This window comes from Anser anser (genome assembly GCF_964211835.1).
Source record: "Anser anser genome assembly, chromosome: 16".
NCBI lineage: Eukaryota > Metazoa > Chordata > Aves > Anseriformes > Anatidae > Anser > Anser anser.
Window position 1 is genome coordinate 18,819,289 of NC_139737.1, and position 72,089 is coordinate 18,891,377.

The 72,089-nt window shown below is 41.1% G+C and overlaps 1 protein-coding gene and 1 pseudogene across 2 annotated transcripts in view; one reads left to right on the forward strand and one right to left on the reverse strand.

The window, feature by feature from the left end:
• Positions 1-994: 994 nt before the first annotated feature.
• On the reverse strand, positions 995-49,756 carry LOC310882507 (annotated as a pseudogene). The gene is made up of 15 exons: positions 49,541-49,756; positions 48,600-48,848; positions 47,250-47,341; positions 47,045-47,167; positions 45,099-45,209; positions 31,482-32,148; positions 29,887-30,081; positions 25,093-25,217; positions 22,443-22,653; positions 20,071-20,319; positions 18,728-18,867; positions 18,520-18,645; positions 16,281-16,337; positions 2,602-3,253; positions 995-1,200 (listed from the first exon to the last, which is right to left on the reverse strand). The product of its transcript is annotated as an uncharacterized misc_RNA (transcript).
• A 14,281-nt stretch (positions 49,757-64,037) lies between these two features.
• Positions 64,038-72,089, forward strand: part of LOC310882560 (uncharacterized protein) — an 8,697-nt gene continuing 645 nt past the window's right edge. The window contains exons 1-5 of the mRNA XM_083801468.1: positions 64,038-64,086; positions 66,767-66,893; positions 68,518-68,991; positions 70,243-70,335; positions 71,002-71,124. Of these exons, the coding sequence (XP_083657594.1) occupies positions 66,843-66,893; positions 68,518-68,991; positions 70,243-70,335; positions 71,002-71,088 (705 nt within the window). The 5' untranslated portion in view covers positions 64,038-64,086; positions 66,767-66,842 and the 3' untranslated portion in view covers positions 71,089-71,124. The remainder of the gene's footprint in view (positions 64,087-66,766; positions 66,894-68,517; positions 68,992-70,242; positions 70,336-71,001; positions 71,125-72,089) is intronic.

The following is a 72,089-nucleotide window of genomic DNA, read 5'->3' on the forward strand; positions in this document are numbered from 1 at the left end:
ATGCTGCATATAGGAATTAAACTTTTTCTAAAGCTCTAGTACATGAACATATCAAATCCCGCAGATTTTTTCTAGTATGGTTTCAGAGGTCTTACTTGATGGACATAAGCGCACAAGTGAAGACAAAAGATACTCTGTTTACCTGAAGTACTGGTTTGGACCCCAAATGAAAAAGCTGGCTTTGCTTGCTAAGGTTCCTTCTCTGATGGTTTAACGAAACTGAAGTTGAACATAGGTTTTGCTGTGCTCTCTTCTTTTGTACGCTCGGACTTCCCAACTGAAAAGCTAGGCTGTGTCTTTGACTCTTCAGTGTCAGCTTTCTTTCCAAACACTAACGGAGCAGCAGTAGTGACAGAATCCTGCTTCTCTTCTGTCCTTCCCAAAATAAACTGTGAGGCAGCTGCAGACTCTGCACCTGAACACTCTGAGTGAACACCGAATGTAAATGATGGCAAGGCAGCATTTTGTGGACGCAGTCGCAGTACCAAAACCTGCAGAAATAAGTGAATGTCAAGTCCGTAACCCACGGTGTATCTGCAGTACGTGAAGGTTTGAACTACATTCTAGTCCTGATCTTTCCAGTCAAAACTGTTTAACAAACAACCAACCAAACAGTAAAACAAACAAGAAAACCCCATGCTTCCTCTCTACATAAAACTTTTCACAATTGTGTTTTCTGCCCACCACCTGGCTTTAAAAAGTATACGAACTTCTTTGAAAGATCATGTTTTTAGTCTGAACTCCAAATGAACAACGTGTAGGGCATGTAAAGAACAAGCACGTCATTAATGAAAGCTTTTCTCTAAAAAGGATAAACTTATTCTTGGGGAAAAGTGTGGAAACAGAAGTTATCTAGGCAATATTCCTACAGGAAAAACGAATAATTTTGCCACACCTCAAAGGAAAAAATAATTGTGCTTAACAGGTAAGAAAATAAAAAAAATCAGAGCAAACCAAAAAATAAATCACAGAATATGCATCCTCGTTTTAATCATTAAGTATTACCTCTGAGCTCTGCTTTGGTGCTTGGCTTTGCACTTTCACAGGCTACACACTTCGTGGCCTCTGCTTTGTTTTGAACCAAGCAGGTCTCCCAATCCCAGCTTCCTTCAGGCTTCTTAAATTTGTCTAAATCCAGAAATTCTCCAGAAGGAGCAGAAAATGCAGATGCACTGCTACTGGTCACAGGTGTTGGACCCTCTGTGAGACAAACAAGACAGTTAACCATCCTGTTTGAACATGAACTATAAAATGAGCATTAACTTTTAAATTTGATTTGTCAAATCCCACAGAAATGTTCAAAACTACTCCGCAACTCCCCCCCCCGCCCCTGAAAAAAATAAAAGCCACCAAAAACCCACAAAGAAACAAAGAAACAAACAAAAAAACCAGAGTGGAACTCAAAGCTTCCAAACAACACACAACTCTGTTCAGCACACAAGCTTCTGCTGCTGTTGACCACAGTGTAACCTCCATAAAGAGGCCTGACAGGTGCCTTTTAAAAAAAAAGGTGCCTTTTAAGAGAGAAGCAGAAGATAACGCTTCAAATTCAAAACCGGAAAGACAAGAATGGCTCTTCCCTTCCACGGCACACGCAGAAAACTTTTATCCTAGTATTACTTGCATCGCTCTTCCTCCTGACAAGTGCAACGTAACCGTGCAATTCACTGCACCATGGTCACAGTAAACCCCTCATTTCCAAAATTCCTCCTTGCAATGGCAAGAGCCTCAGACAAAGATGCCGACTGACCGCTCAGAGGTTGGAAGTCCAAGAGAATCAACTCTGTCTGAAATCCATTATCTTACCTCATGAAATTTCAGTCTTACCGCACAGGATGATTACAAAAGCCCGGTCTAGTCCATCTTAATTTGTTTCTTCCACGATATATTTGCACAGGTGTTTTTCGATGTAATGGCATGTTAAATGACATTTAGAGTCAAAGTTAGAATTAGAATCGTATTTTAAAAACAATACAACCACGCTCAAAATCAATTACGGTCACACACAATGGGAAACAACCCAGTACTGCCCTGAAGAAGTTACCCAGCGGGTCACTCGCTTTCTTGAAGCCTACCACTGACCTTCATAGGCATCTCTCTGCTTTAGCTTAAGACTAGTTAAGACTACACTGTCTTGAAATCTGGCTTCACATCTCCCCTCAATTACATACAAACGGTGAGTAGAGGCATTTTGGACACATTCTGTAATTTTTTTTACTTATTTTTTGAAAGAGAAAAACGCAGTCATTTTTAACTCTTTCTATGGAGTTCTCATTTTCGCCAGTGAAAAATCACTATGTTGTTTTTAAATTAAGTCACTCACTTCAGCCACCTTCCCTCACCAGCTGCAAAGCCGGGGGTATCTGCATTGATCCAGCTCCGTACTAATACATTTCACAATCAGTTCAATTTATGCGACAGGCTGGAACCTGGGCTGAGACCTCTGAAGTGCCTGTAAACCAATCCTGCAGACAGCCGCTAACCCATCAACCGTACCTGGGAATCGTGTTGCTTAAAATATTCCATATATGCAACGTACTTTTATTCTGTACAAGATTCACAGAGGCTAGGATGGAAACAACAGGAAAAAAAGGACCATACCTGGTTTCTCAGACTGACAGGCTACACATTTGTTATCTTCCGTCTTATTTGGTACAAGGCATATTCCACAGTCCCAAGAGCCTTTCGCCTTCTTAAATTTGTCTCCAAAGCCCAGAGTGGCTGTTGTGTCAGTGCTGCTCGAGGAGGATGTCACTGTCACCGAGCTGTCTGTGACCACTGGTCATGTCAGAGCAGGCATTACTCCCGTTCCAGGTTTTGGTGTCTCACATGCTATACATTTTGTAGCTTCCGGTTTGTTTTGGACAAGACATGTATCGCAATCCCACGTTCCAGGTACTGTTTTGAATTTGTCTCCAAAGCCCAGCATCCCTGCTGGGGGCGCTGCTGGCTTTGAGGTGTCGCATTGACTTGAACTTACTGTCTGTTTCATACTCTCAACTGTTGACGCTTTAGTAGCTTGACAAGTTACACATTTGTCCTTTATGTCTTTGTTTTGCAGAAAAGGGTCACATGTATCAGATTGCCAGTACGATGCTTGTTTAGAAGTCTCTTTACCTGCAGAAAAAGTTGTTATTGCAGGCCTAGTATAAACCACTGTGCTTGTTGTAGGTTGTGCAGACGTAGAAGAGCGTGTTTTCAACAATCCAAAGTCTAGGAAGCAAGAAAAAAAAGTCTTCCTGTTAGCGCAGCACCTCACTACATGTAACTAAGTGACTTTACTAGAGGGCAAAAATTTCAGCTCAGGTGCCAATGGTTACAACTAGACATTCAGACCGAGCGCAACAGGAAGTCCCCAGAAATCTTATCTAAACGGATGAAATTTCATCTGCTGCACTGGGTCACAACAGAACATTTTGTTAAAGCTTCATTTAACTCTTTGTTTCCAAGCAAGCTTTAAATCAACATTTTCACTGGTCGATACAAGTACAAACAGACAGTAGCTGACTGAAATCTGACAGTCCAACGTGGAATGGAAATAATACAATTTGATTAAGACGCGATGCCCAATCGAATCAAATTTCTAAAGCTCCTCCTTCCGTAGCAGATGACTCAAATCTACTCCAGTAACTGTACAGAAGTTTGTACTCGGAGCAGCAATCCATGCGGTATTTTCCCACAGATGCTGAATATTAATTAAATAATAAAAACTCAAGACAATTGAACAACTGTCTAATTTTCTATAATCTTTTTCAAAATGCATCGGACACAGGACAACTCCTTATTTAAAAGGTGGCAATTTTAACAGGAAAGACAAGCTACTAATACAGAAAGACTAAAGGAAATGCATCTTAAACAGCAGCTCAAGTTGCTTGTAAATCTACCTTGAACATAGTTGTTTTGTGGTTTGTTTGTTGGTTTTTTTTTAGTCAAAAATGAAGTCTTTGAACAATGTGGATTTAGATTCTGCTTCTTTTAAACCGATAAAGAAAGTGAATGTCACTTCACTCAGAGGTCTTTCCTTAAACAAAATGCACAATGTATTTTCTCTCACTTAGCTCTTTCCAGTAGAGAAATGTGCTGCCTTCTTCACAAGTATGTAAGTTAGAAGAAGACTTTTGGGAAAAGATCAAATTCAATAAAGCCCTTTTTCTTAAAAGATATCTCTTCCACAGACACACTTTATGAAACTGTTGAAAACAATTGCAATTGCTTAAAAACAAAATTCAGAAAAGGGTTTTTAACGTAAAACACTCCACTTCTGTTTGCAGTTTAAATTTTAATCCACAGGAGCCATTGTAAGCTAAGGCCCAAAGATTCGCAGCTTTCGCCATGTATTTGGAACTGAAGCTCTTTCCTATTCTTTCTTCACCTGGGCTGAAGGTGGGACAGGAGTGTTGAGTTTTACAAACATTTCCTTTTCAATTCCACAAATTGTATTTACTTAAAATGAAACACCGATTATCTGGCTAATTCTCTTAGTACCTCATTTACAATTACATCCTAACACGTAAAGGAGATGCAACCCATCTGCTTTTCATCTTGCAGTTTTACTTCCAGCAACAAACACCACTTAGAATAGAAGGGGGCAGATGCACCCTAACAAACGCAGCGCTTAATGTAATGCTCTCCTACATTCATATTTATAGCAGATACTCTATTAACCATAAGTCGTGTGTTGGTTTTTTTTTTAATAAAAAATGCTAGCGTATTTTTTGCAGCATCTTTTTAAAAGGAGTTCATTATCTCTCCAGGATTTTTTAGAACGTCTAAGACGCTTCCTTCCTTTAAGACGTGGGCAGTGGTGAAGGGACCACCAGCAAAATCTTTGACCTCCTCTTTCTGTGTGTTGATGTTGGTTGAGGTGGTGGTGTCTTTTGAAACAAAAGAAAACAAAAACAGCTTTCACAATGTGACCTAGTTAGAGCAGATTATACTCACTTTTGTTAGAAACAAGAATTTCCAGCTTTCATGCTTCTCACATAAGAATCTTCACAAATTCTACTTACTTTGCAATGCTTTATGATTACAAGCAAAACAAAAAGCAACAAAACAAAAAAAAAATATAAAAGCAGATCTGTCACTGGAAAAATACTGCAGAAGTCCAACACTGCCTGGAATTGCTAGCATGCGCAGACAGGACAGATTGAAGATTTAATAAAGAAAAAAAGGAAAATCAGCACTTCAGATCTGAAGTGCTAAAGTTTCAGTTACCTAGGGTAAGAAAGGGCGTCACTGGAGTACCACTGGGTCCAGAAAGTTCTGCCGATTTTACAACGGGAACACTAAATGTAAACCCAATCTGCTATGAACAAGAGAGGTTTTTCAGATTCTCAAGCCACAGGAACTCCAATCGAATGCACACACAAAACCAAATCTGAAAGCTGCTCTTCACATTTGTAGCACGCATGCTGAATGACAAATTATAAGCCAGAAGCCTACATACTTTTCTCCATCAAGGCAGATTCTGCTTTAGTGTTCTGCAACAGCCTACTAAATGCCTAAGAAAAAAAGTCAAGCTCCTTTATTATTTTACTTACAGAAGACGTAGGTAGCACTTCTGCCTCAGTAGATTTCACAACTGGAGATGAAAATGCAAACTCAGGACTGCTAACAGTACTTGTTGGTTGTATCTGTATTTTCAAAAGAATTAAAGGTTTATATTTAAGAGCAACAACTACCTGAATTCACTACCCAACAGAAGTCCCGCAGTGACGTCGAAAAACCTGATGTTTGAGTTATTTTGCAGATAAAAGTAATAATAAAACACAGGGAAGTTTCCAAGTGGGTATAGGACAATATCTTCAAAACCAAATTCCAGAAACTGAGAGGAAAAGCTGGAGATGCTACTTAGGTCTAAATGCACGGAAAAGCAAGCCAGGAAGCTGAAGAACGGCAAACTCAGCCCAATGATACTCCAAGAACTTCAGCAAACACCTCAACATGTTAAAGCAGCTGTCTACTTCAAACCGTACAAAAAATATTTCAAGTACTCTGGAACAGATTAATGTTTATTTTATTGCAATAATATGCCAATTATTGCACCCTAGGCTCATTCTATGTGAGGCTTATATGACCACGTTACCTCTAATTTAATAACTTAAATAAAGTTGTGGTTTAACCATTGCAGGCAACTAAGCACCACACAGCCACTCGCTCACTCCCTCCAAATGGAACAGGGAAAAGAACCGGAAGTAAAGAAGTAAAGTTGTTAAATTTGAGGTAGCATTAATGACTCATCGCATGTAATGGCTACCTGGAAAGACAAATGCCATAACCCTGTACATACTCCCCACTCCTTCCCCTTCTTTCCCCCAGCATTTATTGCTGAGCACGATGCTAAATGGTGTGGAATATCCCTTCGGTCCTCTGGGCTCCGCTGTCCTGGCTGAGTGCCCTCCCAGCCTCTTGTGCATCCCCGACCTCCTCGCTGGCAGGGCAGCGTGAGACACAGAAAAGGACTTGTCACTGTGTAAGCACTGCTCAGCAACAGCTAAAACACCAGTGCCTTACCAACACTGTTTTGCTCACAAATCTGCAACACAGCATCATCTACTACGAAGAAAATTAACTCTACCCCTGCCAAAACCACTATAAATAACTTGGCATAAAGTCCACACCCCCCTTCCCCCGCAGACTTCCACAGCATTTGAAGCAGTTATACAATCACGTTAAATGGGAGTTGGCAGGCTCTAAGACTGAGAGAAGCAGAATCAAAACATTTATGCCTTTTTCCCCAAACTGGCATACAACCCCAATTCATTCAGCTGCGTAGAAACTAATATTTGTTAGTTTCATGAGCACCACAGAAAAAGTCAACTCGCAATAAAGCAGTATACTCATTGTAAACATTATTTATAGCATAAAGATTTACCTTGCCCGCCGCCGTCGCTGCTGCATCTGCCATGCCTGCCGCCTCCGTTGAATTTGCCACGCTTGTCGTTGCCGCTGTTGACCTTGATATGTCCTTTGTCATCAGCAGGTATGGCATGCCCGCCGCCATTATTGGACATGTCAAGCCTGAGGGCACTGTTGAACACGTTATGCCTGACGTCGCCGTTGTATAAATCATGTCCTCCACCTCCTCCTCTGATAGATCTGTCAAGTCCTCCACCTCTGATGGATCTGTCATGCCCTCCACCTCTGATGGATCTGTCATGCCCTCCACCTCTGATGGATTTGCCATGCCCGTCGCAGCTGCTGGAGTTGCCGTGCTCATTGCTGCTGTTGAAACAGCGCTCGGTGACGCTGAGACAGCGCTACTACCAACGAAACTAGAATTGAACTGAGGCAGCGATGCAGCACTGATGGGTAGGGGTATGTTCGGTAGCACTGGTTCCTCCACTTCCTAAAGTTGCAAATTTTAATTTTTCTTATACAAGACATACTACTTTCTCACCCCATCGCACCCAATTTATTAACAAAATTAAATAGAACAAAAATCCATACAAATTAAGAGAAAGCAAGTTTCCAGAAGAAATCCCGATCTCCCCACCTCTGTCTACCACGTCATTTTAATTTATGGCAGGCCTGCTTCCACATTATACTCTATTCAACAACTGTACAGCAAGAACACTGAAAGTTAACTCAAAACCTGTGCAGAACAGAGACGCACAGATCACATTTTTTTTCTTTCTTTTCTATACTTTAGTCATCAAAGCTCTGGAGAAGCATCATCCTTTCTAACTACCCTCGCATGGCTTCAATTAAGAGTACACTCTCAAGACAAGTGAGAAAGTGTTCCTCTTGCAAAATTAGGCGGGATAGCTGCCAAAGTTTCTAAAGTCACTACAGCAGTGAACGTGGAAAAAGGTAATGTTTAAAGAAGCAGGTAGGTTCAACAACCAAACTAAACACAAAAAGCACCAAAGAAAGTCAGACTAGCAGCACTGAAGATTGTGTTCTGGTAAATACAGTCTATACCATGTATCAGGATGCAAATATAAAAATCAGAAAACAGCCTCTTAACAACTTCAATTTTCATCCCTGCCACTTACTTTATTTGATTACTAAGATTGGATGAGTTATGTTTTAAATGGCATAGGAAATCTGACCAAAATTTGTACAGTACTATCATGATCTACTTAGAAATGACTAGGAAGGGATGTAAGTTGGTACTACTGATATTCAGTGCATCCTGTAGCTTACATCTGTTTCACAGTTTTGATTTGAAAAGTTTATGGAACTTTTGATATTTGGACCATTATTTTATTTGCGTTACAGGAATAAACAACAGTGTTTATGATTTCTTTATATTGCATCATCTGGAAGTCCCATTTAATGATTTGAAACTTAAATTAACTTAAATACTTAATATTAACTTAATATTAATTAAATACTTAATGTTAACGTAAATACTTAAATTAACTTACAGGCAGCTTATATAACATCCAATAAAAGAAAAAATAATCTGAATATTCATGGTCATAGTTTTATGGAATAGATTTTTCCTATTAAAATGAGAAAAAAACTCTCTCACAATGAGTTTGGTGAGTATCAAAAACTGAGTCATCGTTAGCAGACATGCAGAATGCTCTCTTCTACTACTCTTTTTCACACTCTTGGCCTGTATCTTTCTGTATGACTTAAATATGAAACCAAAAATTAAGCTTTTTTTTTCTTTTTATACTTGGCACTCATTTCAAGTATCATTCCTGTAGAAAAACTATACAAACCTTCACCAAAACATTACTTCTCTTCTTAGGACTCATTCATTCAATTGCTAACGAGAAATGTTATAGTTTGAAGAATCTCCAAGGTAAGAGAATTAAAAATTTCAAAATTACATAAGCAAAGTTCAGGTATTCAAACACAGGAAATCAATTGGAGCCTGCTCTGAAACCCACAAGAAAACAAAAACAATGCAAAAATAAAGCGGTATTGTTATAATTTACTATGATGCAATAAAACTGACACACTTAGCTAGTTACTTCAGTAAGCTCAGTGACAGCAATTAATTTAAGAGTCACTTACCTGTTCTTGTACAGCTCTTGATAAATAGTGTATTCCTCTTTCCCTTCTCATTTTGCCACCTCCGCTACTCACTCCTGAAGACAGACCATTGGACGCAGCAGTACTGAATTTGTAGCTGGTCACATTGCTAGCACACGACAGTACAGAAGTTGGGGGAAACAAGAGAAAAAAAAATTACCAGCCAAATTTTTTTTTCAAGATATTAGAGCTGTTATTAGTCCTAGAATTGAAACCTGCTGATCAGAAAAAAACTAAAGCTGTCTCACAAGTTGCTAAACGCTGGTAAATACTTGATGTTCTAAATAGGAAAAACTTTATTAACAGCAGCAATGAAAAGGACATACATAAGTGCACCGTTCACACGGGAACAATGACTAAGCCAGAAGACCTGAAATAGAAGAGCTGATTTAGATTGTTATTTTCCAGTGCTTCCTTTAAATAGGACTGGTTCTCTGATTCTGCGATGCACGTGTATCTTTTGCAGGGATATAAAAGAACAGCTCACAAAAATACAGAAAGAGTGCACATATGCACACATACACATGGGAAACACTGCCAACAGCTCTGATAGAATAGGGACGCCTTAGACTTGTGTGGCAAGGTAATATGGCCTAAGCTTCAGAAGCAGCTCTGGCTTTCATGTGGCCATCAGCAGGAACAGCAGAGGTGTTTGGGTATGCCTACATTCCAGAAGTCTTTTCAGACATGAATACAGATCCCTTTTGTAAGGCATACAAAGGCGTTTTTCTGGTACTTAAAAAAGCCTAGCTCAAAACCAGAAAGATATCCTAATCCAAGAGCAAATGGGGAAAAAATAACCCAAACCAGAAGTGGAATAGGGAATAACTCTAACAAAAGTACTATGGCAAGAAAATGAAGTATGCCTGGAAAAACCGTGACATCAAAGCTTATCTTGCAGCCAATCAGTCAGTCAGTACAGAAGTGCATTAGATCGCACTGGAAGACACCAGGTCAAACTCCCACAATACTGAGGAGGAGAACTGGTCTAAACTTGTCAAATACTTGACAACAGCCTGCTTAGCACTGTAACTGCATAGAGGAAGACAGATCCCTAAGGCATATGCTCAGACTTTTCTCTAATCCGAACTGTCAATCCATTAGAATTCTGAAAAAAGTCTTACATCAAAATAGATCTTCATTCAGACAACTATCGCTTGCCCATAACAGCCCATATTCCTCTTTCTGTTAACACCTGTGAGCTTCAAGGGGGCAAAGACAATTGTCAGCCTTCAAGCAAGTCTAATCTACAATTGGACTCAGGTTTAAAATATATACACACACACACACACACATAGATATATAGCATTGGTGGGCCAGAGATTTACTGAGTATTCCAACTCAACTGTCCAAAGGGACTCTTGCCAGCAGATCAGTGTGGTGCTCCTGCTCCAGAACATGGCACCCAACAGAGACCAGCATCACAAAAAACACTACCACCACTACCTACTCTACAAACAAAAGGTAGGGCACTGCAATAAACTTTGTGAACGAAATCAAAAGCAGTATGAGTTTGCTCTATCTCCTTCCTAAATGGAGAAGTAGAAAGGAGTTCTAACAGAGACAATTTAGAACAGTTTGAAAAAAACATAATTACAACCCAGCACCTGATTGCACCTGTACCAGAACCTTAAAGCCAGTCGCTTCCACCCCTAAAAAGGTGGTTGTTGTGAAGTCCAACTTTTAGATGCCAAAACAAAGTGTTGAGTTCTTTCTGCAAGCCAAAGAATGCCCATGGTCACATAAGAATTGCTTGGCAGATGAGCATAGAGTCAACAAAATTCCCTGCTACTGTTCTTTGAAAAGAGCGACCCCCTAAAAACCGAGTGCAAAGTCTCTTAACTCAAGCATTATTACCCAAAACACCATTTGCCCAGAAGGAAGAGCCATCAATATTATCTGGAGGATAACTCATTTGACCTAAACCAAGAAAGCAGTATAACACAAAGCAGTCTCCTCAAGAAGAAATTCAATTAATTCTGCTGGATTTTTTTTATTTTAGAGATGAGTTAGCATTTGGCCTCAAATGATCCTAAAGAACACATGGTCTTCATGTGAACTCAAAGCAGACAATTAACTTCATCATGAAAGGAGTATTAAAAAAAAGAATAATAAATCATAAATCTTCCTCCATGTTTTTGCTTAAAAAATAAAGAAAAAAACACATCAATAAACATCCTCCTGAACTGTAACTCACTTCCCCTACTTCACCTTCTAAAGAATGCTTCAGAAAGAATCATCCCATTAGGACAGAGCTTTCAAACTGCAAGCAATTAAATAGCTAAAACTAATAGCTTTTCCCCTAGGGAACATTAGGAGGGACAAATTATTTTGTTATAAGTAAACTGAGTTATAAACCATGAAATATCTGTCAAAGCAAAATTTGTAACGCTACAGATTTAGTCAAACTACAAAATGAGCCATATTTCCTGTAGAAGGAAAAAATTAGGCCTCCAATAGCAAAGATCCTTTCTGTGGATACAGCATTATAACGTGCCTTGTTTCCCATCTTCGTATCCTACTCAGAAGATAAACTTGGGATAAAAAGTGGTGTATCAGTACTTTTATTCTTGCTCATCTTCCTTCCGTTCATAAAAACAACAATTTTCTCAAAGTTCTATTGATCTTCAAACACAATCCAGACTTTGCAGCTCCCTCAAAATACAAAATTTTCATTGGATTTCCCATTCCTTTTACTGAGAACTGTCACCACCTTTCAGGTGCAGACTGTACTGAAAAAGGAGATGTCTTTCTTCCTTCAAGTAAGTTTTAAATTAATAGATGTCATACCTTTCAGATGGTTCTGCTCGCTGTTCTGCAGGCAAAGTCTTCTCTCTCATCCCCTGCAAGTTAAGTTTAGTTCAAGACTTAGCTGAATATGTACAGAATACACAAAGTACCAACAACCACTTCATGTGGTTTTTTGTGGTTTTTATTTTATTTATTTATTTTTAATTTTATAGCACTGAATACACCTCACCTACTTAACGTTGTTCCATAATTCAGCATTGTGGGTACAGTTCAGTTAAATTTTGGGGCTAAAGTAAGCACACTGCTTCACTCAGCATTGAGGACAAACTGATAGAACACTAAATCAAATTTGTCAAATCCTCTAACAAAGAAAGTAATTATTTTAAACAAAATGACAAAAATTGTGTATGTGGGGGGGAGAGTTTTCATCAAAACTTGTGTTTACCAACCCCGTAAAAGGGACATACTTTTCTGTTTTCTGTCATTTATGAACAAACAAGGAAAAAAAAAACCTCTACCCCCCTAAAAACTAAGCAGTTGCTGCTACATTCATTTTAGAACTTTACCAAATGGAGATTGTGCTGGCTAAACAATACAGAGATTGAAAGAGTTAAAAGCAATAAGCAACCAGTATTACTGTCCACTTTGATTTCCAGCCTAAGAAGCCCATACACTTAACACGTGGTCATTTGTACACTCAGACTGATACTGGAAACACAGATGTTTTCGCAGAAAGAGATGCCCATTTAATTTTATGGAAAATTTATTAGACTCCATCTACTCCAAAGCAATCAAAACCGATAACTCAGCACATTGTCAGAACTCTCACTTGGAGCACATAGCTCACCTGGAATAGTTTACACAGAACACGAGCATGTTTCATCAGTGACAGCTTTGTGTACATGAGAATATAAAAGGAAAACATTTCTGTCTTTTAATATTCTTTCACTGAGAACAGGATGACTCAATAGCACATCATGACATCGTGAAAACAACCACAAGACACTGAGTGTTCCAAAAACAGAATTAAATCCATAAAAGCTCAATCTATTTCACAATGGTTCCCACTGCCTTAAAGCTCGCCTCAAACATACTATCAGTACTTTTTGCAAAGATAGGATAACAATTGGTTTGAGAAACATTCCAAGACTGGAAAAAAAAAACAGGCACATAAGGACTCAAAAATGTACTCACTTGGAACTTTGTGTCTACTCTCTGGCAAATTTTGCTGGACTGAGTAGTTGAAGTCGGTGATGGTTCAGAATACCGCGTATAACGCATCGGTTGACGGTTTACCGTTGGTGTCACAAGTCTCTTAACAGGTGGAGGCTGGAATGCATTCTGGGATTCCAGCTTTGAAAGGGAAACAGCAATCAATTTATCCTTACGTCCACCCAAATTAATTCCAATATTTATTGATGAAAACAAATTACAGAACTATAAACCTCCCCCCATCGGTCTTGGCACTCAGTGAATACAATTTGAAAATTCTGAAGACCGTTCAACTTGTAGAGGGAAATCACCAGAAAACCAGTAACGAAATCCATAAAGCTATATATAAGTAGCCAAAGTCTGACTGAATTCCATTTCAAAATTTGGCAGTTAGCTTCATAGACAAAATAATTCATGCTACCATAATTAAAATAACCCATGTTCCTAGAATATGCTCCTATCTTTTCCTCTGCCCACACTGTGATTTTTTTTTTTCAGTAGCTTAATTCATTAATTTAACATTCGAAGTGTTAAGCAACTAATTATACAGGCTTCTGGGCTTCACATTCCCTACATTTTCCCTCTTCAAAGTTACACAAACAATAGAACACACTCAAAAAAACCAACTTGTCAGTCTTACAATAATCTCATTCATTAAAATATGATCCAATGCTTTACATGTACATTAGATGCACTTCACGTAGTGGGTTTGACTTCCCTTTTCAAAGCATTTTCACAGACCAGAGTTAATTTTTAACACAGACCACTGCGTGTTCTGCAAAACTGACTTAACTGAACTGTCAGACAGAAAACAAACCCTAAAGGCTACAAGATTTACCGATGGCTCCGCCTGCGGTCTTAAGGATCAGAAAATACAGTCTTAGGAAGCATGCTATTGTTCAAATCAATACCAACAGGAAATTTTTGTTTACGCTGCAGCTTTAATTTCACAGTATCTCCCAGCTCTTAGTAATAGAATTCACACTCTCTCTAAAGTATATAAAAATACATCTTTCTAAAAAATATTACATTCAGTTTGAAACCTTGAATAAGACATGTTTTATGTAAGTTCACAAATCTACTTCGAGTGAACGATGGTTCATTGCTGGTTTTAAAGGTAAAAAAGAAAAATATTAATTCCCCCAGTTAGGCATTCAATACACCAAGAGCTATTCTGCCTGGTACAGCTCCTTGAAATAAGAAAAATACCACATCACTGCTACCCACTGCAGAAGTTTAGCCTGAGTGCACAAGTGTTCCGTCAACCGCATGTTCACTTTAGCAGGAAAACACACGATCGTCTCCTCAGCAAATAATTGCTTCTCATCACGGGCTACCCTTCTCCCGCCACCATTATGAATTCTAGTATTATGAATAGACAATCTATCTCCTTTCACCCACTGACAGCTGCGTGCAACATTCATTTAGTGGCTGACAATTTCAGGCTCTCTGTTGCAAATCTGGCAGATCTTTCTTAATGCCTTATCACAGGTGTATTGCTATAATATAACTGAGAATTCACACCAGATTTGGTTTTAGTTATTTGGATAATATTTATGATATACTTCACTTCTCCATGCCCTTGTAATTTGGCAGATGGTGAAAAGATGGTCCAGGAAATCTGAGATGTTTGTAAACTCTGAAGTGATTGTAAACTTAATTATACATCCATCCAATCAAGGAATTAGCACAGAAACTTCTTGAGACACTGTCCCTTTGCTCATTAGAACAGAAGATGAAAAGTTTGCACATCTTGTTATTTCCTTCAGTCACCTGATCTTCAAGTGGTCATCTAAGGGTTTTGTAATTTAATAAGCCCAAGGATACCCCTAACTAAAGTCATCAAAAAAAGATGACTAGTTTTCATTTTTTAAAGAAAATGAAAGGAAATCATGCTTTACCACAGCATTATCACCAGTTCTGTGCTACCTCCAAATAGGAATTTAGGAGCGTAAGATTTATAGCGTCGGAAAAGAAAAAGAAAAAAAAAAACCTCTACCCCCCTAAAAACTAAGCAGTTGCTGCTACATTCATTTTAGAACTTTACCAAATGGAGATTGTGCTGGCTAAACAATACAGAGATTGAAAGAGTTAAAAGCAATAAGCAACCAGTATTACTGTCCACTTTGATTTCCAGCCTAAGAAGCCCATACACTTAACAAGTGGTCATTTGTACACTCAGACTGATACTGGAAACACAGATGTTTTCGCAGAAAGAGATGCCCATTTAATTTTATGGAAAATTTATCAGACTCCAACGATGGTTCATCGCTGGTTTTAAAGGTAAAAATGAAAAATATTAATTCCCCCAGTTAGGCATTTAATACACCAAGAGCTATTCTGCCTGGTACAGTTTTGCAATTTAATGATACCCCTAACTAAAGTCATCAAAAAAAGATGACTAGTTTTCATTTTTTAAACAAAATGAAAGGAAATCATGCTTTACCACAGCATTATCACCAGTTCTGTGCTACCTCCAAATAGGAATTTAGGAGCGTAAGATTTATAGCGTCGGAAATTAACAATTTTCCTCCTCTTTACTTTGAATGGTGATAAAAAGCACAAAAACTAGTTTTCTGTGCCCGAATGAACACGGAAGTCTGTACAAAGTCTATATGACCACTCAATCAGTATTTTTCTATTTGTGATCATTTCTTCAAGAGCAAACTTGCCTCAACAGGAATTTTAATATGCAGCTTCACCCCAAGTTGGGGGACAAGATAAAATGACTTGGTGTGTTCTAGAGTTGTTGCTCTCAACTTACAAAGATAACATAATTCTTAACCTGAGTAATCTTCACAGCCCATCATCTACTGTGGATACATGCCAATATTAACTTGATTTGATGTCTATGTTGTCACTGAGGTTTGAGAAAATTTTTCTAATAGTGATAAAGCATTGAAAAAGTTATCTACCTCAGCTTAAGACATTATTGGTTCTTACCTTTCTTCGTTTGGACTGGAAGTCAGTAATATCCAGTTTATCTATGTCCGGAGGCTGAGGAAAAAACAAAGCATAAATATTAGAGGGCAATTTTTTTCTCCTGAGAGAGAGGGTTCCCTGCAACAAAAATGTGGGGGTTCATGGTCAACTTACACAACACAGCAGCAAAACAGATGCCATTCTTTTAGCATCCTGTTGAAGAAACAGCGCAATAAATTAAACCAGCCACAACGTAAGGAAGAATAATTTTATCTTTATGCTTTGATGGCACATTTACTAAGTTTTATAAACACATGAAGCAAAAACAGATTAAAAGAAGTGCTATTTACCAACAAAGGGCTTGACAGCTTCTCCATTGCCTCCAAGATGCGCCGTGCTGAGGTACTTAAGGTAGCGTGGGACCACACAGTTTCTTGTCCAGCTTTCGCTCTCTTTTGTGCCTGAAAAATTAGCATTTTAAGTGTTACAATGGTCAATTCTGAGCTAAAGAGGCATGTATTTTACGTCCCAAGGCTACACTGATGATACAATCAATATATTCTGATGACAGAGAAAAATGCAGTCACTGGGATTTTAAGCCATAAAGAAGAGAATACATTCGGAGTTTAATGAAGTTTACCTTGGGCCTCAGTGCATCTTGCACGTGCTTGTTGCACGAGCAATAAAAGAACTCCGTACTTGTAAAAGGTCAAGACGGATGATGCCAGGACTGCTAAGGCCTCCGAAGCAGTAATCAGGGAAACAGAACTCAAGAAAAGGCTTGTGGTACAGAAAGCATTTTCAGTAACAACACAGACCTCAGAGTTTCACGATGGTCTAAGTGTACCATCTTAAAATCAGTGTATACAATCATAACCAGGAACTAGTTTTACTTCTCTCTTGCTTCCTCCCTTCCCCCAAGATTAAAGTTGGCTGCAAATCTTTGTCTTAAAAGATAAAGATCTGATTTAAACTGTAACAGATCTAAACATTACACTGAAAAAGTAAACTGTTTATTTGCACCACCCAACTTCAAATATCAGTCAAAAACTTCCTTTGGTGTGACTTTTTTTCTTCCCAGGTTAAACCCCTCATATAACCACACTGTGCTTATCACACGATGTGAAGACAGGAAGCAGACCACGCAGCATGTAAAAACACAAGTGAGACTCACAGAACCACAGAATGGTTAAGGTTGGAAGTGACCTCTAGAGATCGCCTGGTCTACCCCCCCGCTCAAGCAGGGCCACCCCGAGCAGGTTGCCCAGGACCATGTCAAGTCAGCTCTTGAAGACCTCCAAAGAGGGAGACTCCACAGCCTCTCCGGGCAACCCGTGCCAGGGCTCCATCAGCCGCACAGTGCAAAAGCATTTCCTGATGCTCAGACAGAGCCTCACGTTTCAGTTTGTGCCTGTTGCCTCTTGACCTGGCACTGGGCACCGCTGAAAACACAATGGCTCTCTATGCTCTTTGCACCATCCATTCAGGTATTTATATACACCAATAAGATCCCCCCTGAACCTCCTCTCCTCCATGCTAAACAGGCCCAGCAGTCCCTGCCTCTCCTCAGAAGAGAGGTGCTCCCAGTCCCTTGATCTTCTTGGTGGCCCTTCGCTGGACTCTCTAGTACCTTGCTGTCATTCACAGCAAGCAGCAAGAAGCAAGCTACTCTCTCCTTTAAAAGCCTAGTATTTTGGTTCCTCTTTTTACCATAATGCAGTAATATTGTAAAAAACAAAAATAGCCGACCAAAGAGGGTTCCCAGCTTTGCACCACAAGGTTTCAAGGTTTCCCGTAAGTGAGGTACTTGTACTGCCCTTTTTCCGTTGCACAAATGGACTGTCAGAACAGAGCCAGCAAACCCGCGTTTTCATTTTCTTAAAATTCCTTTTGATTTATCGATAAAAGTCACTTTCATTTAAATATATTCCTACCAAACCTGATTTGACTTTCCTTTTCGATTCAGCTCTAGCTAATCAGAGTTGTCAGCAGTTTTTATTTGCTATTTCCAAGAACTCTTGGGGGCAAATAACTCTCTCCAAGAACTATATGAATCGTTCAAAACAGAAAGCATGTTACTGCTTATCTTGGGACTGCATTTAGTCCTGCATGCCTCTGTGTACCAGAAGAACAAAGGATCAGCAAAGTTGATTTTAGATATTTTCAAAGACTGCAGGTTTATACAACATATCCATAGCATGAATGTAGGCATGCTTGGAAAAGAAGATCCACAGATAAATATTAGCCAGGTTTGACTACTGTAGCTTTTGCTACCATAAACACAAGTTTTCAAAGTTATGCTGTCATTGGCTTTTTTGCATCAAGTTATTTTAACGTAATGTAGTCAGAGGCAGACAATGGCACTTGAATGGAATTTTTTGAAAGACCTAACAACAGAGGAAACCCCAACTACCAACAACTAGCCCAAACTGTCATTCTTGTTCTTTCTGACAAGTATTACCTGTGGTAAAAACTGTCATTAAAGAATTTAAACAGAAATCAATCTCAGACGTCTATTTTTGTAGACCAAGAGGGCAGAAGAGCAACTGTTACCACATATTCAGCTCCCTGCTCAAAGCTCCTTTGGCAGTGCTGCTTTTTTTATTTCCATCACTATTTCCCACTACACTACTTTTCTCATACCTGATAAGGTTCCGTCTTTGGCTGCCTTGATCTTACAGCTGCACCACCGGCATAGGCCGTCTTTCCGGGGTAAAATGGAGAAAACCCAAGCTGGTTTTGCTTAAAAACAGACGTGCTTCCACGTACCTACGGAAACACAGTATGAGAAGTGGATAGAAAAACAGGTACACATTCAAACTGATTAAAAGAAATACTGTGCAGTACTTACAGGACACAGTCCTCCAAAAACAAATAAACTGAATGCAGGTTTCTTAGAGCTAGCTGCAGAATGCTGCGAGAGGGAATGAGTTCTTTCAGCTTCTGTGGGCCAGAGCAGTGACGATGAAGTATTTTTTAAAACTGCAACATCTGCCAAAATGACGTATGCTAGATGTAAATGCCTCTCGTACGTACAGAACTTTAACAATAAAGATCACACTAATTCAAGTTCTTCAATACAGAAAAATAAGCATGACTTCAGCTTCTTTAAATAGATCAACTTCACGTACAGACTGAAAACCAAGTATCACCTACAAACTTGAAAACTGTTCACAGAGCTGCAAGTAGTTTTCAGCAATCTTACCAAGTTAATACTGTGCTTCCAATGCAGATTTTTTTTTCCTTCAGGCTAAGATAAAAGAGGACCGCATAAACATCAGTGCATTTGTACGGACAAAGCTTTTTTCTGTGTTGGTAAAAGGCTGGAGGCCAGCACAGATCATAATCGCACAGGTTTTAAACCTGGAAGATTCCCCAAAGGCTGCTCTAAGAGTTAACGATCTTCTGCCCATGTATGTTTTACGAAGACACACCAGAAAGTTCTAGTGCACTCAGGTTATATTGCTAAAGCCCAGCAACTCTACTCTCAGCTGTACAAAAGTTCTCTGGAAAACCTGCTGAGCACACGTCAGTCCCTGTCTATATGGGGGACTAGAAAAAGCTGCAAACCTGCTGTTCGCCCTTTCAGCGAGAAGACCTACGTACCAACCTACATCGACACGATGCTTATTTTTTATTTTAAAATGGTGTGCTTTCCTCAATGAATTTGGCAAAAGACATGAAAGTATTGACAGCTGAAGCCTTCTACCAAGAAAGGTCAAAAAACAGCCTATAGCTTATGTCAGAGTAGTTTCTTTATCTTCTCTTGCTGAAACACAGGAAAACATCTCGTGTTCCTATTTGTCACCTGCACTTATTCACATTTAACCAGCTGTCTGTTAGATATTCTGAGTCACTCTTCCTTCTAGACAATCAGCCTAGTTGTCAAGCTACGGCAAGTCAGCCTGATTTCCTACCGTCCCAGTTCAAAATTTACATATAACCTAGCTGAACGTGTATATTTCAGCATTGACTCTTTCTAACATCAGGGTATCATAAACGTATTCCAAAGCACGCTTCTATTAAAAAGGTGATAGGATTATATACTTCTAAAACACTAAAAATTCAATTTAATTCTCGCATCCAAAGTTGACATTCACCTATTTTATTTACTAAGGTGATGTGGAATATTAAAGAACGCAAGGTACTTCACATTAAAAAAAAAGTCAATTAAACAGAGAACACAAAAATCACCTTCATCAGATGCTCTAGAGGAGGAATCACTGGTTGTTGAGATGTTATCATCGTCTTGTTGAGAGGTAGAATCTTCTATTTCTTTTATCAAGGACAGCCTAGGACTGCCAATGCCAAATACAGAAGATGTCGAGGGCTGACAAGGTGGGACAGGAGAATCCAGCGTGGTATAATTCAGACGGCTCCGATGAAGAGAGGGCCTTGTTAACACAACTGGGAAATTCAGTGCTGATCTACTTGTGGATGGTTCTAGACAAGAACAGGGAGATAATTAGCTTTGCTATAGACAAGCTCACAGAAGCCAAAACCTGTTTCCTATCGACAGCCATGCTATTGCCAAGTTCTAAGCGCAAAAAGAGAGAAGCCAAATTTAACTTCTTCCTCACCCAGATACGGTTGCATCTAACTGTCTGGCTACAACAACAACACTGCTTGCGATACACAGTATTAATGTTGCATCCAGAAGTAGTTAACTATGAGGATTTACAACACCACATTCTGACCCCGTGCTCAAATGCTCTAACGCTGACTTGGCCGTTCACTAAATCAAACATATATACTCCTTCTCCCATGTACAGCTTGCAATAAGCTTTACAAAATTTGAGATTACACGGTAAATTACAGATAACACTGCAGCTTCCATAATATTGGAACAAAGGTTACATTAATCTGAATACACAACATGAAAATGAACGTTTGCAGTACTTTTTTCCCAAGTTCTTCCATATCAGCTCACGTTAGAGGCAAAACATCATCTCCTACCCATTAACTATTGGGATTTTGACCCAAGGGACAAGGATGTTGACCCAAGTAACCAGATGAGCATTTTTCCCTCTTGAAGCAAAGGGTCTGCAAACAATGCCAGTGGCCTGGAATAGGTGGCCTTGAAGTCTATCTTGCTAAATGAATGGAACTATTCATGGGTATTTTGCCTGATGAAAGCCTACTGTCTCTCCCAGGAATCTGGGCAATTCAAATGACTTTGAGCCACTATCCTCTTGATACTTGAACTGAAGCTTAAACTAGTTAGTTCAATCTTCATAACCACTGCAGTACCACTAATTAGCTCTCCAAACCATGAGCAGATTTTTAGGACAGCACCGTTTGAGATACAGAAAGTTCTTCAGGCGGAAGGCCACCCAATATAGGCTCCAGCACACTGATACCTCAGAACTGAAGAAACACATTGGTTTCAAAATGTAGTAATAATTAAAAAAAAAATCTTATTCTTAAGCATAGTAAGCAACACCCACGGACAGCAACATAAGCTGCAAAAGGTTCCAGGGTGTCCACCTGCTCCTGATCTCCTGGAGTTAGCAAGCTTGCAGTGCAGCTGTTCTTAATGAAAGCTCCTTTCACGCAGTTACATAGGAAAGCCAACATGTGTTCCTCAGTCACGAAGACCTTCTCTATTCTTTTCTCCAAACTCATTCCCAAGCTACAGCTACACAGAAAGCCATCAATCTCCTTGTTTACAATTAGATGAGATTGGAGGCAAAGATATTTCCTCCTTATTTTTTGATTCTGCCAACAACAGAAGCAACTGACTTTCCACATTATCTATGGTTACCTACGCACGCTCAGACAAAACTTCTTTACTTATTAAAAGCTGACTTCCCCAAAACAGCTAATTTAAGAGAAACTCAAATAAGAATAGATGCAAATTTATACAACAGGACTACAGGAACAGTGAGAGGCACTGGATATAAGACAAATTAATCTTTCATGAGGTAAAGGAGTTGCAAACCTCGTTGCCAACGGTCCAAATACCTTCTCAAAGACACCCCCTCCCCCCGCGTAGACCTTAAAGTTATTGAATATTTTAAGGATAATAATCTCATAAACCACATGCGTGCACAAGTTCCCCAGTTCACCATCAAGTTAACGAGGAACTTTACTAAATTGATCAAAGCCCAAAACAAAAACAAAACAAAACAAAACAAACAAAGTCGGGACACGAGACGGAATTTTCCTCTGCCATTCTAGCATCTAGTCTTTTGTTTCGAAGACTGCAAAACAAATTAATTTTTTTAATTGCCTTAGGCAATTAGACAGATTTTCATTCCATATCTTTTAAAAGATGGAAAATGCAACCCAGCACACTTGCAAATGACTTATTTTCAGCATTTAGCACCTGGCTAATAGAGTACCTAAAGTTAACTGATGCCTTCCAAGAGCATAAGATGTATGCTTCGTAACTGTGTATACAGTTTAAAGCTAAGACGGTTTCACAAACAGTTGTTTTGACTTTTTTTGGGTTTTTTTCATTCTGTCAAAACCCTCATTCCAATTTCCTTTTGAAATTCAGATTCAAAACTAGAAATCTGTGAATAAATACAGATGGCCAGAATTCCAAATGATTTTTCACATACCTCGTCTACTAATTCCTGCTGGTTCAGGCGTGAATCTCTCATCGATTATGGTATCTTCATCTGAATAATCGTGGTGATAGTTTACCGGAGTCTCCTCCTGGTTTGCAGATTCATTTCTGTCTACACACTCCTCCTCACGCTTATTGAAATACTTCTGCAGCCAGGCCGGTACAATATTTTTCACAGTTTCTGTCATTCTGCTAATTAATCCCTGCTTGAAAGAAAAAACACTTGTTTAATTACAGAAACGCAGTCAACAGCATATGCTGGGATACCACCTTCCACGGACCTTGAAGACAGATATTATACAGCAAATATTCAGAAGACGACGACGAGGTTGATCCCTGGCATAGGATCGCTACACTTCTGGTAAACCTAAATTCACCTAAGATTGATTTACAACTACCTATCACTGTCTGCACTTCCAAGTGACCTTGGCAAGGTTCAAAGTTTTGAAACCTCTGCCAAAATTCACCAGCAGGTCGTCAATCTGCAAGGCTATCAGGAAACTCTACGCCTGAACAGCTCCTGACCTACAGACTTGTTCCAGGACTCTTCCTCTTCGCACCCTCCCGTGAAAACCAACTAAACCAGAAGTTCAGCAATTATCTACTGCGACAGTCAGGACCATACTACCCATTAAAATCAGTGAATCTAAATATTTTCAATTTTAGTAATGCTGAATTGCAGTGACTATACGCACAAAAAACAGTTCTGCTCTCAACAGTCAGGCTAACCCAGAAGATGTCCTGGAAGAAACACAGCTATAGCTATAGCACCAGCACCTCCTCTTGCAAGAGCCTTCTAAAGCTGTTGCTGTATTTTGTAGAAGACTGACTCTGCGGCATACATCGGGTACGATCGGAGAATTCCCACCTGACCGAAAGCCCCAGGAACTACGGTTAAATAAAAGATAAATTAATATAAATGAATATAATTAATAATAAAAATTAATAATAAAAATTAATATCCAGAAAGCTGACAATCATGAGCTAGGCATCCTGCTAATCATCCCTCCTGCAGGCAGGGGGAAAAAAAAAAGGTAAATTAGATCCAGGACTAGTTCCCAGGAACTTTGAAGCTGCTAACTATACTGCCTACAGTGCCCAGGCACCTTCAGAGCTTAATGGTAAGAGACAGAGGGTTTGGTGGGCTGTAATTATGATCACAAGCACACAAAACACATCTATTTAAGTATTTCTAAGAATCGACTTATCGACTAAAGTTGTAGGGGGAAGGATGAGAAAAACAGCGGGGTAGGGATCAGAACCAGAGGTATAACCTCACAAAATCGCATCGGTCGCTTTCGTGCCTCCCCAACTGCATCACTGAGAGACAATTAACATTAAGCCACAGAACCTTCTGCAGAGTGGACATGATATTGAAAATAAACTGAAATTAATTGACAAATGCTCTAAGCAAGCTATCTGCTCAAAGCTCGTCCTTTTACGTTATGAACATTTGCACGATTCGTCTGGTTACAAAGCTAACTGCTATAATAAATGCACACATGTAACACCTATCAGTTTGTCTATTTATCAAATCATTAAAACTCTTCCCCGATAAGTTACTGTTAATTTGATCTGCGCTGGATGTGCAGCAGCCATTCTCTGTGCAGAATCCCCCAGATATCCCCGCGCACGTGTTTGCTCTGGCACACTCTTTAAATAAACCTACTGGAAAACACGCAGAGATAACAGACAATGGAAAAGTTAGAAAACCATCTCCACTGATTATTTTCAATCCACGTGTAAGGTTTATCAGTTAGCTACACAGTGTCGGCACACGCAAGCTATGGCACTTTCAACATTAATGCACTGTTCAAGCCAGAGGTTTCAACGGTTGCTCTGTAAGCGTGGGGAATGTTTGCATTGCCCTTCCAGGCCAGCTTTAGATGGACAAGATTGATTGTCAATATGTGGTATAAGGGACTTGGCATTTCTGCAAGTGATAAAAACCTAATTGAGCAGCTATCCATGCGTAGCGCTCCCTTGGTTTTGCATATGATAATCAATCCCCTCAGCTACGTTGCTCATTTAATAGCGGAGAGGTTTTGGCTGAACAAACATGTGCAGAGGGCATCTCCAGAGCATCTCTCTGGGCGTCCTGACATTTCTTAGCAAAGAGCTGCTGGGAGGGATCTCGGCGCGTCCCCCCTCCAGCACGGGGATTTTCACACCCCGAATTGACGGACCGCTTTCACCATCAACCTGCTGTACCCTACAGCACAAACGAGAAGCAAAGCCTGGCAGGTAACGTTCAGAGAATTGATGATGGGCTGAGGAGGGGTGCAGGGAGCGGGGAAAGCCCTGGGGGTGGCACTGGGGGTCCTGAGGGCAGCGGGCTGGGGGTGAAGGGGAGGGGGAGGAGGGGGGTAATGGGCTGGGTAGAGGGGTAAGGGGGTAAGTAAGGGGCTGAGGGGGTAACTGAGGGGGTTAGGAAGGGGCTGAGGGGGTAACTAAGGGGGTAACTAAGCCGTTGAGGGGGTAACTAAGGGGGTAACTAAGCGGTCGAGGGGGTAACTAAGGGGGTAAGGAGGTGGGTAGGGGGTAACTAAGGGGATAAAGGGGCGGGTAAGGTAAGGGGGTAAGTAAGGGGGTAACTGGTGGGCTGAGGGGGAAGGGCCCGCTGTGGGGGGGCCGCTCCTCACCCGCTTGCTCCTGGCACAGGGGGGCTTCGCGGCGCCCAAACGGTGGCGCCGCCTCTTCACCTTGCCGCCGGCCGCTCCTCCTCCTCCTCCTCCTCCTCCTCCTCCTCCTCCTGCTCCTCCTCCTCCTGATCGGGCTCCTGGGCTGCCGCCCGGCGCCCCGCCGCCACCGGCCCTGCCACCGCCGGCCATGCCGCTGCCGGTCGCGCCGCTACCGGTCGCGCCGCCCGAGGCCATACCGCCCCCCCCCCGCGTTCGGTGCCGTCACGGGGCCCCCCCGCCCCCCGCCGCCACGCGCCGCGGGGCCTGCCCTGCCCCTCGTGGGAATAAAAATGTTGTTTTTGCAGAGTTACGTTGTTTAAAGGTAAGGAATGGGGTATCGAGGTGTGCTTGCAGCGATAAGAACGCTTAGCAGGCGACCTTGTAAAATGCAGACAACCAGACTCCGTAGAACAATTCGGGGAAAATCACGGTGTTGAGTCAAGTCAGGTAAGTGAAGAACCATTACCGCTTCAACCAGTAAAAAAGTCGAAAGAAATTCGAAATTTAACAGGCCGGCAACTGAAGGCCATGCATTGTCTGGGAAGCATCAGACAGATTGTGAGCCTGGATCACCCCCTCAGTGGGGAAACAGGGGAGGGTCCCGTCATCAAAAAGTATATAAACTGGGTTTTGGAACCAGCAGGGGCGCTCCTGCTCGTGGGACGCCCGCCACTGCGATCGCGAATAAATTCCTGCTTCGCTGAGCTCCTCGCCTGAGCCCAAGTTATTGGCTACGGAGTGTTTCTCACAATTTGGGGGCTCGTCCGGGAGCCAGTCGCCTACTGGGGAGCCCCACCGCCGCAGCAGCAGGAAGGCATGCCCCGCTGATTTCAGCGGTCCTGTGCATCGACGGCGGCGGTTCTGCGGAGAGCTGACAGAGGGCCCGAGACTGATGAAAGAGGCAGGATCCGTGAAGGAGTGGGGAAGGGAAGAAGGCAGGCACTCCGGCTTTGAGAATTGATCCGGTAACTCTGTGCACAGACCAAGGTAAGAAATAGGAAGTATTGCCTTGGGGGTCGGGTGAGACTCTGTGTGCCGTGTGATTGAGACGTACTTTTGTACGGAGCGAGTGTGGAGTCCTGATCCGCGGTTCCGCAGCTCCGCGAGGGGCGCGGCCGGAGACGGACGAAGCGTGAGATAAGGGAGAGAAAGGAAGAGTCTCGGGAAATGTGGTGTATGGTAAGCCCTTGCACGGGGAAGTGCTTGGCAATACACCAGGGAAATTTGGTGTGCGGTAGTCCTCGCACGGACGGGACGCCCGCCACTGCGATCGCGAATAAATTCCTGCTTCGCCGAGCTCCTCGCCTGAGCCCAAGTTATTGGCTACGGAGTGTTTCTCACACCCTCCCCCTCCCTCCCTCGCGCGCCCCCTCCCCTCACGGGAACGCGCGCCCCCCCCTCCCGCTGCCGCTCCCGTTCCTCGCCCCGCCCCGGTCCCGTCCCGGTCCCGCCGCCCTCCCGCTCCCGCCCTCAGGACCCGGCCGCCATAATGAACCCCGGCCCGGCCACCGTAAGCACGGGGCTAGGAGTCACCTCCAGAGCCTCCCCGCGCCGTGGCGCCGACCGCTGGTGTGCCGCAGCACCGCGCCGGGCGTGGGACGGCGCCCCGAGCCCACAGTGCTCGTCAGAAAAGCCCCGCACCGACAACCGATACCCCCGCACCGACAACCAACAGCCCCCACGCCGACAACCAACGCACAAGCAGTGTTTTAGGCCGGATTCGTGGCCCCGTTGGTCCGGGAGGCAGTCGTCACGCTAAATTCTACCCCACGGCAGGGGAACGATGGGCATCGTGACAGATCGCCGCCCCAGAAAATAAACACATAAATAAAGAATAAAAACGATAACGGGACATGAATCGTGCCCTTAATAACAGACATTGGGCAGTGAAATCACCGACTTCTGCAACAATACGTGCTCAGGGAACTGACTAAAACCCCTCCTGCATCGGCCATGTAATAGCTAGGCAAACATCACATAATACTTCCCTCCCTCATGTACACCAAACCTATTAAGGCAACCATAGTAGTGTGATAACGTGATTTTTCTCCTCCAGATCAGCGTCAAAGGCAGCTACGCTAGGTTTGCTCATAAGTTCAAACGCTGCTTTATTTATTTATTTGAATTCCATTTTTCTTATTTAGAAGGATTTCCATAGGGTGACAGGCCTTTAATGACACTCACGACTCAGAAACATTTGCCGATGCAGTCAAACAGTGTCTATTAACGCGAGGCACTGAAGTTAATTGGTATTAAAAATGAGCCAAAACGAAAGGCAAGTATCTGCGTGTCCAGCAGAATGACAGCGATCATCACCATTTGATCAATCTTCCCCCCACTCTCTGTTGCAGCTAGGTACAACGAAAAGAGTTTATGAAATCATTACGGGACATTCTTGTAGAAAACTTCCTCAAGCTTGGAAGAAAAAAAAACATTTCAGCTAAGTAAAACAGAAAATAACTGGAAGAAGTGAAGTATGGCGGTGTTGGAAAAGTTGCTTCAAAGACTTGTTTAATTAAAAAGAAGGAAGAAAGCAAGTTCCTACTGCAATCCCATCTTTGTCAAACTGATGGCGGGCACCAGTACGATGTGTTCAGCTAACACAGGCTGGAAGTTGTAACTGCAGCTGTGAAGTTTACCCAGTAAAAAGACTCCGCAAAGCATTCTAGCAGTTCCGATGCAATCACTGCTTCCTGAATTTGTGACTCACGGTTAACACGGCAGTACAGGAAGAAGTCTGGCATTCACTGTGCTCTTACGGTAAAGAATCTGCCCTGCGCACACCATCCCAAGCCAGGTATGCGCTCCTAACAGGAAAGGACGATAGGCTGATAAGTCTCAGCAGAGGGAAAAAGACATCAGAGAACTACTTTATAACAGCAGCACGCGGGCTGCAACCAACGTTCTCTTCCTCTCATCATTTTCATTTCTGTGGACTCCAAGAGAATACACTCCCAACATTTTTCAGCTCTGGAGAACAAACAGCCCAACCAATCTCATTCACTGAACTACAAAACTGGTATTTTCACTATCTAGTCCGGAAAAGGAGGCGCACGTCTCTAACGTACAGTGTAGAGACCTTGTTAATAGGCAAAGTCTGCATAAAATAGGTGGCCACAGCCTGATTTTCTGACGTTCAGGGCCTTGGGTCACACACCACCACAGCATCAGACTTAATGAAGTCACCAATCTATGTGGGCCTCTCGTTACACAGGTCACATGTTATGGACCAACCTCTCAAAGGCCAAAAACCAGCACTGATACTGCCGGGCCAACACATATCTGTAGCATCCCATCCTGCTCTCAGTTTCCCACTAACTTTTTCCCCCAGCGGTTATGGCCTCTTTTCATCTATGACACTTTTAAGGGACTACACCGTGTTGAAAAATGCTGGTTAACATTTCCTTTTACACAAGGTGCCTCATCGAATTTTCCTGACTAAACCAAACCCCAGAACCTTAACTAGAAGAGGAAGCACACAAACACACATGCCTCCCTGGCCACCATATCTCCCCAAAACATATCTGTTCAGTAACAGACCAACTGTAAGAATACTGCGATTAAAATCAGTATAGCTCTATACACTGCTTTTGTTCGGGATTACTAGCTAATGTCCTTCCCCTTACCCCTTCTGGAATTAATACTGAATTCTGTACTCCAAAACGCGGTTCTTAAGTCATACAAATGACATTTAACAATCAGAATTTTTCCACACAGTGATCCTCAATAAAAACTTCAATCCTCTACTGCAGTCTTTCAACAAATTAAAGGAATACAAAACTGGCTAATAACTGTTCAGTGATTTTTGGACCTTTGTAGCACTAGAGTAACAGCAGTACACTCTGCAGCATAGTTGCAAGTATGTGGGAATAATCTCTTTTTTTCTCTGAAAGGTGTGAGGCCTCTATTTCACCCTACTAAAGATTTTACCACCAACTGTACTGCTAGCATTGAGACACTGCAACTTCTGTGCTTGAATGAGATGCAGGACAGGTACCTTAAGGTGTCGCAATTTTTCGTCTAAACCTAGTGTTGAGATGCTGTGTCTTTGACTCTTCAGTGTCAGCTTTCTTTCCAAACACTAACGGAGCAGCAGTAGTGACAGAATCCTGCTTCTCTTCTGTCCTTCCCAAAATAAACTGTGAGGCAGCTGCAGACTCTGCACCTGAACACTCTGAGTGAACACCGAATGTAAATGATGGCAAGGCAGCATTTTGTGGACGCAGTCGCAGTACCAAAACCTGCAGAAATAAGTGAATGTCAAGTCCGTAACCCACGGTGTATCTGCAGTACCTGAAGGTTTGAACTACATTCTAGTCCTGATCTTTCCAGTCAAAACTGTTTAACAAACAACCCACCAAACAGTAAAACAAACAAGAAAACCCCATGCTTCCTCTCTACATAAAACTTTTCACAACTGTGTTTTCTGCCCACCACCTGGCTTTAAAAAGTATACGAACTTCTTTGAAAGATCATGTTTTTAGTCTGAACTCCAAATGAACAACGTGTAGGGCATGTAAAGAACAAGCACGTCATTAATGAAAGCTTTTCTCTAAAAAGGATAAACTTATTCTTGGGGAAAAGTGTGGAAACAGAAGTTATCTAGGCAATATTCCTACAGGAAAAACGAATAATTTTGCCACACCTCAAAGGAAAAAATAATTGTGCTTAACAGGTAAGAAAATAAAAAAAATCAGAGCAAACCAAAAAATAAATCACAGAATATGCATCCTCGTTTTAATCATTAAGTATTACCTTTGAGCTCTGCTTTGGTGCTTGGCTTTGCACTTTCACAGGCTACACACTTCGTGGCCTCTGCTTTGTTTTGAACCAAGCAGGTCTCCCAATCCCAGCTTCCTTCAGGCTTCTTAAATTTGTCTAAATCCAGAAATTCTCCAGAAGGAGCAGAAAATGCAGATGCACTGCTACTGGTCACAGGTGTTGGACCCTCTGTGAGACAAACAAGACAGTTAACCATCCTGTTTGAACATGAACTATAAAATGAGCATTAACTTTTAAATTTGATTTGTCAAATCCCACAGAAATGTTCAAAACTACTCCGCAACTCCCCCCCCCGCCCCTGAAAAAAATAAAAGCCACCAAAAACCCACAAAGAAACAAACAAACAAACAAAAAAACCAGAGTGGAACTCAAAGCTTCCAAACAACACACAACTCTGTTCAGCACACAAGCTTCTGCTGCTGTTGATGACAGTGTAACCTCCATAAAGAGGCCTGACAGGTGCCTTTTAAAAAAAAGGTGCCTTTTAAGAGAGAAGCAGAAGATAACGCTTCAAATTCAAAACCGGAAAGACAAGAATGGCTCTTCCCTTCCACGGCACACGCAGAAAACTTTTATCCTAGTATTACTTGCATCGCTCTTCCTCCTGACAAGTGCAACGTAACCGTGCAATTCACTGCACCATGGTCACAGTAAACCCCTCATTTCCAAAATTCCTCCTTGCAATGGCAAGAGCCTCAGACAAAGATGCCGACTGACCGCTCAGAGGTTGGAAGTCCAAGAGAATCAACTCTGTCTGAAATCCATTATCTTACCTCATGAAATTTCAGTCTTACCGCACAGGATGATTACAAAAGCCCGGTCTAGTCCATCTTAATTTGTTTCTTCCACGATATATTTGCACAGGTGTTTTTCGATGTAATGGCATGTTAAATGACATTTAGAGTCAAAGTTAGAATTAGAATCGTATTTTAAAAACAATACAACCACGCTCAAAATCAATTACGGTCACACACAATGGGAAACAACCCAGTACTGCCCTGAAGAAGTTACCCAGCGGGTCACTCGCTTTCTTGAAGCCTACCACTGACCTTCATAGGCATCTCTCTGCTTTAGCTTAAGACTAGTTAAGACTACACTGTCTTGAAATCTGGCTTCACATCTCCCCTCAATTACATACAAACGGTGAGTAGAGGCATTTTGGACACATTCTGTAATTTTTTTTACTTATTTTTTGAAAGAGAAAAACGCAGTCATTTTTAACTCTTTCTATGGAGTTCTCATTTTCGCCAGTGAAAAATCACTATGTTGTTTTTAAATTAAGTCACTCACTTCAGCCACCTTCCCTCACCAGCTGCAAAGCCGGGGGTATCTGCATTGATCCAGCTCCGTACTAATACATTTCACAATCAGTTCAATTTATGCGACAGGCTGGAACCTGGGCTGAGACCTCTGAAGTGCCTGTAAACCAATCCTGCAGACAGCCGCTAACCCATCAACCGTACCTGGGAATCGTGTTGCTTAAAATATTCCATATATGCAACGTACTTTTATTCTGTACAAGATTCACAGAGGCTAGGATGGAAACAACAGGAAAAAAAGGACCATACCTGGTTTCTCAGACTGACAGGCTACACATTTGTTATCTTCCGTCTTATTTGGTACAAGGCATATTCCACAGTCCCAAGAGCCTTTCGCCTTCTTAAATTTGTCTCCAAAGCCCAGAGTGGCTGTTGTGTCAGTGCTGCTCGAGGAGGATGTCACTGTCACCGAGCTGTCTGTGACCACTGGTCATGTCAGAGCAGGCATTACTCCCGTTCCAGGTTTTGGTGTCTCACATGCTATACATTTTGTAGCTTCCGGTTTGTTTTGGACAAGACATGTATCACAATCCCACGTTCCAGGTACTGTTTTGAATTTGTCTCCAAAGCCCAGCATCCCTGCTGGGGGCGCTGCTGGCTTTGAGGTGTCGCATTGACTTGAACTTACTGTCTGTTTCATACTCTCAACTGTTGAGGCTTTAGTAGCTTGACAAGTTACACATTTGTCCTTTATGTCTTTGTTTTGCAGAAAAGGGTCACATGTATCAGATTGCCAGTACGATGCTTGTTTAGAAGTCTCTTTACCTGCAGAAAAAGTTGTTATTGCAGGCCTAGTATAAACCACTGTGCTTGTTGTAGGTTGTGCAGACGTAGAAGAGCGTGTTTTCAACAATCCAAAGTCTAGGAAGCAAGAAAAAAAAGTCTTCCTGTTAGCGCAGCACCTCACTACATGTAACTAAGTGACTTTACTAGAGGGCAAAAATTTCAACTCAGGTGCCAATGGTTACAACTAGACATTCAGACCGAGCGCAACAGGAAGTCCCCAGAAATCTTATCTAAACGGATGAAATTTCATCTGCTGCACTGGGTCACAACAGAACATTTCGTTAAAGCTTCATTTAACTCTTTGTTTCCAAGCAAGCTTTAAATCAACATTTTCACTGGTCGATACAAGTACAAACAGACAGTAGCTGACTGAAATCTGACAGTCCAACGTGGAATGGAAATAATACAATTTGATTAAGACGCGATGCCCAATCGAATCAAATTTCTAAAGCTCCTCCTTCCGTAGCAGATGACTCAAATCTACTCCAGTAACTGTACAGAAGTTTGTACTCGGAGCAGCAATCCATACGGTATTTTCCCACAGATGCTGAATATTAATTAAATAATAAAAACTCAAGACAATTGAACAACTGTCTAATTTTCTATAATCTTTTTCAAAATGCATCGGACACAGGACAACTCCTTATTTAAAAGGTGGCAATTTTAACAGAAAAGACAAGCTACTAATACAGAAAGACTAAAGGAAATGCATCTTAAACAGCAGCTCAAGTTGCTTGTAAATCTACCTTGAACATAGTTGTTTTGTGGTTTGTTGGTTTTTTTTTAGTCAAAAATGAAGTCTTTGAACAATGTGGATTTAGATTCTGCTTCTTTTAAACCGATAAAGAAAGTGAATGTCACTTCACTCAGAGGTCTTTCCTTAAACAAAATGCACAATGTATTTTCTCTCACTTAGCTCTTTCCAGTAGAGAAATGTGCTGCCTTCTTCACAAGTATGTAAGTTAGAAGAAGACTTTTGGGAAAAGATCAAATTCAATAAAGCCCTTTTTCTTAAAAGATATCTTTTCCACAGACACACTTTATGAAACTGTTGAAAACAATTGCAATTGCTTAAAAACAAAATTCAGAAAAGGGTTTTTAACGTAAAACACTCCACTTCTGTTTGCAGTTTAAATTTTAATCCACAGGAGCCATTGTAAGCTAAGGCCCAAAGATTCGCAGCTTTCGCCATGTATTTGGAACTGAAGCTCTTTCCTATTCTTTCTTCACCTGGGCTGAAGGTGGGACAGGAGTGTTGAGTTTTACAAACATTTCCTTTTCAATTCCACAAATTGTATTTACTTAAAATGAAACACCGATTATCTGGCTAATTCTCTTAGTACCTCATTTACAATTACATCCTAACACGTAAAGGAGATGCAACCCATCTGCTTTTCATCTTGCAGTTTTACTTCCAGCAACAAACACCACTTAGAATAGAAGGGGGCAGATGCACCCTAACAAACGCAGCGCTTAATGTAATGCTCTCCTACATTCATATTTATAGCAGATACTCTATTAACCATAAGTCGTGTGTTGGTTTTTTTTTTAATAAAAAATGCTAGCGTATTTTTTGCAGCATCTTTTTAAAAGGAGTTCATTATCTCTCCAGGATTTTTTAGAACGTCTAAGACGCTTCCTTCCTTTAATACGTGGGCAGTGGTGAAGGGACCACCAGCAAAATCTTTGACCTCCTCTTTCTGTGTGTTGATGTTGGTTGAGGTGGTGGTGTCTTTTGAAACAAAAGAAAACAAAAACAGCTTTCACAATGTGACCTAGTTAGAGCAGATTATACTCACTTTTGTTAGAAACAAGAATTTCCAGCTTTCATGCTTCTCACATAAGAATCTTCACAAATTCTACTTACTTTGCAATGCTTTATGATTACAAGCAAAACAAAAAGCAACAAAACAAAAAAAAAATATAAAAGCAGATCTGTCACTGGAAAAATACTGCAGAAGTCCAACACTGCCTGGAATTGCTAGCATGCGCAGACAGGACAGATTGAAGATTTAATAAAGAAAAAAAGGAAAATAAGCACTTCAGATCTGAAGTGCTAAAGTTTCAGTTACCTAGGGTAAGAAAGGGCGTCACTGGAGTACCACTGGGTCCAGAAAGTTCTGCCGATTTTACAACGGGAACACTAAATGTAAACCCAATCTGCTATGAACAAGAGAGGTTTTTCAGATTCTCAAGCCACAGGAACTTCAATCGAATGCACACACAAAACCAAATCTGAAAGCTGCTCTTCACATTTGTAGCATGCATGCTGAATGACAAATTATAAGCCAGAAGCCTACATACTTTTCTCCATCAAGGCAGATTCTGCTTTAGTGTTCTGCAACAGCCTACTAAATGCCTAAGAAAAAAAGTCAAGCTCCTTTATTATTTTACTTACAGAAGACGTAGGTAGCACTTCTGCCTCAGTAGATTTCACAACTGGAGATGAAAATGCGAACTCAGGACTGCTAACAGTACTTGTTGGTTGTATCTGTATTTTCAAAAGAATTAAAGGTTTATATTTAAGAGCAACAACTACTTGAATTCACTACCCAACAGAAGTCCCGCAGTGACGTCGAAAAACCTGATGTTTGAGTTATTTTGCAGATAAAAGTAATAATAAAACACAGGGAAGTTTCCAAGTGGGTATAGGACAATATCTTCAAAACCAAATTCCAGAAACTGAGAGGAAAAGCTGGAGATGCTACTTAGGTCTAAATGCACGGAAAAGCAAGCCAGGAAGCTGAAGAACGGCAAACTCAGCCCAATGATACTCCAAGAACTTCAGCAAACACCTCAACATGTTAAAGCAGCTGTCTACTTCAAACCGTACAAAAAATATTTCAAGTACTCTGGAACAGATTAATGTTTATTTTATTGCAATAATATGCCAATTATTGCACCCTAGGCTCATTCTATGTGAGGCTTATATGACCACGTTACCTCTAATTTAATAACTTAAATAAAGTTGTGGTTTAACCATTGCAGGCAACTAAGCACCACACAGCCACTCGCTCACTCCCTCCAAGTGGAACAGGGAAAAGAACCGGAAGTAAAGAAGTAAAGTTGTTAAATTTGAGGTAGCATTAATGACTCATCGCATGTAATGGCTACCTGGAAAGACAAATGCCATAACCCTGTACATACTCCCCACTCCTTCCCCTTCTTTCCCCCAGCATTTATTGCTGAGCACGATGCTAAATGGTGTGGAATATCCCTTCGGTCCTCTGGGCTCCGCTGTCCTGGCTGAGTGCCCTCCCAGCCTCTTGTGCATCCCCGACCTCCTCGCTGGCAGGGCAGCGTGAGAAACAGAAAAGGACTTGTCACTGTGTAAGCACTGTTCAGCAACAGCTAAAACACCAGTGCCTTACCAACACTGTTTTGCTCACAAATCTGCAACACAGCATCATCTACTACGAAGAAAATTAACTCTACCCCTGCCCAAACCACTATAAATAACTTGGCATAAAGTCCACACCCCCTTTCCCCCGCAGACTTCCACAGCATTTGAAGCAGTTATACAATCACGTTAAATGGGAGTTGGCAGGCTCTAAGACTGAGAGAAGCAGAATCAAAACATTTATGCCTTTTTCCCCAAACTGGCATACAACCCCAATTCATTCAGCTGCGTAGAAACTAATATTTGTTAGTTTCATGAGCACCACAGAAAAAGTCAACTCGCAATAAAGCAGTATACTCATTGTAAACATTATTTATAGCATAAAGATTTACCTTGCCCGCCGCCGTCGCTGCTGCATCTGCCATGCCTGCCGCCTCCGTTGAATTTGCCACGCTTGTCGTTGCCGCTGTTGACCTTGATATGTCCTTTGTCATCAGCAGGTATGGCATGCCCGCCGCCATTATTGGACATGTCAAGCCTGAGGGCACTGTTGAACATGTTATGCCCGACGTTGCCGTTGTATATATCATGTCCTCCACCTCCTCCTCTGATAGATCTGTCAAGTCCTCCACCTCCGATGGATCTGTCATGCCCTCCACCTCTGATGGATCTGTCATGCCCTCCACCTCTGATGGATTTGCCATGCCCGTCGCAGCTGCTGGAGTTGCCGTGCTCATTGCTGCTGTTGAAACAGCGCTCGGTGACGCTGAGACAGCGCTACTACCAACGAAACTAGAATTGAACTGAGGCAGCGATGCAGCACTGATGGGTAGGGGTATGTTCGGTAGCACTGGTTCCTCCACTTCCTAAAGTTGCAAATTTTAATTTTTCTTATACAAGACATACTACTTTCTCACCCCATCCCACCCAATTTATTAACAAAATTAAATAGAACAAAAATCCATACAAATTAAGAGAAAGCAAGTTTCCAGAAGAAATCCCGATCTCCCCACCTCTGTCTACCACGTCATTTTAATTTATGGCAGGCCTGCTTCCACATTATACTCTATTCAACAACTGTACAGCAAGAACACTGAAAGTTAACTCAAAACCTGTGCAGAACAGAGAGGCACAGATCACATTTTCTTTCTTTCTTTTCTATACTTTAGTCATCAAAGCTCTAGAGAAGCATCATCCTTTCTAACTACCCTCGCATGGCTTCAATTAAGAGTACACTCTCAAGACAAGTGAGAAAGTGTTCCTCTTGCAAAATTAGGCAGGATAGCTGCCAAAGTTTCTAAAGTCACTACAGCAGTGAACGTGGAAAAAGGTAATGTTTAAAGAAGCAGGTAGGTTCAACAACCAAACTAAACACAAAAAGCACCAAAGAAAGTCAGACTAGCAGCACTGAAGATTGTGTTCTGGTAAATACAGTCTATACCATGTATCAGGATGCAAATATAAAAATCAGAAGAGAGCCTCTTAACAACTTCAATTTTCATCCCTGCCACTTACTTTATTTGATTACTAAGATTGGATGAGTTATGTTTTAAATGGCATAGAAAATCTGACCGAAATTTGTACAGTACTATCATGATCTACTTAGAAATGACTAGGCAGGGATGTAAGTTGGTACTACTCATATTCAGTGCATCCTGTAGCTTACATCTGTTTCACAGTTTTGATTTGAAAAGTTTATGGAACCTTTGATATTTGGACCATTATTTTATTTGTGTTACAGGAATAAACAACAGTGTTTACGATTTCTTTATATTGCATCATCCAGAAGTCCCATTTAATGATTTGAAACTTAAATTAACTTAAATACTTAATATTAACTTAATATTAATTAAATACTTAATGTTAACATAAATACTTAAATTAACTTACAGGCAGCTTATATAACATCCAATAAAAGAAAAAATAATCTGAATATTCATGGTCATAGTTTTATGGAATAGATTTTTCCTATTAAAATGAGAAAAAAACTCTCTCACAATGAGTTTGGTGAGTATCAAAAACTGAGTCATCGTTAGCAGACATGCAGAATGCTCTCTTCTACTACTCTTTTTCACACTCTTGGCCTGTATCTTTCTGTATGACTTAAATATGAAACCAAAAATTAAGCTTTTTTTTTCTTTTTATACTTGGCACTCGTTTCAAGTATCATTCCTGTAGAAAAACTATACAAACCTTCACCAAAACTTCTCTTCTTAGGACTCATTCATTCAATTGCTAACGAGAAATGTTATAGTTTGAAGAATCTCCAAGGTAAGAGAATTAAAAATTTCAAAATTACATAAGCAAAGTTCAGGTATTCAAACACAGGAAATCAATTGGAGCCTGCTCTGAAACCCACAAGAAAACAAAAACAATGCAAAAATAAAGCGGTATTGTTATAATTTACTATGATGCAATAAAACTGACACACTTAGCTAGTTACTTCAGTAAGCTCAGTGACAGCAATTAATTTAAGAGTCACTTACCTGTTCTTGTACAGCTCTTGATAAATAGTGTATTCCTCTTTCCCTTCTCATTTTGCCGCCTCCGCTACTCACTCCTGAAGACAGACCACTGGACGCAGCAGTACTGAATTTGTAGCTGGTCACATTGCTAGCACACGACAGTACAGAAGTTGGGGGAAAAAAGAGAAAAAAAACTTACCAGCCAAATTTTTTTTTCAAGATATTAGAGCTGTTATTAGTCCTAGAATTGAAACCTGCTGATCAGAAAAAAACTAAAGCTGTCTCACAAGTTGCTAAACGCTGGTAAATACTTGATGTTCTAAATAGGAAAAACTTTATTAACAGCAGCAATGAAAAGGACATACATAAGTGCACCGTTCACATGGGAACAATGACTAAGCCAGAAGACCTGAAATAGAAGAGCTGATTTAGATTGTTATTTTCCAGTGCTTCCTTTAAATAGGACTGGTTCTCTGATTCTGCGATGCACGTGTATCTTTTGCAGGGATATAAAAGAACAGCTCACAAAAATACAGAAAGAGTGCACATATGCACACATACACATGGGAAACACTGCCAACAGCTCTGATAGAATAGGGACGCCTTAGACTTGTGTGGCAAGGTAATATGGCCTAAGCTTCAGAAGCAGCTCTGGCTTTCATGTGGCCATCAGCAGGAACAGCAGAGGTGTTTGGGTATGCCAACATTCCAGAAGTCTTTTCAGACATGAATACAGATCCCTTTTGTAAGGCATACAAAGGCATTTTTCTGGTACTTAAAAAAGCCTAGCTCAAAACGAGAAAGATATCCTAATCCAAGAGCAAATGGGGAAAAAATAACCCAAACCAGAAGTGAAATAGGGAATAACTCTAACAAAAGTACTATGGCAAGAAAATGAAGTATGCCTGGAAAAACTGTGACCTCAAAGCTTATCTTGCAGCCAATCAGTCAGTCAGTACAGAAGTGCATTAGATCGCACTGGAAGACACCAGGTCAAACTCCCACAATACTGAGGAGGAGAACTGGTCTAAACTTGTCAAATACTTGACAACAGCCTGCTTAGCACTGTAACTGCATAGAGGAAGAAAGATCCCTAAGGCATATGCTCAGACTTTTCTCTAATCCGAACTGTCAATCCATTAGAATTCTGAAAAAAGTCTTACATCAAAATAGATCTTCATTCAGACAACTATCGCTTGCCCGTAACAGCCCATATTCCTCTTTCTGTTAACACCTGTGAGCTTCAAGGGGGCAAAGACAGTTGTCAGCCTTCAAGCAAGTCTAATCTACAATTGGACTCAGGATATAAAATATATATATATACACACACACACATAGATATATAGCATTGGTGGGCCAGAGATTTACTGAGTATTCCAACTCAACTGTCCAAAGGGACTCTTGCCAGCAGATCAGTGTGGTGCTCCTGCTCCAGAACATGGCACCCAACAGAGACCAGCATCACAAAAAACACTACCACCACTACCTACTCTACAAACAAAAGGTAGGGCACTGCAATAAACTTTGTGAACGAAATCAAAAGCAGTGTGAGTTTTCTGTATCTCCTTCCTAAATGGAGAAGTAGAAAGGAGTTCTAACAGAGACAATTTAGAACAGTTTGAAAAAAACATAATTAAAACCCAGCACCTGATTGCACCTGTACCAGAACCTTAAAGCCAGTCGCTTCCACCCCTAAAAAGGTGGTTGTTGTGAAGTCCAACTTTTAGATGCCAAAACAAAGTGTTGAGTTCTTTCTGCAAGCCAAAGAATGCCCATGGTCACATAAGAATTGCTTGGCAGATGAGCATAGAGTCAACAAAATTCCCTGCTACTGTTCTTTGAAAAGAGCGACCCCCTAAAAACCGACTGCAAAGTCCCTTAACTCAAGCATTATTACCCAAAACACCATTTGCCCAGAAGGAAAAGCCATCAATATTATCTGGAGGATAACTCATTTGACCTAAACCAAGAAAGCAGTATAACACAAAGCAGTCTCCTCAAGAAGAAATTCAATTAATTCTGCTGGATTTTTTTTATTTTAGAGATGAGTTAGCATTTGGCCTCAAATGATCCTAAAGAACACATGGTCTTCATGTGAACTCAAAGCAGACAATTAACTTCATCATGAAAGGAGTATTAAAAAAAAGAATAATAAATCATAAATCTTCCTCCATGTTTTTGCTTAAAAAATAAAGAAAAAAACACATCAATAAACATCCTCCTGAACTGTAACTCACTTCCCCTACTTCACCTTCTAAAGAATACTTCAGAAAGAATCATCCCATTAGGACAGAGCTTTCAAACTGCAAGCAATTAAATAGCTAAAAATAATAGCTTTTCCCCTAGGGAACATTAGGAGGGACAAATTATTTTGTTATAAGTAAACTGAGTTATAAACCATGAAATATCTGTCAAAGCAAAATTTGTAACGCTACAGATTTAGTCAAACTACAAAATGAGCCATATTTCCTGTAGAAGGAAAAAATTAGGCCTCCAATAGCAAAGATCCTTTCTGTGGATACAGCATTATAACGTGCCTTGTTTCCCATCTTCGTATCCTACTCAGAAGATAAACTTGGGATAAAAAGTGGTCTATCAGTACTTTTATTCTTGCTCATCTTCCTTCCTTTCATAAAAACAACAATTTTCTCAAAGTTCTATTGATCTTCAAACACAATCCAGACTTTGCAGCTCCCTCAAAATACAAAATTTTCATTGGATTTCCCATTCCTTTTACTGAGAACTGTCACCACCTTTCAGGTGCAGACCGTACTGAAAAAGGAGATTTCTTTCTTTCTTCAAGTAAGTTTTAAATTAATAGATGTCATACCTTTCAGATGGTTCTGCTCGCTGTTCTGCAGGCAAAGTCTTCTCTCTCATCCCCTGCAAGTTAAGTTTAGTTCAAGACTTAGCTGAATATGTACAGAATACACAAAGTACCAACAACCACTTCATGTGGTTTTTTGTGGTTTTTATTTTATTTATTTATTTTTAATTTTATAGCACTGAATACACCTCACCTACTTAACGTTGTTCCCTAATTCAGCATTGTGGGTACAGTTCAGTTAAATTTTGGGGCTAAAGTAAGCATCACTGCTTCACTCAGCATTGAGGACAAACTGATAGAACACTAAATCAAATTTGTCAAATCCTCTAACAAAGAAAGTAATTATTTTAAACAAAATGACAAAAATTGTGTGTGTGGGGGGGAGAGTTTTCATCAAAACTTGTGTTTACCAGCCCCGTAAAAGGGACATACTTTTCTGTTTTCTATCATTTATCAACAAACAAGAAAAAAAAAAACTCTACCCCCCTAAAAACTAAGCAGTTGCTGCTACATTCATTTTAGAACTTTACCAAATGGAGATTGTGCTGGCTAAACAATACAGAGATTGAAAGAGTTAAAAGCAATAAGCAACCAGTATTACTGACCACTTTGATTTCCAGCCTAAGAAGCCCATACACTTAACACGTGGTCATTTGTACACTCAGACTGATACTGGAAACACAGATGTTTTCGCAGAAAGAGATGCCCATTTAATTTTATGGAAAATTTATTAGACTCCATCTACTCCAAAGCAATCAAAACCGATAACTCAGCACATTGTCAGAACTCTCACTTGGAGCACATAGCTCACCTGGAATAGTTTACACAGAACACGAGCATGTTTCATCAGTGACAGCTTTGTGTACATGAGAATATAAAAGGAAAACATTTCTGTCTTTTAATATTCTTTCACTGAGAACAGGATGACTCAATAGCACATCATGACATCGTGAAAACAACCACAAGACACTGAGTGTTCCAAAAACAGAATTAAATCCATAAAAGCTCAATCTATTTCACAATGGTTCCCACTGCCTTAAAGCTCGCCTCAAACATACTATCAGTACTTTTTGCAAAGATAGGATAACAATTGGTTTGAGAAACATTCCAAGACTGGAAAAAAAAACAGGCACATAAAGACTCAAAAATGTACTCACTTGGAACTTTGTGTCTCCTCTCTGGCAAATTTTGCTGGACTGAGTAGTTGAAGTCGGTGATGGTTCAGAATACCGCGTATAACGCATCGGTTGACGGTTTACCGTTGGTGTCACAAGTCTCTTAACAGGTGGAGGCTGGAATGCATTCTGGGATTCCAGCTTTGAAAGGGAAACAGCAATCAATTTATCCTTACGTCCACCCAAATTAATTCCAATATTTATTGATGAAAACAAATTACAGAACTATAAACCTCCCCCCATCGGTCTTGGCACTCAGTGAATACAATTTGAAAATTCTGAAGACCGTTCAACTTGTAGAGGGAAATCACCAGAAAACCAGTAACGAAATCCATAAAGCTATATATAAGTAGCCAAAGTCTGACTGAATTCCATTTCAAAATTTGGCAGTTAGCTTCATAGACAAAATAATTCATGCTACCATAATTAAAATAACCCATGTTCCTAGAATATGCTCCTATCTTTTCCTCTGCCCACACTGTGATTTTTTTTTTTAGTAGCTTAATTCATTAATTTAACATTCGAAGTGTTAAGCAACTAATTATACAGGCTTCTGGGCTTCACATTCCCTACATTTTCCCTCTTCAAAGTTACACAAACAATAGAACACACTCAAAAAAAAAACAACTTGTCAATCTTACAATAATCTCATTCATTAAAATATGATCCAATGCTTTACATGTGCATTAGATGCACTTCAAGTAGTGGGTTTGACTTCCCTTTTCAAAGCATTTTCACAGACCAGAGTTAATTTTTAACACAGACCACTGCGTGTTCTGCAAAACTGACTTAACTGAACTGTCAGACAGAAAACAAACCCTAAAGGCTACAAGATTTACCGATGGCTCCGCCTGCGGTCTTAAGGATCAGAAAATACAGTCTTAGGAAGCATGCTATTGTTCAAATCAATACCAACAGGAAATTGTTTACGCTGCAGCTTTAATTTCACAGTATCTCCCAGCTCTTAGTAATAGGATTCACACTCTCTCTAAAGTATACAAAAATACATCTTTCTAAAAAATATTACATTCAGTTTGAAACCTTGAATAAGACATGTTTTATGTAAGTTCACAAATCTACTTCGAGTGAACGACGGTTCATTGCTGGTTTTAAAGGTAAAAAAGAAAAATATTAATTCCCCCAGTTAGGCATTCAATACACCAAGAGCTATTCTGCCTGGTACAGTTCCTTGAAATAAGAAAAATACCACATCACTGCTACCCACTGCAGAAGTTTAGCCTGAGTGCACAAGTGTTCCGTCAACCGCATGTTCACTTTAGCAGGAAAACACACGATCGTCTCCTCAACAAATAATTGCTTCTCATCGCGGGCTACCCTTCTCCCGCCACCATTATGAATTCTAGTATTATGAATAGACAATCTATCTCCTTTCACCCACTGACAGCTGCGTGCAACATTCATTTAGTGGCTGACAATTTCAGGCTCTCTGTTGCAAATCTGGCAGATCTTTCTTAATGCCTTATCACAGGTATATTGCTATAATATAACTGAGAATTCACACCAGATTTGGTTTTAGTTATTTGGATAATATTTATGATATACTTCACTTCTCCATGCCCTTGTAATTTGGCAGATGGTGAAAAGATGGTCCAGGAAATCTGAGATGTTTGTAAACTCTGAAGTGATTGTAAACTTAATTATACATCCATCCAATCAAGGAATTAGCACAGAAACTTCTTGAGACACTGTCCCTTTGCTCATTAGAACAGAAGATGAAAAGTTTGCACATCTTGTTATTTCCTTCAGTCACCTGATCTTCAAGTGGTCATTTAAGGGTTTTGCAATTTAATAAGCCCAAGGATACCCCTAACTAAAGTCGTCAAAAAAAGATGACTAGTTTTCATTTTTTAAAGAAAATGAAAGGAAATCATGCTTTACCACACCATTATCACCAGTTCTGTGCTACCTCCAAATAGGAATTTAGGAGCGTTAAGATTTATAGCGTCGAAAAAGAAAAAGAAAAAAAAAACCTCTACCCCCCTAAAAACTAAGCAGTTGCTGCTACATTCATTTTAGAACTTTACCAAATGGAGATTGTGCTGGCTAAACAATACAGAGATTGAAAGAGTTAAAAGCAATAAGCAACCAGTATTACTGTCCACTTTGATTTCCAGCCTAAGAAGCCCATACACTTAACAAGTGGTCATTTGTACACTCAGACTGATACTGGAAACACAGATGTTTTCGCAGAAAGAGATGCCCATTTAATTTTATGGAAAATTTATCAGACTCCAACGATGGTTCATCGCTGGTTTTAAAGGTAAAAATGAAAAATATTAATTCCCCCAGTTAGGCATTTAATACACCAAGAGCTATTGTGCCTGGTACAGTTTTGCAATTTAATGATACCCCTAACTAAAGTCATCAAAAAAAGATGACTAGTTTTCATTTTTTAAAGAAAATGAAAGGAAATCATGCTTTACCACAGCATTATCACCAGTTCTGTGCTACCTCCAAATAGGAATTTAGGAGCGTAAGATTTATAGCGTCGGAAATTAACAATTTTCCTCCTCTTTACTTTGAATGGTGATAAAAAGCACAAAAACTAGTTTTCTGTGCCCGAATGAACACGGAAGTCTGTACAAAGTCTATATGACCACTCAATCAGTATTTTTCTATTTGTGATCATTTCTTCAAGAGAAAACTTGCCTCAACAGGAATTTTAATATGCAGCTTCCCCCCAAGTTGGGGGACAAGATAAAACGACTTGGTGTGTTCTAGAGTTGTTGCTCTCAACTTACAAAGATAACATAATTCTTAACCTGAGTAATCTTCACAACCCATCATCTATTGTGGATACATGCCAATATTAACTTGATTTGATGTCTATGTCGTCACTGAGGTTTGAGAAAATTTTTCTAATAGTGATAAAGCATTGAAAAAGTTATCTACCTCAGCTTAAGACATTATTGGTTCTTACCTTTCTTCGTTTGGACTGGAAGTCAGTAATATCCGGTTTATCTATGTCCGGAGGCTAAGGGAAAAAACAAAGCATAAATATTAGAGGGCATTTTTTTTTTTTCCTGAGAGAGAGGGTTCCCTGCAACAAAAATGTGGGGGTTCATGGTCAACTTACACAACACAGCGGCAAAACAGATGCCATTCTTTTAGCATCCTGTTGAAAAAACAGCGCAATAAATTAAACCGGCCACAACGTAAGGAAGAATAGTTTTATCTTTATGCTTTGATGGCACATTTACTAAGTTTTATAAACACATGAAGCAAAAACAGATTAAAAGAAGTGCTATTTACCAACAAAGGGCTTGACAGCTTCTCCATTGCCTCCAAGATGCGCCGTGCTGAGGTACTTAACGTAGCGCGGGACCGCACAGTTTCTTGTCTAGCTTTCGCTCTCCTTTGTGCCTGAAAAATTAGCATTTTAAGTGTTACAATGGTCAATTCTGAGCTAAAGAGGCATGTATTTTACGTCCCAAGGCTACACTGATGATACAATCAATATATTCTGATGACAGAGAAAAATGCAGTCACTGGGAGTTTAAGCCATAAAGAAGAGAATACATTTGGAGTTTAATGAAGTTTACCTTGGGCCTCAGTGCATCTTGCACGTGCTTGTTGCACGAGCAATAAAAGAACTCCGTACTTGTAAAAGGTCAAGACGGATGATGCTAGGACTGCTAAGGCCTCCGAAGCAGTAATCAGGGAAACAGAACTCAAGAAAAGGCTTGTGGTACAGAAAGCATTTTCAGTAACAACACAGACCTCAGAGTTTCACGATGGTCTAAGTGTACCATCTTAAAATCAGTGTATACAATCATAACCAGGAACTAGTTTTACTTCTCTCTTGCTTCCTCCCTTCCCCCAAGATTAAAGTTGGCTGCAAATCTTTGTCTTAAAAGATAAAGATCTGACTTAAACTGTAACAGATCTAAACATTACACTGAAAAAGTAAACTGTTTATTTGCACCACCCAACTTCAAATATCAGTCGAAAACTTCCTTTGGTGTGACTTTTTTTCTTCCCAGGTTAAACCCCTCATATAACCACACTGTGCTTATCACACGATGTGAAGACAGGAAGCAGACCACGCAGCATGTAAAAACACAAGTGAGACTCACAGAACCACAGAATGGTTAAGGTTGGAAGTGACCTCTAGAGATCGCCTGGTCTACCCCCCCGCTCAAGCAGGGCCACCCCGAGCAGGTTGCCCAGGACCATGTCAAGTCAGCTCTTGAAGACCTCCAAAGAGGGAGACTCCACAGCCTCTCCGGGCAACCTGTGCCAGGGCTCCATCACCCGCACAGTGCAAAAGCATTTCCTGATGCTCAGACAGAGCCTCACATTTCAGTTTGTGCCTGTTGCCTCTTGACCTGGCACTGGGCACCGCTGAAAACACAATGGCTCTCTATGCTCTTTGCACCATCCATTCAGGTATTTATATACACCAATAAGATCCCCCCAAACCTCCTCTCCTCCATGCTAAACAGGCCCAGCAGTCCCTGCCTCTCCTCAGAGGAGAGGTGCTCCCAGTCCCTTGATCTTCTTGGTGGCCCTTCGCTGGACTCTCTAGTACCTTGCTGTCATTCACAGCAAGCAGCAAGAAGCAAGCTACTCTCTCCTTTAAAAGCCTAGTATTTTGGTTCCTCTTTTTACCATAATGCAGTAATATTGTAAAAAACAAAAATAGCCGACCAAAGAGGGTTCCCAGCTTTGCACCACAAGGTTTCAAGGTTTCCCGTAAGTGAGGTACTTGTACTGCCCTTTTTCCGTTGCACAAATGGACTGTCAGAACAGAGCCAGCAAACCCGCGTTTTCATTTTCTTAAAATTCCTTTTGATTTATCGATAAAAGTCACTTTCATTTAAATACATTCCTACCAAACCTGACTTGACTTTCCTTTTCGATTCATCTCTAGCTAATCAGAGTTGTCAGCAGTTTTTATTTGCTATTTCCAAGAACACTTGGGGGCAAATAACTCTCTCCAAGAACTATATGAATCGTTCAAAACAGAAAGCATGTTACTGCTTATCTTGGGACTGCATTTAGTCCTGCATGCCTCTGTGTACCAGAAGAACAAAGGATCAGCAAAGTTGATTTTAGATATTTTCAAAGACTGCAGGTTTATACAACATATCCATAGCATGAATGTAGGCATGCTTGGAAAAGAAGATCCACAGATAAATATTAGCCAGGTTTGACTACTACATTTGACTACTAATACTACACTACTTTTGTCATACCCGATAAGGTTCCGTTCTTCGCTGCCTTGATCTTACAGCTGCACCACCATAGGCCGTCTTTCCGGGGTAAAATGGAGAAAACCCAAGCTGGTTTTGCTTAAAAACAGATGTGCTTCCACGTGCCTACGGAAACACAGTACGATAGGTGGATAGAAAAACAGGTACACATTCAAACTGATTAAAAGAAATACTGTGCAGTACTTACAGGACACAGTCCTCCAAAAGCAGATAAACCGAATGCGGGTTTCTTAGAGCTAGCTGCAGAATGCTGCGAGAGGGAATGAGTTCTTTCAGCTCCTGCGGGCAAGAGCAGTGATGATGAAGTATTTTTTAAAACTGCAACATCTGCCAAAATGACGTATGCTAGATGTAAATGCCTCTCGTACGTACAGAACTTTAACAATAAAGATCACACTAATTCAAGTTCTTCAATACAGAAAAATAAGCATGACTTCAGCTTCCTTAAATAGATCAACTTCACGTACAGACTGAAAACCAAGTATCACCTACAAACTTGAAAACTGTTCACAGAGCTGCAAGTAGTTTTCACCAATCTTACCAAGTTAATACTGTGCTTCCAATGCAGATATTTTTTTCCTTCAGGCTAAGATAAAAGAGGACCGCATAAACATCAGTGCATTTGTACGGACAAAGCTTTTTTCTGTGTTGGTAAAAGGCTGGAGGCCAGCACAGATCATAATCGCACAGGTTTTAAACCTGGAAGATTCCCCAAAGGCTGCTCTAAGAGTTAACGATCTTCTGCCCATGTATGTTTTACGAAGACACACCAGAAAGTTCTAGTGCACTCAGGTTATATTGCTAAAGCCCAGCAACTCTACTCTACTACTCAGCTGTACAAAAGTTCTCTGGAAAACCTGCTGAGCACACGTCAGTCCCTGTCTATATGGGGGACTAGAAAAAGCTGCAAACCTGCTGTTCGCCCTTTCAGCGAGAAGACCTACGTACCAACCTACATCGACACGATGCTTATTTTTTATTTTAAAATGGTGTGCTTTCCTCAATGAATTTGGCAAAAGACATGAAAAGTATTGACAGCTGAAGCCTTCTACCAAGAAAGGTCAAAAAACAGCCTATAGCTTATGACAGAGTAGTTTCTTTATCTTCTCTTGCTGAAACACAGGAAAACATCTCGTGTTCCTATTTGTCACCTGCACTTATTCACATTTAACCAGCTGTCTGTTAGATATTCTGAGTCACTCTTCCTTCTAGACAATCAGCCTAGTTGTCAAGTTACGGCAAGTCAGCCTGATTTCCTACCGTCCCAGTTCAAAATTTACATATAACCTAGCTGAATGTGTATATTTCAGCATTGACTCTTTCTAACATCAGGGTATCATAAACGTATTCCAAAGCACGCTTCTATTAAAAAGGTGATAGGATTATATACTTCTAAAACACTAAAAATTCAATTTAATTCTCGCATCCAAAGTTGACATTCACCTATTTTATTTACTAAGGTGATGTGGAATATTAAAGAACGCAAGGTACTTCACATTAAAAAAAAAGTCAATTAAACAGAGAACACAAAAATCACCTTCATCAGATGCTCTAGAGGAGGAATCACTGGTTGTTGAGATGTTATCATCGTCTTGTTGAGAGGTAGAATCTTCTATTTCTTTTATCAAGGACAGCCTAGGACTGCCAATGCCAAATATAGAAGATGTCGAGGGCTGACAAGGTGGGACAGGAGAATCCAGCATGGTATAATTCAGACGGCTCCGACGAAGAGAGGGCCTTGTTAACACAACTGGGAAGTTCAGTGCTGATCTACTTGTGGATGGTTCTAGACAAGAACAGGGAGATAATTAGCTTTGCTATAGACAAGCTCACAGAAGCCAAAACCTGTTTCCTATCGACAGCCATGCTATTGCCAAGTTCTAAGCGCAAAAAGAGAGAAGCCAAATTTAACTTCTTCCTCACCCAGATACGGTTGCATCTAACTGTCTGGCTACAACAACAACACTGCTTGCGATACACAGTATTAATGTTGCATCCAGAAGTAGTTAACTATGAGGATTTACAACACCACATTCTGACCCCGTGCTCAAATGCTCTAACGCTGACTTGGCCGTTCACTAAATCAAACATATATACTCCTTCTCCCATGTACAGCTTGCAATAAGCTTTACAAAATTTGAGATTACACGGTAAATTACAGATAACACTGCAGCTTCCATAATATTGGAACAAAGGTTACATTAATCTGAATACACAACATGAAAATGAACGTTTGCAGTACTTTTTTCCCAAGTTCTTCCATATCAGCTCACGTTAGAGGCAAAACATCATCTCCTACCCATTAACTATTGGGATTTTGACCCAAGGGACAAGGATGTTGACCCAAGTAACCAGATGAGCATTTTTCCCTCTTGAAGCAAAGGGTCTGCAAACAATGCCAGTGGCCTGGAATAGGTGGCCTTGAAGTCTATCTTGCTAAAAAAAATCTTATTCTTAAGCATAGTATTCGACACCCACGGACAGCAACATAAGCTGCAAAAGGTTCCAGGGTGTCCACCTGCTCCTGATCTCCTGGAGTTAGCAAGCTTGCAGTGCAGCTGTTCTTACTGAAAGCTCCTTTCACGCAGTTACATAGGAAAGCCAACATGTGTTCCTCAGTCACGAAGACCTTCTCTATTCTTTTCTCCAAACTCATTCCCAAGCTACAGCTACACAGAAAGCCATCAATCTCCTTGTTTACAATTAGATGAGATTGGAGGCAAAGATATTTCCTCCTTATTTTTTGATTCTGCCAACAACAGAAGCAACTGACTTTCCACATTATCTATGGTTACCTACGCACGCTCAGACAAAACTTCTTTACTTATTAAAAGCTGACTTCCCCAAAACAGCTAATTTAAGAGAAACTCAAATAAGAATAGATGCAAATTTATACAACAGGACTACAGGAACAGTGAGAGGCACTGGATATAAGACAAATTAATCTTTCATGAGGTAAAGGAGTTGCAAACCTCGTTGCCAACGGTCAAATACCTTTTCAAAGACACCCCCTCCCCCCGCGTAGACCTTAAAATTATTGAATATTTTAAGGATAATAATCTCATAAACCACATCCGTGCACAAGTTCCCCAGTTCACCATCAAGTTAACAAGGAACTTTACTAAATTGATCAAAGCCCAGAACAAAAAAAAACAAAACAAAACAAACAAAGTCGGGACACGAGACGGAATTTTCCTCTGCCATTCTAGCATCTAGTCTTTTGTTTCGAAGACTGCAAAACAAATTAATTTTTTTAATTGCCTTAGGCAATTAGACAGATTTTCATTCCATATCTTTTAAAAGATGGAAAATGCAACCCAGCACACTTGCAAATGACTTATTTTCAGCATTTAGCACCTGGCTAATAGAGTACCTAAAGTTAACTGATGCCTTCCAAGAGCATAAGATGTATGCTTCGTAACTGTGTATACAGTTTAAAGCTAAGACGGTTTCACAAACAGTTGTTTCGACTTTTTTGATTGTTTGTTTTTTTTTTCATTCTGTCAAAACCCTCATTCCAATTTCCTTTTGAAATTCAGATTCAAAACTAGAAATCTGTGAATAAATACAGATGGCCAGAATTCCAAATGATTTTTCACATACCTCGTCTACTAATTCCTGCTGGTTCAGGCGTGAATCTCTCATCGATTATGGTATCTTCATCTGAATAATCGTGATGATAGTTTACCGGAGTCTCCTCCTGGTTTGCAGATTCATTTCTGTCTACACACTCCTCCTCACGCTTATTGAAATACTTCTGCAGCCAGGCCGGTACAATATTTTTCACCGTTTCTGTCATTCTGCTAATTATTCCCTGCTTGAAAGAAAAAACACTTGTTTAATTACAGAAACACAGTCAACAGCATATGCTGCGATACCACCTTCCACGGACCTTGAAGACAGATATTATACAGCAAATATTCAGAAGACGACGACGAGGTTGATCCCTGGCATAGGATCGCTACACTTCTGGTAAACCTAAAATTCACCTAAGATTGATTTACAACTACCTATCACTGTCTGCACTTCCAAGTGACCTTGGCAAGGTTCAAAGTTTTGAAACCTCTGCCAAAATTCACCAGCAGGTCGTCAATCTGCAAGGCTATCAGGAAACTCTACGCCTGAACAGCTCCTGACCTACAGACTTGTTCCAGGACTCTTCCTCTTCGCACCCTCACGTGAAAACCAACTAAACCAGAAGTTCAGCAATTATCTACTGCGACAGTCAGGACCATACTACCCATTAAAATCAGTGAATCTAAATATTTTCAATTTTAGTAATGCTGAATTGCAGTGACTATACGCACAAAAACCAGTTCTGCTCTCAACAGTCAGGCTAACCCAGAAGATGTCCTGCAAGAAACACAGCTATAGCTATAGCACCAGCACCTCCTCTTGCAAGAGCCTTCTAAAGCTGTTGCTGTATTTTGTAGAAGACTGACTCTGCGGCATACATCGGGTACGATCGGAGAATTCCCACCTGACCGAAAGCCCCAGGAACTACGGTTAAATAAAAGATACATTAATATAAATGAATATAATTAATAATAAAAATTAATAATAAAAAATAATATCCAGAAAGCTGACAATCATGAGCTAGGCATCCTGCTAATCATCCCTCCTGCAGGCAGGGGGAAAAAAAAAAAGTAAATTAGATCCAGGACTAGTTCCCAGGAACTTTGAAGCTGCTAACTATACTGCCTACAGTGCCCAGGCACCTTCAGAGCTTAATGGTAAGAGACAGAGGGTTTGGTGGGCTGTAATTACGATCACAAGCACACAAAACACATCTATTTAAGTATTTCTAAGAATCGACTTATCGACTAAAGTTGTAGGGGGAAGGATGAGAAAAACAGCGGGGTAGGGATCAGAACCAGAGGTATAACCTCACAAAATCGCATCGGTCGCTTTCGTGCCTCCCCAACTGCATCACTGAGAGACAATTAACATTAAGCCACAGAACCTTCTGCAGAGTGGACATGATATTGAAAATAAACTGAAATTAATTGACAAATGCTCTAAGCAAGCTATCTGCTCAAAGCTCGTCCTTTTACGTTATGAACATTTGCACGATTCGTCTGGTTACAAAGCTAACTGCTATAATAAATGCACACATGTAACACCTATCAGTTTGTCTATTTATCAGATCATTAAAATTCTTCCCCGATAAGTTACTGTTAATTTGATCTGTGCTGGATGTGCAGCAGCCATTCTCTGTGCAGAATCCCCCAGATATCCCCACGCACGTGTTTGCTCTGGCACACTCTTTAAATAAACCTACTGGAAAACACGCAGAGATAACAGACAATGGAAAAGTTAGAAAACCATCTCCACTGATTATTTTTAATCCACGTGTAAGGTTTATCAGTTAGCTACACAGTGTTGGCACACGCAAGCTATGGCACTTTCAACATTAATGCACTGTTCAAGCCAGAGGTTTCAACGGTTGCTCTGTAAGCGTGGGGAATGTTTGCATTGCCCTTCCAGGCCAGCTTTAGATGGACAAGATTGATTGTCAATATGTGGTATAAGGGACTTGGCATTTCTGCAAGTGATAAAAACCTAAATGAGCAGCTATCCATGCGTAGCGCTCCCTTGGTTTTGCATATGATAATCAATCCCCTCAGCTACGTTGCTCATTTAATAGCGGAGAGGTTTTGGCTGAACAAACATGTGCAGAGGGCATCTCCAGAGCATCTCTCTGGGCGTCCTGACATTTCTTAGCAAAGAGCTGCTGGGAGGGATCTCGGCGCGTCCCCCCTCCAGCACGGGGATTTTCACACCCCGAATTGACGGACCGCTTTCACCGTCAACCTGCTGTACCCTACAGCACAAACGAGAAGCAAAGCCTGGCAGGTAACGTTCAGAGAATTGATGATGGGCTGAGGAGGGGTGCAGGGAGCGGGGAAAGCCCTGGGGGTGGCACTGGGGGTCCTGAGGGCAGCGGGCTGGGGGTGAAGGGGAGGGGGAGGAGGGGGGTAATGGGCTGGGTAGAGGGGTAAGGGGGTAAGTAAGGGGCTGAGGGGATAACTGAGGGGGTTAGGAAGGGGCTGAGGGGGTAACTAAGGGGGTAACTAAGCCGTTGAGGGGGTAACTAAGGGGGTAAGGAGGTGGGTAGGGGGTAACTAAGGGGATAAAGGGGCGGGTAAGGTAAGGGGGTAAGTAAGGGGCTGAGGGGGTAACTGAGGGGGTTAGTAAGGGGCTGAGGGGGTAACTAAGGGGGTAACTAAACGGTTGAGGGGGTAACTAAGGGGGTAACTAAGCCGTTGAGGGGGTAACTAAGGGGGTAACTAAGCGGTCGAGGGGGTAACTAAGGGGGTAACTAAGCGGTCGAGGGGGTAACTAAGGGGGTAAGGAGGTGGGTAGGGGGTAACTAAGGGGATAAAGGGGCGGGTAAGGTAAGGGGGTAAGTAAGGGGGTAACTGGTGGGCTGAGGGGGAAGGGCCCGCTGTGGGGGGGCCGCTCCTCACCCGCTTGCTCCTGGCACAGGGGGGCTTCGCGGCGCCCAAACGGTGGCGCCGCCTCTTCACCTTGCCGCCGGCCGCTCCTCCTCCTCCTCCTCCTCCTCCTCCTCCTCCTCCTCCTCCTCCTGCTCCTCCTCCTCCTGATCGGGCTCCTGGGCTGCCGCCCGGCGCCCCGCCGCCACCGGCCCTGCCACCGCCGGCCATGCCGCTGCCGGTCGCGCCGCTACCGGTCGCGCCGCCCGAGGCCATACCGCCCCCCCCCCGCGTTCGGTGCCGTCACGGGGCCCCCCCGCCCCCCGCCGCCACGCGCCGCGGGGCCTGCCCTGCCCCTCGTGGGAATAAAAATGTTGTTTTTGCAGAGTTACGTTGTTTAAAGGTAAGGAATGGGGTATCGAGGTGTGCTTGCAGCGATAAGAACGCTTAGCAGGCGACCTTGTAAAATGCAGACAACCAGACTCCGTAGAACAATTCGGGGAAAATCACGGTGTTGAGTCAAGTCAGGTAAGTGAAGAACCATTACCGCTTCAACCAGTAAAAAAGTCGAAAGAAATTCGAAATTTAACAGGCCGGCAACTGAAGGCCATGCATTGTCTGGGAAGCATCAGACAGATTGTGAGCCTGGATCACCCCCTCAGTGGGGAAACAGGGGAGGGTCCCGTCATCAAAAAGTATATAAACTGGGTTTTGGAACCAGCAGGGGCGCTCCTGCTCGTGGGACGCCCGCCACTGCGATCGCGAATAAATTCCTGCTTCGCTGAGCTCCTCGCCTGAGCCCAAGTTATTGGCTACGGAGTGTTTCTCACAATTTGGGGGCTCGTCCGGGAGCCAGTCGCCTACTGGGGAGCCCCACCGCCGCAGCAGCAGGAAGGCATGCCCCGCTGATTTCAGCGGTCCTGTGCATCGACGGCGGCGGTTCTGCGGAGAGCTGACAGAGGGCCCGAGACTGATGAAAGAGGCAGGATCCGTGAAGGAGTGGGGAAGGGAAGAAGGCAGGCACTCCGGCTTTGAGAATTGATCCGGTAACTCTGTGCACAGACCAAGGTAAGAAATAGGAAGTATTGCCTTGGGGGTCGGGTGAGACTCTGTGTGCCGTGTGATTGAGACGTACTTTTGTACGGAGCGAGTGTGGAGTCCTGATCCGCGGTTCCGCAGCTCCGCGAGGGGCGCGGCCGGAGACGGACGAAGCGTGAGATAAGGGAGAGAAAGGAAGAGTCTCGGGAAATGTGGTGTATGGTAAGCCCTTGCACGGGGAAGTGCTTGGCAATACACCAGGGAAATTTGGTGTGCGGTAGTCCTCGCACGGACGGGACGCCCGCCACTGCGATCGCGAATAAATTCCTGCTTCGCCGAGCTCCTCGCCTGAGCCCAAGTTATTGGCTACGGAGTGTTTCTCACACCCTCCCCCTCCCTCCCTCGCGCGCCCCCTCCCCTCACGGGAACGCGCGCCCCCCCCTCCCGCTGCCGCTCCCGTTCCTCGCCCCGCCCCGGTCCCGTCCCGGTCCCGCCGCCCTCCCGCTCCCGCCCTCAGGACCCGGCCGCCATAATGAACCCCGGCCCGGCCACCGTAAGCACGGGGCTAGGAGTCACCTCCAGAGCCTCCCCGCGCCGTGGCGCCGACCGCTGGTGTGCCGCAGCACCGCGCCGGGCGTGGGACGGCGCCCCGAGCCCACAGTGCTCGTCAGAAAAGCCCCGCACCGACAACCGATACCCCCGCACCGACAACCAACAGCCCCCACGCCGACAACCAACGCACAAGCAGTGTTTTAGGCCGGATTCGTGGCCCCGTTGGTCCGGGAGGCAGTCGTCACGCTAAATTCTACCCCACGGCAGGGGAACGATGGGCATCGTGACAGATCGCCGCCCCAGAAAATAAACACATAAATAAAGAATAAAAACGATAACGGGACATGAATCGTGCCCTTAATAACAGACATTGGGCAGTGAAATCACCGACTTCTGCAACAATACGTGCTCAGGGAACTGACTAAAACCCCTCCTGCATCGGCCATGTAATAGCTAGGCAAACATCACATAATACTTCCCTCCCTCATGTACACCAAACCTATTAAGGCAACCATAGTAGTGTGATAACGTGATTTTTCTCCTCCAGATCAGCGTCAAAGGCAGCTACGCTAGGTTTGCTCATAAGTTCAAACGCTGCTTTATTTATTTATTTGAATTCCATTTTTCTTATTTAGAAGGATTTCCATAGGGTGACAGGCCTTTAATGACACTCACGACTCAGAAACATTTGCCGATGCAGTCAAACAGTGTCTATTAACGCGAGGCACTGAAGTTAATTGGTATTAAAAATGAGCCAAAACGAAAGGCAAGTATCTGCGTGTCCAGCAGAATGACAGCGATCATCACCATTTGATCAACCTTCCCTGTGAGTTCTATCTGCAAGTTACTTTGAGGTAGTGCTAGAAAGAAGCGGTTAGTCCAGAGCATCCCTGCAAAAAGAAACATCCACGGCTTAAGTACCATTTACTCTTTTGGTATCCTTTTAAGTACTTTTTACCCGTTTCGGACTCCTGCCTTTTCCCGGCTCACTGATGACAGCATTAGTAGCCCCTCAAGCTACTGTCCTACAGCCTTTCCCATCAGTGAAGAGATAGGAAAAACCCCACTACTTCTTGGAAGAGAAAACCAGCAGGTTTTTGAATAAAAGCACTCTCTGTTGCAGCTAGGTACAACGAAAAGAGTTTATGAAATCATTACGGGACATTCTTGTAGAAAACTTCCTCAAGCTTGGAAGAAAAAAAAACATTTCAGCTAAGTAAAACAGAAAATAACTGGAAGAAGTGAAGTATGGCGGTGTTGGAAAAGTTGCTTCAAAGACTTTTTTAATTAAAAAGAAGGAAAAAAGCAAGTTCCTACTGCAATCCCATCTTTGTCAAACTGATGGCGGGCACCAGTACGATGTGTTCAGCTAACACAGGCTGGAAGTTGTAACTGCAGCTGTGAAGTTTACCCAGTAAAAAGACTCCGCAAAGCATTCTAGCAGTTCCGATGCAATCACTGCTTCCTGAATTTGTGACTCATGGTTAACACGGCAGTACAGGAAGAAGTCTGGCATTCACTGTGCTCTTACGGTAAAGAATCTGCCCTGCGCACACCATCCCAAGCCAGGTATGCGCTCCTAACAGGAAAGGACGATAGGCTGATAAGTCTCAGCAGAGGGAAAAAGACATCAGAGAACTACTTTATAACAGCAGCACGCGGGCTGCAACCAACGTTCTCTTCCTCTCATCATTTTCATTTCTGTGGACTCCAAGAGAATACACTCCCAACATTTTTCAGCTCTGGAGAACAAACAGCCCAACCAATCTCATTCACTGAACTACAAAACCGGTATTTTCGCTATCTAGTCCGGAAAAGGAGGCGCACGTCTCTAACGTACAGTGTAGAGACCTTGTTAATAGGCAAAGTCTGCATAAAATAGGTGGCCACAGCCTGATTTTCTGACGTTCAGGGCCTTGGGTCACACACCACCACAGCATCAGACTTAATGAAGTCACCAATCTATGTGGGCCTCTCGTTACACAGGTCACATGTTATGGACCAACCTCTCAAAGGCCAAAAACCAGCACTGATACTGCCGGGCCAACACACATCTGTAGCATCCCATTTCTGGGTGACAACACAATGAATGTTTCCACAAAGTACTCGATGCAACCTAACTGCTGTGTTTGGTGATGCAAAGCAAGCCGTGTCAAAGCAGCGTAGCACCCAGGCACATTCCTGGAAGATGTTTTGCTGCTCACGTTGAAGAAAATAGATAAAAAAATCCTGTGCAGTTTGCACTTCTGAGCTCAAGTACCACAGCTATGCACTACAATTGCAGTGGCATCAAACCTTGTAAGGTTTTGAAGCTTCAGCACTGCCATCCAAATTCAAGGAGGCTGCATCTATTATCTTGAATTTGCCCCAGCTCAGTCCCCTGAAACAATTCCATAGACACGTACAAGCAACCCTTTTCCCACCCAAATTCTTTGCTTCATCTATTCCACCTCTACCTTGTGTCATATTCTTATTAATCTGCCCCTCAAAAGACTCCCTGGCTCACACAAAGAAGCAACCCAACAAATCCCTGTTCCCAGCCACGTTGCTTTCATGCTTTGGGAAGAGTTAACTGCAACAGCTCTAACTGTGATGCCACCTCACCCCCTCCACCTATGTGAGGTTCTTTGCCTTCTGTCTCCTCCTACGTCTACACCTGCACTAGAACCAGGAAGAATGTGCTTCCTACAATACTCCAAGAGCCTCTTCTGTTTCAGGATGTCATCATTTCAATTCAGGACTGAAAGTATTCCTAGCAAAAACCCAACAGCTAATAGCTAACAGAAGCAGTTGCTGGTGATCAGCTACAAGTAACCTGGAAGTACTGAGGAGTCACAAAAGAGAATTTGCATTACATTTAAGAACAGCATGCAGCTTAGGACCACTGCTTTCACTGACTACACTAAGCCATAAAAAAGAATTGGATTCTTACCTGCCATCACAGCAATTATGGTTTATGTTGCCCCCAAAACACACACGGCAGTACCAGAACTGTGTCAACTAGCTTTAACAGCTTCCCCAGCTATTAAGTACAGTAATTTCTGCTTCCTTTTTTTTCTTGGAGGAATATTCTTTTGTTTCCAGCCTCACTTACTTATTATACACACTGTTAATTAGCAACTATTTCTCCATATTCATAGGGTTATGGAGTCCCTATGACTGGAAAAGACTCTGTACCCTTCAAGATAAGAACAGCATAAAGGCAGCAACTCGCAAGACTGCTCTAGCTTAAAGCAAAGCTTTCCTCATTGCTCTCATCTCCTTTGACTTGAGTGCTGTCATCCTTCTACCAGAGCTTTAAAAACTTCATTACCACGAATGAAGGAAGACCAGAGCAATCAGAGAGGGTAGCAGAGGGTATAACTTAAGGAGCTGTTACTAGGATTTTTTTGTTGTTCCTGGTGGACTATTTTTCTCCTTGCCAGCAAGGAGGGAAAACCAGCAAGTTGTTTTCTCCAAGATTTTTTTTTTTTAGGTTTAAGAACACGGATTATGTTGTAGCAATTTCTTCGCTGTAAAGCGTCAGCTGAGAAGTCTAACAGTAAGAAGGGCAAGGGAAAACTGAATGCTGATGCAGAGAGTGCCAGCAGACATCATCCTCATTCCACGGGATGTTTGTAGCTATGGCAGTTGAAGTCTACACTTCCATATGCTTAACATACCCTATTTATAAGCCAATTTTAGCTGACCTAGCATGTATCAGTAGTACAGTTAGAGCCAGCAGCCTGCAGGAAAAAGTGGGCACAGGTGTTTCCATAGCAAGGCCTGTGAGTGTCTCCCATACATACTTCCAGTCTAAGCAAGCACATGAAAGGCTTGGCTTGTCGCTTACCTAAGGAACCAGGAAAACAAGGGGAAGCTAGATTTTGCTTGTGTCCTAATGCCCATATAAAAATAAAGACAGATGAAATACCCTTACTACCTTGTTAAATTCCATAAGCCGGAAGAGAACGTGCTGCACACAGGTACAAGTAAAATCCCTTGCTGGCAGGTTTGCAGAAACAAATTTTTTATTTACACAGGCAAGTCTATCTTTAGACCCCATTTACCTCTTTACATTTCTCGAATATTTACATGACTTCATGATGCTCCAAGAAGGGAGTGATGAACAAAAAGATTACAGAAACTGTCAAAAGCATAGCAAAAAAAACCCAACCTATCATTGTGCTTTAAAACTTATGAGCTAGAATAATGTAGAAGAAATGTAGTTTTAGCACTTTGGTCATAACGGTCATGCTCTAGAAGACGCTTAAATAGCAGAGGGGATTTCAGAAGTGACCGTATCCAGAGGTTGCCAGTGACAATTCATGAGTGAATCGTAGAGTTCTTCGCTTGTCTCCGTGAATTGTCTGTTCATTTCATCAACATCCAAGTAGAGCTGTGGATCTGAAAATAAAAGCCTGGTAAGTCCAAGTATCAAATCTGAGGCATGCGCACAAAAAAACTTCACGTGAAATGGCTAATAAAATGTATTTTAAGCTAAGTGTAATAAGCTATTAGATCTACTAATTTTAGTGAGGTATTTAGTCCTCTAAAATTTTGAGCCTCACAGCTCCAACTTTTGGGAATTTTTATATTAGAAGGCTGGGACTAGAACTGTCTTTCAAGATAAAGACAAAGACAATGTTTAAGATAGTAAAGATAACGTTTACGGATAATCAGCCATGAAACCCTCCCAAGAGTCATTTAATTCACTTCTACGGCAATACACGTTACATAGGATAGTTTCTAAACACTAACACAAAATGCCTCCACGTGAGGAACTTTGCAAACCTTCCAGGACACAAATATGTTTTGTACCGTATTTGTAAGTGCAAGCTGAATCCTCCTTTTGGAATCTGCAACATAAGCTTTTACCTCAGGGTGGAGAACAAAGCTTTTGCATATTACTGAGTTTCTAATATAAAATCTGTTTAGCGGAACCAATACAAAGAACAAAATTCTGTCTTAGACCATTTTCAAATGGGAATGAAGGCACAGGTACAAGAAACCTGCTGAGAAGCATTGACAGTGTCCCGTTTTACTTGATGCGGTCAGTGTACGCTGTATCAGCTTTAAAACCCCAGCTGATTGCAGATCAGCCCCACAGAGGTTTGACCTCAGCTGAATTTTCAAGATGTTCTTCATCCAGTAGAGGTTGGCTTGTATTGTTAAAAGGCACAAGTATGGCTAAACTCAAGTGACAATGACAGAACCCTTATTACCGTCAGTAATTAGGTCATCACCGATTGCAGTCATAACTGAAGATTCCTGAAAGACAGAAAAGGCTAAGTTTAATCATAACTCATTTCAGAAAGCATCACAGATTCAAAGTGCTGCAGTCTCAACCCATTCCTTCTTCCTACAACTACAAGGATAGATGGCATTTTATCTACTTATTTTTAGAAGAAAGCCAATATTACAGTACAGGTTGGAAGGGACCTCCGGAGGTCACAACTAATACATTGACCACGATAAGACCACTTACAACAACTGTTTAATTTGCTTTAAGCAAAGCAAATCAGAAGAACAGGAACAGAAGAAGCGTACGCAATTATGCTGTCAAAACCATTCTTTGGTATGCGTGAACAAATAATGGTGTATAAATCACTAATTCTATGGATTTACTATTTAAGCACTTAAATACAAACACCTCTGAATGGAATCTGCTCTTTTAACTTCACACTAAGCAGAAAGGATGTTTTCAACTTCGGATTCTTTTTGCTGATTCACACAAATCTGTACAACGTATTATCTGTGAAATATTTTCTTTACAGCAAGCGTGCACTATCTTTACCTCAAAAACAGCTGGAGCCATTAAAGAATCTCCTAAAGAGCAGTCTCCAACAGCTTGCATGCTGTCATAGGGAGCATAGGAGCTGTAGTTGTAGTCAGCGTAAGCATCGTAACTCCTCTGCGAGTGGTAGTTCTGGTAATCTTGGCAATAAGCATTATAGTTGTATGACTGGTACCGCTGCAATTCTGCTTTCAGTCTGAAACATGAGAAGTTGCATACAGTCAGAGAACAGAAACTGTAAACCCAGTTCTGAACTTAAACAATTTGTCAGCTTACATACTTCAAAACTTAAAAGGAAGCTTTCCTAAACAGTCACCTAAGTGACAGCTTAAGTCACAGCTCAAAACCTCATTTCTATAGAAGCAAGCATCCTCACCTTTGCCAATACCAGAAGGAATTGTTGTCATGGATTAACTCCAGAGCCTTGACATGGTTACCTGTACACATCAAGTATTTTTAGCGTTGGCATAAGCAAGCTGCTGCTAAGTCTCTGTGCTTTGCTAAAGATTGATTTAAGACCAGAGACATTTATCAAGCACAGCTGCTTTAAAGATGCAGTCTTAACCCTTCTATCTTTTGTTTGGTTAATTACTAGATCTTATTTCCAGAAAGAAGTGAATGGAGTCAGATTATCCATTTCAAAGAAGCATCTGACGCTGCCTGTCAGTTTGCCATGTCTACCTCCACCTGCTCAGTTTTTTTGTTTGTTTAAAGTCCATTAAACATTCAACAGCTGCCAACTATACCGCTCAGGTGAAGTCAGTCTTGCTTAACAACACAATCGCGATTCTCCAGCGTGACGCCTTATTATTAGTGGGAGAATTACAAAATACACTGGTTCTTAAGAAGAAAGGGCCAGCTGATTAGCTTTCACTACTTTCCCTTTCAAGATTTTCTCAGGGGCAGCTTCAGACTAATGACAAGAACCAAGACAAGTGCTATCTGTACTAAAACTGAGGTACACTGCATAAAGAACATTCAGATAACCCAGCTGCATATTCAAAAAAATCCGCTGTTTAGACTTGTCTTCACTGATTCTGTACAGGCAGACCTCCTGTGTCTGCAGTGCCCAGTTTCTCTGACTTGAATTGGGGATGCAGAGAAGTGAGTTCTATGCTTTTGGGGAAGAATACAAGCTGAAGGCATTCTGAAATAGCTTCCAAACTCAGCAAACATGAGGGACAAACTAATCCAATGGCTGGGTATTTCAATGCTAAGAGAGCACGGTACTCAGCCATTCAGAAACGTATTACTGATGTGTATTTTAATACCTACATTTGTTTCAATACTGCAAAGCTACACAAGTTCTAATAAAGAGGTAATCCATTGTCTTGTTACTGTAGTAAACAAACAGAAGATACATCACCTTAGGTCTTCTGCTTCCAACTGCACTCTTCCTACATACAGTTGTGTAGGGAAGGAAAATCTGAAAATACTGTTGACGTTCTTCTGGATAGCCGAAGCAAGAAAACATGTTTGTGGCTTATTCTTGTTTTCAAAATAAAACAATATTAATTTAATCAAAAAATTTTGGCAAAGAAGTTTGGACAGTGCTCTCTTGGAGAAGAGCATTTCCATTCTAAAGCAGAAGGAGGCAACATTTGCAGAATTATGCTAGGTAAACAGAAACAGAAGTGTCATTTTTTACTATTTAACAGAACGCACAAGCTAACCTCATGAACATACTGAAATTGTTTATATGAAGTCCTGTTTTGTCAGTATCCTGGATCAAAGTTCATCAAATTTGGTATCAATTCTTTAACCGTTCAGAGACCTGAATTGCCTTAAATAAGTGATAGAACTGAGCCGGTAGAGTAAGAAACCCTCTCAGGAAGTGCTAAGCTTTAAACTCCCCATTGCCCTAAGCTCATGAAAAGCAAAGAATAGCATTCTAAACCTGTTCTAGTAATAACGCCTTTGGCTTTCCCCCTGCGTTCCCATTTTTCCCCCCCACTTCTTTCCTTTCAACCCACTGTAAAACTAGTTATGTGCTTCTCTCAAACTAGAGGGAAAGCTCTAAGAACAAGAACTCCCTAGCATATAAAACCACTTGTTGTCCCTTCTACCTTATGCAGGCCCAAACCTGAAAATATTTACCAATGCATTCAGCTTTGCTACTGTTGAGAAACAAGGCTGGTTACAATGGCAGCTAAGCCCAAGTTGCGCTGTCTGGCTAGACTTAACAGTTGGATTCCCCCAGCCATCCTGAAGCAGGTTGATGAATCCAGGGAGTCAAAACATAGGACTTCTGCATTTCTGGTTTTGTAGACTGCATCCTGTGTGCAGCCACTACAGCAAGGGCCACAGACTTTCCAAAGGCAGAGCTACAAGAATCTGATTATTTAGAATAACTGTATCAATGCACAACTCCTTGGTTACCTTTTAGAAATTCCTATGCTCAGCCGGATTCCTTTTCCCCCCAGACCTGGTGCGTTCTGGCAGTCTTGCAGTGCCCTCATCTGATCACCTTGCTCACCAAATCTGTCATAGGCATACCCTCTACTATTTTCAAAAGGGAGAAAACCAATTCTGGTATGCATAACAGTTACAAAGCTAACGAATTCAATTTCTGTCTTCTACAAAAAACAGAAGATAGCAGCTACTATAGCTTCTATTACTTAAGCAACCTCTCTGGCATGTGCACGTGCACAGAAAAGGCTTTCACCAAATTAAAAAACTTGGGCCAGAAACAAAAAGCTTTGCAGCAACTTTCTAGCAGCAACTGCTTAGTTTTTTGTGGGGGTAGAGTTTTTTTTTTTTTCTTGTTTGTTGATAAATGATAGAAAACAGAAAAGTATGTCCCTTTTACGGGGTTGTCAAACACAAGTTTTGATGAAAACTCTCCCCCCCACACACAATTTTTGTCATTTTGTTTAAAGTAATTACTTTCTTTGTTAGAGGATTTGACAAATTTGATTTAGTGTTCTATCAGTTTGTCCTCAATGCTGAGTGAAGCAGTGATGCTTACTTTAGCCCCAAAATTTAACTGAACTGTACCCACAATGCTGAATTAGGGAACAACGTTAAGTAGGTGAGGTGTATTCAGTGCTATAAAATTAAAAATAAATAAATAAAATAAAAACCACAAAAAACCACATGAAGTGGTTGTTGGTACTTTGTGTATTCTGTACATATTCAGCTAAGTCTTGAACTAAACTTAACTTGCAGGGGATGAGAGAGAAGACTTTGCCTGCAGAACAGCGAGCAGAACCATCTGAAAGGTATGACATCTATTAATTTAAAACTTACTTGAAGGAAGAAAGAAATCTCCTTTTTCAGTACGGTCTGCACCTGAAAGGTGGTGACAGTTCTCAGTAAAAGGAATGGGAAATCCAATGAAAATTTTGTATTTTGAGGGAGCTGCAAAGTCTGGATTGTGTTTGAAGATCAATATAACTTTGAGAAAATTGTTGTTTTTATGAACGGAAGGAAGATGAGCAAGAATAAAAGTACTGATACACCACTTTTTATCCCAAGTTTATCTTCTGAGTAGGATACGAAGATGGGAAACGAGGCACGTTTTCTGTATCCACAGAAAGGATCTTTGCTATTGGAGGCCTAATTTTTTCCTTCTACAGGAAATATGGCTCATTTTGTAGTTTAACTAAATCTGTAGCGTTACAAATTTTGCTTTGACAGATATTTCATGGTTTATAACTCAGTTTACTTATAACAAAATAATTTGTCCCTCCTAATGTTCCCTAGGGGAAAAGCTATTAGTTTTAGCTATTTAATTGCTTGCAGTTTGAAAGCTCTGTCCTAATGGGATGATTCTTTCTGAAGCATTCTTTAGAAGGTGAAGTAGGGGAAGTGAGTTACAGTTCAGGAGGATGTTTATTGATGTGTTTTTTTCTTTATTTTTTAAGCAAAAACATGGAGGAAGATTTATGATTTATTATTCTTTTTTTTAATACTCCTTTCATGATGAAGTTAATTGTCTGCTTTGAGTTCACATGAAGACCATGTGTTCTTTAGGATCATTTGAGGCCAAATGCTAACTCATCTCTAAAATAAAAAAAATCCAGCAGAATTAATTGAATTTCTTCTTGAGGAGACTGCTTTGTGTTATACTGCTTTCTTGGTTTAGGTCAAATGAGTTATCCTCCAGATAATATTGATGGCTTTTCCTTCTGGGCAAATGGTGTTTTGGGTAATAATGCTTGAGTTAAGGGACTTTGCACTCGGTTTTTAGGGGGTTGCTCTTTTCAAAGAACAGTAGCAGGGAATTTTGTCGACTCTATGCTCATCTGCCAAGCAATTCTTATGTGACCATGGGCATTCTTTGGCTTGCAGAAAGAACTCAACACTTTGTTTTGGCATCTAAAAGTTGGACTTCACAACAACCACCTTTTCAGGGGTGGAAGCGACTGGCTTTAAGGTTCTGGTACAGGTGCAATCAGGTGCTGGGTTTTAATTATGTTTTTTTCAAACTGTTCTAAATTGTCTCTGTTAGAACTCCTTTCTACTTCTCCATTTAGGAAGGAGATACAGCAAACTCATACTGCTTTTGATTTCGTTCACAAAGTTTATTGCAGTGCCCTACCTTTTGTTTGTAGAGTAGGTAGTGGTGGTAGTGTTTTTTGTGATGCTGGTCTCTGTTGGGTGCCATGTTCTGGAGCAGGAGCACCACACTGATCTGCTGGCAAGAGTCCCTTTGGACAGTTGAGTTGGAATACTCAGTAAATCTCTGGCCCACCAATGCTATATATCTATGTGTGTGTGTGTATATATATATATATTTTATATCCTGAGTCCAATTGTAGATTAGACTTGCTTGAAGGCTGACAACTGTCTTTGCCCCCTTGAAGCTCACAGGTGTTAACAGAAAGAGGAATATGGGCTGTTAGGGGCAAGCGATAGTTGTCTGAATGAAGATCTATTTTGATGTAAGACTTTTTTCAGAATTCTAATGGATTGACAGTTTGGATTAGAGAAAAGTCTGAGCATATGCCTTAGGGATCTGTCTTCCTCTATGCAGTTACAGTGCTAAGCAGGCTGTTGTCAAGTATTTGACAAGTTTAGACCAGTTCTCCTCCTCAGTATTGTGGGAGTTTGACCTGGTGTCTTCCAGTGCGATCTAATGCACTTTTGTACTGACTGACTGATTGGCTGCAAGATAAGCTTTGATGTCACGGTTTTTCCAGGCATACTTCATTTTCTTGCCATAGTACTTTTGTTAGAGTTATTCCCTATTCCACTTCTGGTTTGGGTTATTTTTTCCCCATTTCCTCTTGGATTAGGATATCTTTCTGGTTATGTGCTAGGCTTTTTTAAGTACCAGAAAAATGCCTTTGTATGCCTTACAAAAGGGATCTGTATTCATGTCTGAAAAGACTTCTGGAATGTTGGCATACCCAAACACCTCTGCTGTTCCTGCTGATGGCCACATGAAAGCCAGAGCTGCTTCTGAAGCTTAGGCCATATTACCTTGCCACACAAGTCTGAGGCGTCCCTATTCTATCAGAGCTGTTGGCAGTGTTTCCCATGTGTATGTGTGCATATGTGCACTCTTTCTGTATTTTTGTGAGCTGTTCTTTTATATCCCTGCAAAAGATACATGTGCATCGCAGAATCAGAGAACCAGTCCTATTTAAAGGAAGCACTGGAAAATAACAATCTAAATCAGCTCTTCTATTTCAGGTCTTCTGGCTTAGTCATTGTTCCCATGTGAACGGTGCACTTATGTATGTCCTTTTCATTGCTGCTGTTAATAAAGTTTTTCCTATTTAGAACATCAAGTATTTACCAGCGTTTAGCAACTTGTGAGACAGCTTTAGTTTTTTTCTGATCAGCAGGTTTCAATTCTAGGACTAATAACAGCTCTAATATCTTGAAAAAAAAATTTGGCTGGTAATTTCTTTTTCTCTTTTTTCCCCCAACTTCTGTACTGTCGTGTGCTAGCAATGTGACCAGCTACAAATTCAGTACTGCTGCGTCCAATGGTCTGTCTTCAGGAGTGAGTAGCGGAGGCGGCAGAATGAGAAGGGAAAGAGGAATACACTATTTATCAGGAGCTGTACAAGAACAGGTAAGTGACTCTTAAATTAATTGCTGTCACTGAGCTTACTGAAGTAACTAGCTAAGTGTGTCAGTTTTATTGCATCATAGTAAATTATAACAATACCGCTTTATTTTTGCATTGTTTTTGTTTTCTTGTGGGTTTCAGAGCAGGCTCCAATTGATTTCCTGTGTTTGAATACCTGAACTTTGCTTATGTAATTTTGAAATTTTTAATTCTCTTTCCTTCTCTTCAGATTCTTCAAACTATAACATTTCTCGTTAGCAATTGAATGAATGAGTCCTAAGAAGAGAAGTTTTGGTGAAGGTTTGTATAGTTTTTCTACAGGAATGATACTTGAAACGAGTGCCAAGTATAAAAAGAAAAAAAAAGCTTAATTTTTGGTTTCATATTTAAGTCATACAGAAAGATACAGGCCAAGAGTGTGAAAAAGAGTAGTAGAAGAGAGCATTCTGCATGTCTGCTAACGATGACTCAGTTTTTGATACTCACCAAACTCATTGTGAGAGAGTTTTTTTCTCATTTTAATAGGAAAAATCTATTCCATAAAACTATGACCATGAATATTCAGATTATTTTTTCTTTTATTGGATGTTATATAAGCTGCCTGTAAGTTAATTTAAGTATTTACGTTAACATTAAGTATTTAATTAATATTAAGTTAATATTAAGTATTTAAGTTAATTTAAGTTTCAAATCATTAAATGGGACTTCTGGATGATGCAATATAAAGAAATCGTAAACACTGTTGTTTATTCCTGTAACGCAAATAAAATAATGGTCCAAATATCAAAAGTTCCATAAACTTTTCAAATCAAAACTGTGAAACAGATGTAAGCTACAGGATGCACTGAATATCAGTAGTACCAACTTACATCCCTGCCTAGTCATTTCTAAGTAGATCATGATAGTACTGTACAAATTTCGGTCAGATTTTCTATGCCATTTAAAACATAACTCATCCAATCTTAGTAATCAAATAAAGTAAGTGGCAGGGATGAAAATTGAAGTTGTTAAGAGGCTGTTTTCTGATTTTTATATTTGCATCCTGATACATGGTATAGACTGTATTTACCAGAACACAATCTTCAGTGCTGCTAGTCTGACTTTCTTTGGTGCTTTTTGTGTTTAGTTTGGTTGTTGAACCTACCTGCTTCTTTAAACATTACCTTTTTCCACGTTCACTGCTGTAATGACTTTAGAAACTTTGGCAGCTATCCTGCCTAATTTTGCAAGAGGAACACTTTCTCACTTGTCTTGAGAGTGTACTCTTAATTGAAGCCATGTGAGGGTAGTTAGAAAGGATGATGCTTCTCTAGAGCTTTGATGACTAAAGTATAGAAAAGAAAGAAAAAAAATGTGATCTGTGCGTCTCTGTTCTGCACAGGTTTTGAGTTAACTTTCAGTGTTCTTGCTGTACAGTTGTTGAATAGAGTATAATGTGGAAGCAGGCCTGCCATAAATTAAAATGACGTGGTAGACAGAGGTGGGGAGATCGGGATTTCTTCTGGAAACTTGCTTTCTCTTAATTTGTATGGATTTTTGTTCTATTTAATTTTGTTAATAAATTGGGTGCGATGGGGTGAGAAAGTAGTATGTCTTGTATAAGAAAAATTAAAATTTGCAACTTTAGGAAGTGGAGGAACCAGTGCTACCGAACATACCCCTACCCATCAGTGCTGCATCGCTGCCTCAGTTCAATTCTAGTTTCGCTGGTAGTAGCGCTGTCTCAGCGTCACCGAGCGCTGTTTCAACAGCAGCAATGAGCACGGCAACTCCAGCAGCTGCGACGGGCATGGCAAATCCATCAGAGGTGGAGGGCATGACAGATCCATCAGAGGTGGAGGGCATGACAGATCCATCGGAGGTGGAGGACTTGACAGATCTATCAGAGGAGGAGGTGGAGGACATGATATATACAACAGCGACGTCGGGCATAACATGTTCAACAGTGCCCTCAGGCTTGACATATCCAATAATGGCGGCGGGCATGCCATACCTGCTGATGAGAAAGGACATATCAAGGTCAACAGCGGCAACGACAAGCGTGGCAAATTCAACGGAGGCGGCAGGCATGGCAGATGCAGCAGCGACGGCAGCGGGCAAGGTAAATCTTTATGCTATAAATAATGTTTACAATGAGTATACTGCTTTATTGCGAGTTGACTTTTTCTGTGGTGCTCATGAAACTAACAAATATTAGTTTCTACGCAGCTGAATGAATTGGGGTTGTATGCCAGTTTGGGGAAAAAGGCATAAATGTTTTGATTCTGCTTCTCTCAGTCTTAGAGCCTGCCAACTCCCATTTAACGTGATTGTATAACTGCTTCAAATGCTGTGGAAGTCTGCGGGGGAAGGGGGGTGTGGACTTTATGCCACGTTATTTATAGTGGTTTTGGCAGGGGTAGAGTTAATTTTCTTCGTAGTAGATGATGCTAGATGATGCTGTGTTGCAGATTTGTGAGCAAAACAGTGTTGGTAAGGCACTGGTGTTTTAGCTGTTGCTGAGCAGTGCTTACACAGTGACAAGTCCTTTTCTGTGTCTCACGCTGCCCTGCCAGCGAGGAGGTCGGGGATGCACAAGAGGCTGGGAGGGCACTCAGCCAGGACAGCGGAGCCCAGAGGACCGAAGGGATATTCCACACCATTTAGCATCGTGCTCAGCAATAAATGCTGGGGGAAAGAAGGGGAAGGAGTGGGGAGTATGTACAGGGTTATGGCATTTGTCTTTCCAGGTAGCCATTACATGCGATGAGTCATTAATGCTACCTCAAATTTAACAACTTTACTTCTTTATTTCCAGTTCTTTTCCCTGTTCCACTTGGAGGGAGTGAGCGAGTGGCTGTGTGGTGCTTAGTTGCCTGCAATGGTTAAACCACAACTTTATTTAAGTTATTTAATTTGAGGTAACGTGGTCATATAAGCCTCACATAGAATGAGCCTAGGGTGCAATAATTGGCATATTATTGCAATAAAATAAACATTAATCTGTTCCAGAGTACTTGAAATATTTTTTGTACGGTTTGAAGTAGACAGCTGCTTTAACATGTTGAGGTGTTTGCTGAAGTTCTTGGAGTATCATTGGGCTGAGTTTGCCGTTCTTCAGCTTCCTGGCTTGCTTTTCCGTGCATTTAGACCTAAGTAGCATCTCCAGCTTTTCCTCTCAGTTTCTGGAATTTGGTTTTGAAGATATTGTCCTATACCCACTTGGAAACTTCCCTGTGTTTTATTATTACTTTTATCTGCAAAATAACTCAAACATCAGGTTTTTCGACGTCACTGCGGGACTTCTGTTGGGTAGTGAATTCAAGTAGTTGTTGCTCTTAAATATAAACCTTTAATTCTTTTGAAAATACAGATACAACCAACAAGTACTGTTAGCAGTCCTGAGTTCGCGTTTTCATCTCCAGTTGTGAAATCTACTGAGGCAGAAGTGCTACCTACGTCTTCTGTAAGTAAAATAATAAAGGAGCTTGACTTTTTTTCTTAGGCATTTAGTAGGCTGTTGCAGAACACTAAAGCAGAATCTGCCTTGATGGAGAAAAGTATGTAGGCTTCTGGCTTATAATTTGTCATTCAGCATGCGTGCTACAAATGTGAAGAGCAGCTTTCAGATTTGGTTTTGTGTGTGCATTCGATTGAAGTTCCTGTGGCTTGAGAATCTGAAAAACCTCTCTTGTTCATAGCAGATTGGGTTTACATTTAGTGTTCCCGTTGTAAAATCGGCAGAACTTTCTGGACCCAGTGGTACTCCAGTGACGCCCTTTCTTACCCTAGGTAACTGAAACTTTAGCACTTCAGATCTGAAGTGCTGATTTTCCTTTTTTTCTTTATTAAATCTTCAATCTGTCCTGTCTGCGCATGCTAGCAATTCCAGGCAGTGTTGGACTTCTGCAGTATTTTTCCAGTGACAGATCTGCTTTTATAATTTTTGTTTTGTTTTGTTGCTTTTTGTTTTGCTTGTAATCATAAAGCATTGCAAAGTAAGTAGAATTTGTGAAGATTCTTATGTGAGAAGCATGAAGCTGGAAATTCTTGTTTCTAACAAAAGTGAGTATAATCTGCTCTAACTAGGTCACATTGTGAAAGCTGGTTTTGTTTTCTTTTGTTTCAAAAGACACCACCACCTCAACCAACATCAACACACAGAAAGAGGAGGTCAAAGATTTTGCTGGTGGTCCCTTCACCACTGCCCACGTCTTAAAGGAAGGAAGCGTCTTAGACGTTCTAAAAAATCCTGGTGAGATAATGAACTCCTTTTAAAAAGATGCTGCAAAAAATACGCTAGCATTTTTTATTAAAAAAAAACCAACACACGACTTATGGTTAATAGAGTATCTGCTATAAATATGAATGTAGGAGAGCATTACATTAAGCGCTGCGTTTGTTAGGGTGCATCTGCCCCCTTCTATTCTAAGTGGTGTTTGTTGCTGGAAGTAAAACTGCAAGATGAAAAGCAGATGGGTTGCATCTCCTTTACGTGTTAGGATGTAATTGTAAATGAGGTACTAAGAGAATTAGCCAGATAATCGGTGTTTCATTTTAAGTAAATACAATTTGTGGAATTGAAAAGGAAATGTTTGTAAAGCTCAACACTCCTGTCCCACCTTCAGCCCAGGTGAAGAAAGAATAGGAAAGAGCTTCAGTTCCAAATACATGGCGAAAGCTGCGAATCTTTGGGCCTTAGCTTACAATGGCTCCTGTGGATTAAAATTTAAACTGCAAACAGAAGTGGAGTGTTTTACGTTAAAAACCCTTTTCTGAATTTTGTTTTTAAGCAATTGCAATTGTTTTCAACAGTTTCATAAAGTGTGTCTGTGGAAAAGATATCTTTTAAGAAAAAGGGCTTTATTGAGTTTGATCTTTTCCCAAAAGTCTTCTTCTAACTTACATACTTGTTAAGAAGGCAGCACACTTCTCTACTGGAAAGAGCTAAGTGAGAGAAAATACATTGTGCATTTTGTTTAAGGGAAGACCTCTGAGTGAAGTGACATTCACTTTCTTTATCGGTTTAAAAGAAGCAGAATCTAAATCCACATTGTTCAAAGACTTCATTTTTGACTAAAAAAAAACCAACAAACCACAAAACAACTATGTTCAAGGTAGATTTACAAGCAACTTGAGCTGCTGTTTAAGATGCATTTCCTTTAGTCTTTCTGTATTAGTAGCTTGTCTTTTCTGTTAAAATTGCCACCTTTTAAATAA